Source organism: Triticum urartu, chromosome 2A (assembly GCF_056163025.1).
Source record: "Triticum urartu cultivar PI428250 chromosome 2A, HENAU_Tu73, whole genome shotgun sequence".
Taxonomy (NCBI): domain Eukaryota; kingdom Viridiplantae; phylum Streptophyta; class Magnoliopsida; order Poales; family Poaceae; genus Triticum; species Triticum urartu.
The window spans coordinates 81,100,364-81,172,452 of record NC_141874.1 but is presented as its reverse complement, the minus strand read 5'-3'; the positions used below and the strand labels follow the sequence as shown (position 1 = coordinate 81,172,452).

The following is a 72,089-nucleotide window of genomic DNA, read 5'->3' as shown; positions in this document are numbered from 1 at the left end:
ATATCTATAATTTTTGACTGTTCCATGCTATTATATTATCTGTTTTGAATATTTTATATGCATTAATATGCTATTTTATATTATTTTTGGGATGAACCTATTAACCTAGAGCCCAGTGCCAGTTCCTGTTTTTCCCCTTTTTTGAGTTTCGCAGAAAAGGAATACCAAACGAAATGAAACCTTCGCGATGATTTTTCTTGGACCAATAGAAAACCATGAGACTTGGAGATGAAGTCGGAGGAGCCACGAGGCGGCCACAAGGACGGAGGGCATGCCCAGGGGGGTAGGGCGCGGCACCCACCCTTGTGGGCCCCTCGTGCACCTCCTGGCCTAATTCTTTCGCCTATACATTCCCAAATATCCTCAAACTACCAGAGGCATCCACGAAAACACTTTTTCACCGCCGCACCCTTCTGTACCCATGAGATCCCATCTAGGGACCTTTTCCGGCACCCTGCCGGAGGGGGATTTGATCACGGAGGGCTTCTACATCAACTCTATTGCCCTTTCGATGAAGCGTGAGTAGTTTACCACAGACCTACGTGTCCATAGCTAGTAGCTAGATGGCTTCTTCTCTATCTTTGATTCTCAGTACCATGTTCTCCTCGATGTTCTTGGAGATCTATTCAATGTAATACTTTTTTGCGGTGTATTTGCCGAGATCCGATGAATTGTGGATTTATGATCAGCTTATCTAAGAATTTTATTTGAGTCTTCTCTGAATTCTTTTATGCATGATTTGATATCTTTGTAATTCTCTTCGAACTATCGGTTTGGTTTGGCCAACTAGATTGGGTTTTCTTGCAATGGGACAAGTGCTTAGCTTTGGGTCCAATCTTGTGGTGTCCTTTCCCAGTGACAGTAGGGGCAGCAAGACACGTATTGTATTTTTTGCCATCGAGGATAAAAATATGTGGTTTTCATCATATTGCTTGAGTTAATTCCTCTACATCATGTCATCTTACTTAATGCGTTACTCCGTTCTTTATGGACTTGATACTCTAGATGCATGCTGGATAGCGGTCGATGTGTGGAATAATAGTAGTAGAGGCAGAATCGTTTCGGTTTACTTGACACAGACGTGATGTCTATATTCATGATCATTGCCTTAGATATCATCATAACTTTGCGCTTTTCTATGAATTGCTCGACAACAATTTGTTCACCCACGTATTATTTGCTATCTTGAGAGAAGCCTCTAGTGAAACCTATGTCCCCCGGGTCTATTTTCCATCATATAAGTTTCCGGTCTACTATTTTGCAAGCTTTTACTTTCCGATCTATAAACCAAAAATAGCAAAAATATTTACTTTATCCTTTATCTATCTCCATCAGATCTCAGTTTTGCAAGTAACCGTGAAGGGATTGACAACCCCTTTATCGCATTGGGTGCAAGTTGTTTGCTTATTTGTGCACGTATTCGGTGATTTGTGTGTTGTCTTGATACGTCTCCAACGTATCTATAATTTTTGATTGCTCCATGCTATATTATCTACTGTTTTGGGCAATATTGGGCTTTATTTTCTACTTTTATATTATTTTTGGGACTAACCTATTAACCGGAGGCCCAGCCCAGATTTGCTGTTTTATGCCTATTTCAGTGTTTCGAAGAAAAGGAATATCAAACGGAGTCGAAACGGAACGAAATCAACTGGAGAAGTTATTTTTGGAAGGAAACCTATCGGATAGACGTGGACCCTACGTCAGAAGATGAAGGAGGAGCTCACGAGGGTAGGGGCGCGCCCACTGCCTCGTGGCCACCTCTTCGGTCCACCGACGTACTCCTTTCACCCATATATACCCACGTATCCTAAAACTTACAGAACGGAGATAAGATCTGCAGTTCCGCCACCGCAAGCCTCTGTAGCCACCAAAAGTCAATCGGGACCCTGTTCCGGCACCCTGTCGGAGGGGGGGCAACCCTCATCGGTGGCCATCTTCATCATCCCGGCGCTCTCCATGACGAGGAGGGAGTAGTTCTCCCTCGGGGCTGAGGGTATGTACCCGTAGCTATGTGTTTGATCTCTCTCTCTCTCTCGTGTTCTTGATTTGGCACAATCTTGATGTATCGCGAGCTTTGCTATTATAGTTGGATCTTATGTTTCTCCTCCCCCTCTACTCTCTTGTAATGAATTGAGTTTCCCCTTTGAAGTTATCTTATCGGATTGAGTCTTTAAAGATTTGAGAACACTTGATGTATGTCTTGCCGTGCGTATCTGTGGTGACAATGGGATATCACGTGATTCACTTGATGTATGTTTTGGTGATCAACTTGCGGGTTCCGCCCATGAACCTATGCATAGGGGTTGGCACACGTTTTCATCGTGATTCTCCGGTAGAACTTTGGGGCACTCTTTGAGGTTCTATGTGTTGGTTGAATAGATGAATCTGAGATTGTGTGATGCATATTGTATAATCATGCCCATGGATACTTGAGGTGACATTGGAGTATCTAGGTGACATTAGGGTTTTGATTGATTTGTGTCTGAAGGTGTTATTCTAGTACGAACTCTAGGGCTGTTTGTGACACTTATAGGAATAGCCCAACGGATTGATTGGAAAGAATAACTTTGAGGTGGTTTTGTACCCTACCATAATCTCTTTGTTCGTTCTCCGCTATTAGTGACTTTGGAGTGACTCTTTGTTGCATATTGAGGGATCGTTATGTGATCCAATTATGTTATCATCGTTGAGGGAACTTACACTAGTGAAAGTATGAACCCTAGGCCTTGTTTCCTAGCATTGCAATACCGTTTGCGCTCACTTTTATCACTTGCTACCTTGCTATTTTTATTATTTTAGATTACAAATACCTTTATCTACTATCCATATACCACTTGTTTCACCATCTCTTCGCCGAACTAGTGCACCTATACAATTTACCATTGTATTGGGTGTGTTGGGGACACAAGAGACTCTTTGTTATTTGGTTGCAGGGTTGCTTGAGAGAGACCATCCTCATCCTACGCCTCCTACGGATTGATAAACCTTAGGTCATCCACTTGAGGGAAATTTGCTACTGTCCTACAAACCTCTGCACTTGGAGGCCCAACAACGTCTACAAGAAGAAGGTTGTGTAGTAGACATCAAGCTCTTTTCTGGCGCCGTTGCCAGGGAGGTTAGCGCTTGAATGTATATCTTTAGATCTTGCAATCGAGTCTTTTAGTTTCTTGTTTTATCACTAGTTTAGTTTATAAAAGAAAACTATAAAAATTGGAATTGAGTTTGTCTCATACACTTCATCTTTTTAATATCTTTCATGAGTATGATGGAAAGGATAATTGTGCTCAAGTGCTAGAAGAAGAAATCTATAAAATGTTTGGCACTAAATATTTGAATGATGGGCATGATTGCAATGTTGTTAGTATGAATTCCTTGAATATCCATGACGCTAATGATATGCAAAGCCACAAGCTTGGGGAAGCTATGTTTGATGAAGATGATATTTTTTGTCCCCCAAGTTTTGATGAGCAAATTTATTATGATGAAAGCATGCCTCCTATTTATGATGATTATATTGATGAAAGTGGATTTGGAGAGGTCATGACTTTAATTTGTGATGAATCCACTATTCTGGGAGAGGTTCCAATTGATTATGAGAACAAAGTTGCTATCTATGATGATTATTGTGATGACTTGTATGCTATAAATAACAATGATAACCATGAAAATTGTCATCATGATTTTAGTTTTCAATTGGATTATGCCTCACATGATAATTATTTTGTTGAGTTTGCTCCCACTATTATTCATGAGAAGAATTTTGCTTGTGTGGAGAGTAGTAATTTTTCTATGCTTGTAGATCATGAAAAGAATGCTTTAGGTGCTGGTTATATTGTTGAATTCATTCATGATGCTACTGAAAATTATTGTGATGGAGGAATATATACTTGTAGGAATTGCAATAATATCAAGTTTCCTCCCTATGTGCTTAAAGTTTCAAAGTTATGCTTGTTTTACCTTCCTATGCAAGTTGATTCTTGTTCCCACAAGTTGTTTTATCACAAAATCCCTATGCATAGGAAGTGGGTTAGACTTAAATGTTCTAGTCATATTCTTCATGATGCTCTCTTTATGTTTCAATTCTTATCTTTTATGTGAGCATCATTGAAATCATCATGCCTACCTAAGGGCATTAAACGATAGCGCTTGTTGAGAGGCAACCCAATTTTATTTTTATTCCTTGATTTCTTATCCTATTTAGTAATAAATAATTCATCTAGCCTCTGTTTATATTTGTTTTTATGCTTTTAATTAGTGTTTGTGCCAAGTAGAACCTTTGGGAAGACTTGGGGGAAGTCTTTGCGATCATGCTGTAAAAAACAGACACTTTAGCGCTCACGAGAATTGATGCCATTTTTATTTGGAAAGTGCTATTTAGTTAGTTTGTTTTGCATATGATTAATAGATAAATTCCTCAGGTCCAGAAATTTATTTTAGAATTTTATGAGTTCCAGAAGTATACGTTTGATCCAGATTACTACAGACTGTTCTGTTTTTGACAGATTCTGTTTTTCATGTGTTGTTTACTTATTTTGATGAATCTATGGCTAGTAAAATAGTTTATAAACCATAGAGAAGTTGGAATACAGTAGGTTTAACACCAATATAAATAAATAATGAGTTCATTACAGTACCTTGAAGTGGTGATTTATTTTCTTATACTAACGGAGCTTACGAGTTTTCTGTTAAGTTTTGTGTTGTGAAGTTTTCAAGTTTTGGGTAAGGATTCAATGGAATATGGAATAAGGAGTGGCAAGAGCCTAATCTTGGGGATTCCCATGGCACCCCAAGGTAATATTCAAGGACAACCAAGAGCCTAAGCTTGGGGATGCCCCGTAAGGCATCCCCTCCTTCGTCTTCGTTCATCGGTAACTTTACTTGGAGCTATATTTTTATTCACCACATGATATGTGTTTTGCTTGGAGTGTCAATTTATTTTGTTAGGATTTGCTTTCTGTTATTTAGAACAATGTTTTGCATCTTTTATTCCAATAAAAGTGGCATTGATAGTCTTTACTATGCCTATGTTACAAGTCTTCATGTTGTTGTTTGAAAACAGAAAGTTTACCGCTGTTGCAATAATTCCCTAGAAAAGTCAGAATTTGATAAAATGTTTAAACCTTTTGAATATTAAGCTCTGATAAATTTAATACAGTGTGAATTTTCTTTCATAATTTTTGGAGCTAGGGAAGTATGGATGTTGCTGCATTTTTTACAGACTGTCCTGTTTAGGCAGATTGCTATTATGTTTGCATTGTTTGCATATGTTTGCTTCTTTAATGATTCTATTTGAGGATAGGACTATTAAATATGCAGAGGCATTTAGTATGCAATGTTGAATAATAATTTTAGTGATTTCCTACAGTAGAGTATGATAATGTTTTTGTAATGGTTTATACTAACTTATCTCACGAGTCCTTGTTGAGTTTTATGTGGATGAAGCTTTTGAGATTTAGGGAGATCGTGATAAGAGAGGAATTAAGGAGACACAAAATCTCAATCTTGGGGATTCCCAAGGCACCCCAAGATAATATTTCAATAAGTCTCAAGCATCTAAGCTTGGGGATGCCCCGGTTGGCATCCCACCTTTCTTCTTCAACAACTACCGGTTAGTTTCGGTTGATCCTAAGTTTTTGCTTCTTCACATGATGTTTGCCATTCTTATAATGTCATTTTATTTTGCTTTGCTTGCTGTTTGAATAAAATACCAAGATCTGAAATTATTAAATGTTAGAGAGTCTTCACATAGTTGCATAATTATTCAACTACTCATTGATCTTCACTTATATCTTTCGGAGTAGTTTGTCGATGCTCTAGTGCTTCGCTTATATCTTTTAGAGCATGGTGGTAGTTTTATTTTGAAGAAATAGATGAACTCTCATGCTTCACTTAGATTATTTTGAGAGTCTTAAATAGCATGGTAATTTGCTTAAAATCCTAATATGCTAGGTATTCAAGAATAATAAAATTCTCTTATGAGTGCATTGAATACTAAGAGAAGTTTGATACTTGATGATTGTTGTGAGATATGGAGATGGTGATATTAGAGTCATGCTAGTTGAGTAGTTGTGAATTTGAGAAATACTTGTGTTGAAGTTTGTGATTCCCGTAGCATGCACGTATGGTGAACCGTTATGTGATGAAGTCGGAGCATGATTTATTTATTGATTGTCTTCCTTATGAGTGGCGGTCGGGGACGATCGATGGTCTTTTCCTATCAATCTATCCCCCTAGGAGCATGCGCGTAACACTTTGCTTTGATAACTTGTAGATTTTTTCAATAAGTATATGAGTTCTTTATGACTAATGTTGAGTCCATGAATTATACGCACTCTCACCCTTCCACCCTTGCTAGCCTCTCTAGTACCGCGCACCTTTCACCGGTACCATAAACCCACCATTTACCTTCCTCAAAACAGCCACCATACCTACCTATTATGGCATTTCCATAGCCATTTCGAGATATATTTCCATGCAACTTTCCACCATTCCGTTTATTATGACACGCTTCATCATTGTTATATTGCTTTGCATGATCATGTAGTTGACATCGTATTTGTGGCAAAGCCACCATTCATAATTATTTATACATGTCACTCATGCGTCATTGCACATCCCGGTACACCGCCGGAGGCATTCATATAGAGTCATATCTTGTCTTAAGTATCGAGTTGTAAATCTTGAGTTGTAAGAAAATAAAGTGTGATGATTATCATTATTAGAGCATTGTCCCAGTGAGGAAAGGATGATGGAGACTATGATTCCCCCACAAGTCGGGATGAGACTCCGGACGAAAAATAAATAAAAGAGGCCAAAGAAGCCCAAATAAAAAAAGAGAAAGAAAAGAGGCCATACAAAAGAGAAAAGGCCCAAATAAAAAATAAAAAATAAAAAAATGAGAGAAAAAGAGAGAAGGGACAATGTTACTATCCTTTTACCACACTTGTGCTTCAAAGTAGCACCATGATCTTCATAGTAGAGAGTCTCTCATGTTATCACTTTCATATACTAGTGGGAATATTTAATTATAGAACTTGGCTTGTATATTCCAATGAGGGGCTTCCTCAAAATGCCCTAGGTCTTCTTGAGCAAGCAAGTTGGATGCACACCCACTAGTTTCTTTTGTTGAGCTTTCATATACTTATAGCTCTAGTGCATCCATTGCATGGCAATCCCTACTCACTCATACTGATATCTATTGATGGGCATCTCCATAGCCCATTGATACGCCTAGTTGATGTGAGACTATCTTCTCCTTTTTTGTCTCCTCCACAACCACCATTCTATTCCACCTATAGTGCTATGTCCATGGCTCACGCTCATATATTGCGTGAAGATTGAAAAAGTTTGAGAACATCAAAAGTATGAAACAATTGCTTGGCTTGTCATCGGGGTTGTGCATGATTTAAATACTTTGTGTGGTGAAGATAGAGCATAGCCAGACTATATGATTTTGTAGGGATAGCTATCTTTGGCCATGATATTTTGAGAAGACATAATTGCTTTATTAGTATGATTGAAGTATTATTATTTTTATGTCAATATGAACTTTTGTCTTGAATCTTTTGGATCTGAATATTCATATCACAAGTAAGAAGAATTACATTGAAATTATGCCAACTAGCATTCCACATCAAAAATTATCTTTTTATCATTTACCTACTCGAGGACGAGCAGGAACTAAACTTGGGGATGCTTGATACGTCTCCAACGTATCTATAATTTTTGATTGCTCCATGCTATATTATCTACTATTTTGGGCAATATTGGGCTTTATTTTCCACTTTTATATTATTTTTGGGACTAACCTATTAACCGGAGGCCCAGCCCAGATTTGCTGTTTTATGCCTATTTCAGTGTTTCGAAGAAAAGGAATATCAAACGGAGTCGAAACGGAACGAAATCAACTGGAGAAGTTATTTTTGGAAGGAAACCTACCGGATAGACTTGGACCCTACGTCAGAAGATGAAGGAGGGGCTCACGAGGGTAGGGGGCGCCCCTCTGCCTCATGGCCACCTCTTCGGTCCACCGACGTACTCCTTTCACCCATATATACCCATGTATCCTAAAACTTCCAGAACGGAGATTAGATCTGGAGTTCCGCCGCCGCAAGCCTCTATAGCCACCAAAAGTCAATCGGGACCCTGTTCCGGCACCCTGCCGGAGGGGGGGGAGACCCTCACCGGTGGCCATCTTCATCATCCCGACGCTCTCCATGACGAGGAGGGAGTAGTTCTCCCTCGGGGCTGAGGGTATGTACTTGTAGCTATGTGTTTGATCTCTCTCTCTCTCGTGTTCTTGATTTGGCACGATCTTGATGTATCGCGAGCTTTGCTATTATAGTTGGATCTTATGTTTCTCCTCCCCCTCTACTCTCTTATAATGAATTGAGTTTCCCCTTTGAAGTTATCTTATCGGAATGAGTCTTTAAAGATTTGAGAACACTTGATGTATGTCTTGCCGTGCGTATCTGTGGTGACAATGGGATATCACGTGATTCACTTGAAGTATGTTTTGGTGATCAACTTGCGGGTTCCGCCCATGAACCTATGCATAGGGGTTGGCACACGTTTTCGTCGTGATTCTCCGGTAGAACTTTGGGGCACTCTTTGAGGTTCTATGTGTTGGTTGAATAGATGAATCTGAGATTGTGTGATGCATATCGTATATTATGCCCACGGATACTTGAGGTGACATTGGAGTATCTAGGTGACATTAGGGCTTTGATTGATTTGTGTCTTAAGGTGTTATTCTAGTACGAACTCTAGGGCTGTTTGTGACACTTATAGGAATAGCCCAACGGATTGATTGGAAAGAATAACTTTGAGGTGGTTTCGAACCATACCATAATCTCTTCGTTCATTCTCCGCTATTAGTGACTTTGAAGTGACTCTTTGTTGCATGTTGAGGGATGGTTATGTGATCCAATTATGTTATCATCATTGAGGGAACTTACACTAGTGAAAGTATGAACCCTAGGCCTTATTTCCTAGCATTGCAATACCGTTTACGCTCACTTTTATCACTTGCTACCTTGCTATTTTTATTATTTCAGATTAAAATACCTTTATCTACTATCCATATACCACTTGTTTCACCATCTCTTCGCTGACCTAGTGCACCTATACAATTTACCATTGTATTGGGTGTGTTGGGGACACAAGAGACTCTTTGTTATTTGGTTGCAGGGTTGCTTGAGAGAAACCATCGTCATCCTACACCTCCTACGGATTGATAAACCTTAGGTCATCCACTTGAGGGAAATTTGCTACTGTCCTACAAACCTCTGCACTTGAAGGCCCAAAAACGTCTACAAGAAGAAGGTTGTGTAGTAGACATCATGTCTCCTACTGGATTGATACCTTGGTTCTCAAACTGAGGGAAATACTTATCTCTACTTTGCTGCATCACCCTTTCCTCTTCAAGGGAAAAACCAACACAAGCTCAAGAAGTAGCAGAACACGATTCGTTTTTCATATCGGTTGTTGTCATTGGTTAAGATGAAGTGGGCCTCCAATATTACAAAACTGCATGGGCATCCTAGTGGTTGGAATGTCACTCTTGTGACCTGGGTTTGAGTCCCACTCCCCTTTGTTTTTCTCTCTGAATTTTTTATGGGCGTAGGGTACCTTATGGGCTGCACTTTTTGGCCCAGCTACTCTGTTTTACTCTTTATTTTCTTTTTTTGGCAGATTCAAAATGCTTTTGTAAATATTCATATCTTTTAAACCCTAACTTCAAATTTAACATATTATATATGGAAATGCCTCAGAAAATATGTAGATTCCAAATATGCCATTATCTTTCATGTTAATCATTTTAAAATTACGCTTTGGGTGCAACCTTCATTAATAGTTTAATACCTTCTTTATATGGGGTATTTTGAAAATGTCTATTATATATGTTTCCAACTCATTTGAATGGAGTAAATAAGATTATTTGACGTTCTCACAAAAAACTATTATATATGAGATGTTGATTTCTATCAAATACTATATGTTAAAGGTTACAACACGTACATAATCATCATCTCTATTTCGCACAGTGCACAATAATCATCCTATATACGGTGGTGTACACGAAACTGCTGATACACGCTTTATGTAAACTAGGGGTTTAACGTTCATTTCCATATTGTTTGAAATTGTGCCCATAGTTTATTTCTTAAGAATATCGATGTTGATATGCAACCTTGAACATTTGGCGTGCATGTCCTTACAGATTAATTGTTTTCAGTGGAGCTGTCTAATATGTTTGCAACTAAATTAAGTCTTGATTTGGTTTACAGTTGCAAACACATAAATCAATGAGACAAAAATAATGCTCTTATGCACATGTTATCATTGAATACTAAAATATAGTTGCTATTTTCATTATAACAAAATATTTGTTGGCATCACTAAGGAGAAATGACAACAAAGGCGTAAACATATATCGGCAACTAGGTAGCATCATGTAAAAATATTTGTACAACACCACTTATCATGTTACTTGGCATAGCATCATGAAAAATTCCAAGAGAAATACTACATACTCGGGCTACTCTCGAAGGCTTTGGTCATTGGTCATTGAGAAATACTACATACTCGGGCTAGACACTTCCGCTTGGCCCTCCTTTAATTCGGTTAAAGATTGGTGGGTGAGTACTTGCACCGACGGCACGCCAAACAGACAAGCCAAGGCATCCCTCATCATGCTCATGTCATGGACAATATGGAACGAGCGTAACGCAAGAGTTTTTAAACATAAGAGCGTCCCACCGATAATCTTGCTCTCCTCCATCTCTACAGATGCCAACCTTTGGATCGTCGCCGGTGCAAAAAAGCTAGGGGCTTTAATTTTGTGTGAGTAGTCCGCATGTCGTGTAATTGGGTGACTTGTAACAATCTCTATTCTCCCTTATTTAATGGACGAGGCAAAACTTTTGCCTCCGTTTCAAAAAAAAAAAAGATTTTTGCTAATGCCGTCCAGTGTGTTTGAGGGGTAATTTTTTTTCTTCCGTTACAACGCACGGGCATGTTTGCTAGTGGATATTGAAGTGCGTAGGTATAAAAAGTTCTTATGAATATGAGTTTGGGTAGAAGAGGATTGTACTCACGCCCATACCCAATCAATTGACATCCCTAGGCGGAAGCGAGTTGGAGGCACAAACTGGAACCCACGGCATATGTAGTAGCAAGCACACGGGAGTGGGCACGGACGTGTATGAGAGCATGGGTGCGTTGCTAGCGCAAAGTAATGATCAGAAGTGCCAAAATTTCCTGTTAGAGAGGCTTTGAAGAGGCACATGCATCACACATGTATGTGATGCGCAAAAGCACATTCGCCAAATTACTGGTGGAGCAGGTTTATGGTCAAATCAAACACAGCCGTACAGCGCGTGTAGCTGGCGGAGCAGGTCTGTGATCAACCCGAACAGAGCACAGTGTCTGACCAACCATCTGCGCGTGCTATATATATACACGTCAACAAACGTGTAGCACACCTCAACAATTCATCCCCAATCATGCCTGTTGCAAAGTCGAAACAGAGGAGCACCCTCTTCGTCTTCCTGTACTTCGCCTCTTCGGCAGCGCTCGCGGTGCTGCTCTCCGCGTCCTGGCAATGGCTTGCCGGGGCATCCGCCCGGCCCGCCCGCATGCGCCTGTTCATGCACGACGTGCTCACCGGCCCGGGCGCCACGGCGGTCGAGGTCGTAAACGGCACCGGGCCGTCGCTGTTCGGGGGCGACCCGCCGCTGCGGTTCGGGCAGGTGGTGGTGATCGACGACGCGCTCACGGATGGGCCGGACCCGGCGTCGAGGCCCGTGGGGCGTGCGCAGGGGACCTACGTGTTCGCGTCCATGCACGACCCGGCGCTGCTCTTCTGCATGAATGTGGTGCTCACGGCGGGGCCCTACTCCGGGAGCACCTTCGCCGTCGTCGGCCGCGACAACATCGTCGAGCCACTGCGGGAGCTGTCGGTGGTGGGCGGCACAGGGAGGTTCAGGATGGCGACGGGGTACGTGCTCTGGAGGACGGCGAGCTGGCAGCTACGCAAGAACGCCGTCCTCGACCTGGACGTGTTTATCTACGTCCACGCCCACGCCCACGCCCATGCATGATGGACGGCTCCAACCCTTTATTTTATGTGCCTTTCATTTTATGTCCCTTCCATTTTAAGTGTATTATGTCCCTTTCATTTTATTTTTGACATATTAGCGTTTTGTTTTAAATCAAACTTTATAAAGTTTAACCAAATATATATATAAAATAAGAAGAGTAGATGGAATTGTGATAAGAAATTTTGTGACAACATACATTAATGTTGTGTCAATATTTTAGATATTTTTTCAGATTTTTTTCCAACATTTTAAAAGTTGCTACGCCATCCGGTGCACCAGTAGTATTACAAGGGTGGGTTACGAGATACATTCCCATAGGAGTTTTCTTTTAGCATTTCCTCTATACTTTTTTACCATGTTTTCTTCTAGTAAAATTGTGGCGTGTCCACATGTAACAATTTATTTCTCATTTTTACGATTTGTATAAGAAATAAGACCATGTACCATGAGATTTATATGTAAAAGCATTTACAAGTTTTTTCGTTAATATACAACGTTATAATTACCATGGTTAATAAGAATGTTGGATTTCTCTCAATGAAAAATCTAACCAACCTGGAGACACCAAAAGAATGCAACTAATTATTTATATAACTAAAAGTATGTACTTGCATTTTTCTAATATTATTACTAAGCGTTTCTCTCCATAAAAAACAAACTAGTCCTCCCGTAGAAAAAAAACTAGTCCAGGAGCACCCACAAAATAGCACATATTTATATAGAAGATAAGAATCCCTTTTGTATATTATCTTATCTTATCTTATATAAGGGAACCTTGGGTTACTGCCATCTCGCCGTCCACCACAGCACATGCCCGTCGCTATACCTTTTTTTAACAGCAAATAGACTTTTTTTTAAGGAAAGCCGTCATGACGGTTTATATTTCATGCGCAAAAAGTGATACATCGTTTGTTAATACATCTACTAAAAACCCCGGAGGCTCCGATTTCCAAACAATTGTATGAGAGAACTCCGAGTTTGTAGCCGATAAATCTGCTGCCGCATTGGCCTCCCTAGGGCAGTGGGAAAACATAATAGATATAAAATTTCTAGCAAGAAACGAACATTCTTCATAAATTGCGGCTGCCGGGCCTAGCGAATTACCACCCCCTTGCATGACTTCGACGACCTCCATGCAATTGGACTCGACGCAAATTTTATTGCACACAACTTCATTTGCGAGTAAGAGCCCATCTCGCATACCTCTAGCTTCTGCCGTCGCCGTGTCTTCCACAAAAGGGATATTACTGCATGAAGTTGTGACGAAGAAACCAGCTTCGTCTCGTAAGATTGCACCCATGCCCCCTGTTCCCCTATCAGGATCAAAAGTGGCATCAACGTTAAGTTTGAGAACTCCCTCTGGTGGCTTACTCCATCCATATCTTCTCAGTTTCGTTTGCTTTGACTTTGCCTTGGAAAATTCTTAGCAAGAGCTAAAATTGCTTGCGCTGACCTGCTTGGTTCATACACATATTCACCATGAGTGTAGCAGCGTCTTTCCCATCAAACGTACCACACTGTAGTGGCCACAAGGTCATTGCGTTGAACATCAGTCATATGAGCCATGGTATTGTTCGTTGATAGAAGAAGATTAGCGAGCACCGATCCGCCATCCCTCTCCAGCGCACACACCTCCTGAACCACATCTTGCAGTCCCAATATCCTCCAGATTTCTTGAACTCTAGGGCACAAGAACATGGCATGTCTAATACTCTCACAATCCGAAGTGCAGAGAGGACATTGAGAGCTTGTGATCATATGCCTGTTAGCAAGGACTCCATTACAAGGGATGGCGCCAAGCAAAGTTTTCCATACATGAATTTTGATTTTTGTCGGCACACGCAATTTCAAAATGGTACGCCAATCTGGACTAGTACTTGAGGCTTGTATAGAGTTAGTCATCCTCAACTTTCGTCCGTGTTGATGCTCCCACTCTTCATGGTATGTCGATCTAACCGAAAATATTCCACTTCTATTATGGTGCCATGACACAAAATCATCCATCATCCCCAAAGCCAGTGGGATGTTTAATATGCGTTGCACATCAATAGGCCAAAACAACTCCGATATCAACTGTTCATCCCACACTCTATTTTCCGTATCAATGAGTTCATAAACTTTTGTGATCACAATGTTACCTCTTGGCGTCATTACCTTTCGAGTAGGACTACTTGGTATCCAAGGGTCTTCCCAGATGTTAATTTGTGACCCATCTCCAACTCTCCAAATATGCCCTCGTTTAAAAGACTGAATTCCACTCCATAGACTCTGCCATGTATAAGAACTACCCTTCTTAAGGCCGCAGTTAAGAAGGTCTCCATCAGGAAAATATTTGGCTCTCAAAACTCTAGCACATAAAGAATTTGGTTCACATAACAACCTCCAACACTGCTTTGCGAGAAGAGCCAAATTAAAACAATGCAAGTCTCTAAAACCCATTCCACCCTTTTCCTTTGGGACACACATTTTCCACCAAGCAAACCAGTGCATGTGTTTTTGCAGATCATCATCTCCCCACCAATATTTAGACATAGTTGTGGTGATACTATTGCTGTTGGGGAACGTAGTAATTTCAAAATTTTCCTACGCACACGCAAGATCATGGTGATGCACAGCAACGAGAGGGGAGAGTATGATCTACGTACCCTTGTAGATCGCAACGGAAGCGTTGACACAACGTAGAGGAAGTAGTCGTACGTCTTCTTCCCGATCCGACCGATCCAAGCACCGTTACTCTGGCACCTCCGAGTTCTTAGCACACGTACAGCTCGATGACGCTCCCCGGGCTCCGATCCAGCAAAGCTTCGGGATGAGTTCCATCAGCACAACGGCGTGGTGACGATGATGATGTTCTACCGACGCAGGGCTTCGCCTAAGCACTACAACGATATGACCGAGGTGGAATATGGTGGCATGCAAGGGGCACCGCACACGGCTAAGTAATGATCATGAGGATCAACTTGTGTGTTCTAGGGTGCCCCCTTGCCTCCGTATATAAAGGAGCCAAGGGGAGGGGTGCGGCCGGCCAGGAGGAGGGCGCAGGAGGAGTCCTACTCCTACCGGGAGTAGGACTTCTCTCCCATTTCCTTGTCCAATTAGGAGAGAGGGGGGGAGAGAAGGAAAGGGGGGCGCCGCCCCTCCCTCCTTGTCCAATTCGGACTAGGGGGAGAGGGGGCGCGCGGCCTGCCCTGGCAACCCCTTCTTCTTCTCCACTTTAGGCCCATAAGGCCCATGAACCCCCCGGGGGGTTCCGGTAACCCCCCGGTGCTCCGGTTTTATCCAAAATTCATCCGGAACACTTCCGGTGTCCGAATATAGTCATCCAATATATCAATCTTTATGTCTCGACCATTTCGAGACTACTCGTCATGTCCGTGATCACATCCGGGACTCCGAAGTAACTTCGGTACATCAACATGCATAAAACTCATAACAACTGTCATCGTAACTTTAAGCGTGCGGACCCTACGGTTCGAGAACAATGTAGACATGAGCGGGACCTGGATGCCCATATTGGCTCCTACATATTCTATGAAGATCTTTATCGGTCAGACCGCATAACAACATACGTTGTTCCCTTTGTCATCGGTATGTTACTTGCCCGAGATTCGATCGTCGGTATCCAATACCTAGTTCAATCTCGTTACCGGCAAGTCTCTTTACTCGTTCCGTAATACATCATCTCACAACTAACATATTAGTTGTAATGCTTGCAAGGCTTATGTGATGTATATTACCGAGAGGGCCCAGAGATACCTCTCCGACAATCGGAGTGACAAACCCTAATCTCGAAATACGCCAACCCAACACGTACCTTTGGAGACACCTGTAATGCTCCTTTATAATCACCCAGTTACGTTGTGACGTTTGGTAGCACCCAAAGTGTTCCTCCGGCAAACGGGAGTTGCATAATCTCATAGTCATAGGAACATGTATAAGTCATGAAGAAAGCAATAGCAACATACTAAACGATCGGGTGCTAAGCTAATGAAATGGGTCATGTCAATCAGATCATTCAACTAATGATGTGATCTCGTTAATCAAATAACAAATCTTTTGTTCATGGTTAGGAAATATAACCATCTTTGATTAACGAGCTAGTCAAGTAGAGGCATACTAGTGACACTCTGTTTGTCTATGTATTCACACATGTATTATGTTTCCGGTTAATACAATTCTAGCATGAATAATAAACATTTATCATGAAATAAGGAAATAAATAATAACTTTATTATTGCCTCTAGGGCATATTTCCTTGAGTCTCCCACTTGCACTAGAGTCAATAATCTAGATTACACAGTAATGATTCTAACACCCATGGAGTCTTGGTGCTGATCATGTTTTGCTCGTGGAAGAGGCTTAGTCAACGGGTCTGCAACATTCAGATCCGTATGTATCTTGCAAATCTCTATGTCTCCCACCTGGACTAGATCCCGGATGGAATTGAAGCGTCTCTTGATGTGCTTGGTTCTCTTGTGAAATCTGGATTCCTTTGCCAAGGCAATTGCACCAGTATTGTCACAAAAGATTTTCATTGGACCCGATGCACTAGGTATGACACCTAGATCGGATATGAACTCCTTCATCCAGACTCCTTCATTTGTTGCTTCCGAAGCAGCTATGTACTCCGCTTCACATGTAGATCCCGCTACGACGCTTTGTTTGGAACTGCACCAACTGATAGCTCCACCGTTTAATGTAAACACGTATCCGGTTTGCGATTTAGAATCGTCCGGATCAGTGTCAAAGCTTGCATCAACGTAACCATTTACGATGAGCTCTTTGTCACCTCCATATACGAGAAACATATCCTTAGTCCTTTTCAGGTACTTCAGGATGTTCTTGACCGCTGTCCAGTGATCCACTCCTGGATTACTTTGGTACCTCCCTGCTAAACTTATAGCAAGGCACACATCAGGTCTGGTACATAGCATCGCATACATGATAGAGCCTATGGCTGAAGCATAGGGAACATCTTTCATTTTCTCTCTATTTTCTGCAGTGGTCAGGCTTTGAGTCTTACTCAATTTCACACCTTGTAACACAGGCAAGAACCCTTTCTTTGCTTGATCCACTTTGAACTTTTTCAAAACTTTGTCAAGGTATGTGCTTTGTGAAAGTCCAATTAAGCGTCTTGATCTATCTCTATAAATCTTAATGCCTAATATGTAAGCAGCTTTACCGAGGTCTTTCATTGAAAAACTCTTATTCAAGTATCCCTTGATGCTATCCAGGAATTCTATATCATTTCCAATCAGTAATATGTCATCCACATATAATATCAGAAATGCTACAGAGCTCCCACTCACTTTCTTGTAAATACAGGCTTCTCCAAAAGTCTGTATAAAACCAAATGCTTTGATCACACTATCAAAGCGTTTATTCCAACTCCGAGAGGCTTGCACCAGTCCATAAATGGATCGCTGGAGCTTGCACACTTTGTTAGCTCCCTTTGGATCGACAAAACCTTCTGGTTGCATCATATACAACTCTTCTTCCAGAAATCCATTCAGGAATGCAGTTTTGACATCCATCTGCCAAATTTCATAATCATAAAATGCGGCAATTGCTAACATGATACGGACATACTTAAGCATCGCTACGGGTGAGAAGGTCTCATCGTAGTCAATCCCTTAAACTTGCCGAAAACCTTTTGCGACAAGTCGAGCTTTGTAGACAGTAATATTACCGCCAGCGTCAGTCTTCTTCTTGAAGATCCATTTATTCTCAATTGCTTGCCAATCAGCGGGCAAGTCAACCAAAGTCCATACTTTGTTCTCATACATGGATCCCATCTCAGATTTCATGGCTTCAAGCCATTTTGCGGAATCTGGGCTCACCATCGCTTCTTCATAGTTCGTAGGTTCATCATGATCTAGTAGCATGACTTCTAGAACAGGATTACCGTACCACTCTGGTGCGGATCTCACTCTGGTTGATCTACGAGGTTCAGTAGTATCTTGATCTAAAATTTCATGATCATCATCATTAGCTTCCTCACTTACTGGTGTAGGTGTCACTGAAACAGTTTTCTGTGATGTACTACTTTCCAATAAGGGAGCAGGTACAGTTACCTCGTCAAGTTCTACTTTCCTCCCACTCACTTCTTTCGAGAGAAACTCCTTCTCTAGAAAGGATCCATTCTTAGCAACGAATGTCTTGCCTTCGGATCTGTGATAGAAGGTGTACCCAACAGTCTCCTTTGGGTATCCTATGAAGACACATTTCTCCGATTTGGGTTCGAGCTTATCAGGTTGAAGCTTTTTTACATAAGCATCGCAGCCCCAAACTTCTAGAAATGACAACTTTGGTTTCTTGCCAAACCATAGTTCATAAGGCGTCGTCTCAACGGATTTTGATGGTGCCCTATTTAATGTGAATGCGGCCGTCTCTAAAGCATAACCCCAAAACGATAGCGGTAAATCTGTAAGAGACATCATAGATCGCACCATATCTAATAAAGTACGATTACGACGTTCGGACACACCATTACGCTGTGGTGTTCCGGGTGGCGTGAGTTGCGAAACTATTCCATAATTTTTCAAATGTACACCAAACTCGTAACTCAAATATTCTCCTCCACGATCAGATCGTACAAACTTTATTTTCTTGTTACGATGATTTTCAACTTCACTCTGAAATTCTTTGAATTTTTCAAATGTTTCAGACTTATGTTTCATTAAGTAGATATACCCATATCTGCTTAAATCATCTGTGAAGGTGAGAAAATAACGATATCCGCCACGAGCCTCAATATTCATCGGACCACATACATCTGTATGTATGATTTCCAACAAATCTGTTGCTCTCTCCATAGTACCGGAGAACGGTGTTTTAGTCATCTTGCCCATGAGGCACGGTTCGCAAGTACCAAGTGATTCATAATCAAGTGGTTCCAAAAGCCCATCAGTATGGAGTTTCTTCATGCGCTTTACACCGATATGACCTAAACGGCAGTGCCACAAATAAGTTGCACTATCATTATCAACTCTGCATCTTTTGGTTTCAACATTATGAATATGTGTATTACTACTATCGAGATTCATCAAAAATAGACCACTCTTCAAAGGTGCATGGCCATAAAAGATATTACTCATATAAATAGAACAACCATTATTCTCTAATTTAAATGAATAACCGTCTCGCATCAAACAAGATCCAGAAATAATGTTCATGCTCAATGCTGCACCAAATAACAATTATTTAGGTCTAATACTAATCCCGAAGGTAGATGTAGAGGTAGCGTGCCGACCGCGATCACATCGACTTTGGAACCATTTCCCACGCGCATCGTCACCTCGTCCTTTGCCAGTGTTCGCTTAATCCGTAGTCCCTGTTTTGAGTTGCAAATATTAGCAACAGAACCAGTATCAAATACCCAGGTGCTACTGCGAGCTCTAGTAAGGTACACATCAATAACATGTATATCGCATATACCTTTGTTCACCTTGCCATCCTTCTTATCCGCCAAATACTTGGGGCAGTTCCGCTTCCAGTGACCAGTCTGCTTGCAGTAGAAGCACTCAGTTTCAGGCTTAGGTCCAGACTTGGGTTTCTTCTCTTAAGTAGCAACTTGCTTGCCGTTCTTCTTGAAGTTCCCCTTCTTCTTCCCTTTGCCCTTTTTCTTGAAACTAGTGGTCTTGTTGACCATCAACACTTGATGCTCCTTCTTGATTTCTACCTCCGCTGCTTTCAACATTGCGAAGAGCTCGGGAATAGTCTTATTCATCCCTTGCATATTATAGTTCATCACGAAGCTCTTGTAGCTTGGTGGCAATGATTGGAGAATTCTGTCAATGACGCAATCATCTGGAAGATTAACTCCCAATTGAATTAAGTGATTATTATACCCTGACATTTTGAGTATATGCTCACTGACAGAACTGTTCTCCTCCATCTTGCAGCTATAGAATTTATTGGAGACTTCATATCTCTCAATCCGGGCATTTTCTTGAAATATTAACTTCAACTCCTGGAACATCTCATATGCTCCATGACGTTCAAAACGTCGTTGAAGTCCCGATTCTAAGCCGTAAAGCATGGCACACTGAACTATCGAGTAGTCATCAGCTTTGCTCTGCTAGACGTTCATAACATCTGGTGTTGCTCCAGCAGCAGGCCTGGCACCTAGTGGTGCTTCCAGGACGTAATTCTTCTGTGCAGCAATGAGGATAATCCTCAAGTTACGGACCCAGTCCGTGTAATTGCTACCATCATCTTTCAACTTTATTTTCTCAAGGAACGCATTAAAATTCAACGGAACAACAGCACGAGCCATCTATCTACAATCAACATAAACAAGCAAGATACTATCAGGGACTAAGTTCATGATAAATTTAAGTTCAATTAATCATATTACTTAAGAACTCCCACTTAGATAGACATCCCTCTAATCTTCTAAGTGATCACGTGATCCAAATCAACTAAACCATAACCGATCATCACGTGAGATGGATTAGTCTTCAATGGTGAACATCATTATGTTGATCATATCTACTATATGATTCACGCTCGACCTTTCGGTCTCCGTGTTCCGAGGCCATATCTGCATATGCTAGGCTCATCAAGTATAACCCGAGTATTCTGCGTGTGCAAAACTGGCTTGCACCCGTTGTAGATGGACGTAGAGCTTATCACACCCGATCATCACGTGGTGTCTGGGCACGACGAACTTTGGCAACGGTGCATACTCAGGGAGAACACTTCTTGATAATTTAGTGAGAGATCATCTTATAATGCTACCGTCAATCAAAGCAAGATAAGATGCATAAAAGATAAACATCACATGCAATCAATATAAGTGATATGATATGGCCATCATCATCTTGTGCATGTGATCTCCATCTCCGAAGCACCGTCATGATCACCATCGTCACCGGCGCGACACCTTGATCTCCATCGTAGCATCGTAGTCGTCTCGCCAATCTTATGCTTCCACGACTATCGCTACCGCTTAGTGATAAAGTAAAGCATTACATCGCGATTGCATTGCATACAATAAAGCGACAACCATATGGCTCCTTCCAGTTGCCGATAACTCGGTTACAAAACATGATCATCTCATACAATAAAATTTAGCATCATGTCTTGACCATATCATATCACAACATGCCCTGCAAAAACAAGTTAGACGTCCTCTACTTTGTTGTTGCATGTTTTACGTGGCTGCTACGGGCTTAAGCAAGAACCAATCTCACCTACGCATCAAAACCACAACGATAGTTTGTCAAGTTGATGCCGTTTTAACCTTCGCAAGGACCGAGCGTAGCCACACTTGGTTCAACTAAAGTTGGAGAGACTGTCGCCCGCAAGCCACCTATGTGCAAAGCACGTCGGGAGAACCGGTCTCGCGTAAGCGTACGCATAATGTTGGTCCGGGTCGTCTCGTCCAACAATACCGCCAAACCAAAGTATGACATGCTGGTAGGCAGTATGACTTATATCACCCACCACTCACTTGTGTTCTACTCGTGCAAATAACATCAAACCATAAAACCTGGCTCTGATACCACTGTTGGGGAACGTAGTAATTTCAAAATTTTCCTACGCACATGCAAGATCATGGTGATGCACAGCAACAAGAGGGGAGAGTATGATCTACGTACCCTTGTAGATCGCAACGGAAGCGTTGACACAACATAGAGGAAGTAGTCGTACGTCTTCTTCCCGATCCGACCGATCCAAGCACCGTTACTCCGGCACCTCCGAGTTCTTAGCACACGTACAGCTCGATGACGCTCCCTGGGCTCCGATCCAGCAAAGCTTCGGGGATGAGTTCCGTCAGCACAACGGCGTGGTGACGATGATGATGTTCTACCGACGCAGGGCTTCGCCTAAGCACTACAACGATATGACCGAGGTGGAATATGGTGGCAGGGGGCACCGCACACGGCTAAGTAGCGATCACGAGGATCAACTTGTGTGTTCTAGGGTGCCCCCTTGCTTCCGTATATAAAGGAGCCAAGGGGAGGGGTGCGGCCGGCCAGGAGGAGGGCGCAGGAGGAGTCCTACTCCTACCGGGAGTAGGACTCCTCTCCCATTTCCTTGTCCAATTAGGAGAGAGGGGGGAGAGAAGGAAAGGGGGGGCGCCGCCCCTCCCTCCTTGTCCAATTCGGACTAGGGGGAGAGGGGGCGCGCGGCCTGCCCTGGCAGCCCCTTCTTCTTCTCCACTTTAGGCCCATAAGGCCCATTAACCCCCCCGGGGGGTCCGGTAACCCCCCGGTGCTCCGGTTTTATCCGAAATTCATCCGGAACACTTTCGGTGTCCGAATATAGTCATCCAATATATCAATCTTTATGTCTCGACCATTTCGAGACTCCTCGTCATGTCCATGATCACATTCGGGACTCCGAAGTAACTTCGGTACATCAACATGCATAAAACTCATAACAACTGTCATCGTAACTTTAAGCGTGCGGACCCTACGGTTCGAGAACAATGTAGACATGACCGAGACACGTCTCCGGTCAATAACCAATAGCGGGACCTGGATGCCCATATTGGCTCCTACATATTCTACGAAGATCTTTATTGGTCAGACCGCATAACAACATACATTGTTCCCTTTGTCATCGGTATGTTACTTGCCTGAGATTCGATCGTCGGTATCCAATACCTAGTTCAATCTCGTTACCGGCAAGTCTCTTTACTCGTTCCGTAATATATCATCTCACAACTAACATATTAGTTGTAATGCTTGCAAGGCTTATGTGATGTGTATTACCGAGAGGGCCCAGAGATACCTCTCCGACAATCGGAGTGACAAATCCTAATATCGAAATACGCCAACCCAACATGTACCTTTGGAGACACCTGTAATGCTCCTTTATAATCACCCAGTTACGTTGTGACGTTTGGTAGCACCCAAAGTGTTCCTCCGGCAAACGGGAGTTGCATAATCTCATAGTCATAGGAACATGTATAAGTCATGAAGAAAGCAATAGCAACATACTAAACGATCGGGTGCTAAGCTAATGGAATGGGTCATGTCAATCAGATCATTCAACTAATGATGTGATCCCGTTAATCAAATAACAACTCTTTTGTTCATGGTTAGGAAACATAACCATCTTTGATTAACGAGCTAGTCAAGTAGAGGCATACTAGTGACACTCTGTTTGTCTATGTATTCACACATGTATTATGTTTCCAGTTAATACAATTCTAGCATGAATAATAAACATTTATCATGAAATAAGGAAATAAATAATAACTTTATTATTGCCTCTAGGGCATATTTCCTTCAATTGCAAACCTGTTTGGGTAGTTAAAAACTAACATAGCGTAAGAAGGAATAGCTTGTATGACAGCCTTAAGTAGCACTTCCCTACCTCCATAGGATAACAATTTCTCCTTCCAACCTCTTATTCTACTCAAAACTCCGTCAATGAGGTGTTGAAAACAATATGTTCTGTCCACACCTACAATTGGAGGCAATCCCAAATATTTATCCGTGATGGCTTCCACCATGATATTTAGTGCAGTGCAAACCTCCACTCTAGTATCAACAGGGGTGCAAGGACTAAAGAAAATACTGGACTTGGCCTCGCTCACCATTTATCCAGAAGCTGCACAATAATCATCAAGTGCCCACCGGAGGCTGATAGCATTAGTGGCGTCTGCTCGCATAAGGATAAGAGAGTCATCCGCAAATAAAAGATGAGATACCGAAGGAGCATCACGACACACCTTCACTCCCATAATATTACCAGCCTCCTCCTCATATGTGATCAAGCTTGTCAGGCCCTCAGCACAGAGCAAAAACAAGTATGGTGATAAAGGGTCTCCCTGTCGGAGTCCCCTAGAAGGGACACAAAAATCAGTTAACACATTGTTTACTCGTACCTGATATTTCATTGTACGTACACATTCCATGATCATTGCCACCCAGTTTGGTGTGAACCCTAGACGCAACAGTATGGTCTCCAAAAAAGTCCACTCGACCATGTCATATGCCTTGTGCATGTCAAGCTTAACCGCACATGTCCCATATTTGCCCGTAGTCTTCTTTTTGATTGCATGATATGACTCAAAAGCTACCAAAAAATTATCCGTGATAAGACGTCCCGGAACGAACGCACTTTGATTGGGAGATATAGTCTCGCACAAAATATGTTTATAGACGATTAGCTAGTAATTTTGAGATCACCTTATACACCACGTTGCATAAACTGATTGGCCGAAACTGAGTTATGACTGATGGATCATCAACCTTTGGTATGAGCACGACAGTGGTATCATTCCACCCTTCTGGAATCTTCCTAGAATTAACAGCCATCAGTACTTCATCAACCAAATCCTCATCAATGATATGCCAAAATCGTTTGTAAAACACAGCATGTAACCCATCCGGACCAGGAGCTTTTAAATCACTGATATTAAATAAAGCTTTTTTAACTTCCTCTCTTGTATAGGGCTTATTCAGCTCGTCATTCATTGCGTTAGTCACTCTCGGCTTCACCTTCTCAACAATATTCATGTCTGGAGCAAGCACACCCCCTGTGAATAAGTTAGAGAAGTACGTTGCAGCATGTGTTCTAATTGCCTCCTGGTCCTCGATCCATGAGCCATTATCTTCTTGTAAGCGCTTAATGAAATTTTTCTTGCACCGTCCATTTGTTGCTCTGTGAAAAAATTCAGAGTTTCGATCCCCGCCAGTGAGCCAGTCCGCTCAGCCCTGTTGCATCCAGTAAAGCTCCTCCTGCTCTAGTAGCTTCTCAATTTCCAAGTGTAGTTCATGTTGTCTAACCACCGCATCATCTGTTAAAGGACCTAAGAGAACCTCGTTTAACTTCTTCTGTAACTCCCTGAGTCTAGTACGTGGTCCCTTAAGAACCTCCCTATCCCGACAGTGTAATGCATGATGCACATCAGCCGTGAGCTCAGCAAATAGACTTTATTTCTCATATGATGATCGTTGTCATTTACAAGTAAATGAGAAACATAGTCAAGTATTACATCATCCCAAGAACCTGAAGATCTAGCAGTAAGAGAATGCTTAGCTAGCTCATCTACTACCTAATTAGCGTCCCGAAAACAATGCTTCTCTTGAATATTTTCTCAAAGTTTCAAAATATCACAACTGGCAACATGCTTTCTCTTAAACCACGTCGAAGTAAATCTAGATTTTCCTTTAACTCAGCTTCCTCTTTATGAGGGACATCACATTCATGTATATGTATAGGTAAAAGAATAACAAATCCGCAGTAGATCTAGAGAAGATAAAGCCATATGAATAGTTGTCACACAGGGTCGTGTGGGCCGTCGTAGCTGCACTCAAACGTGTAGGCAGTTTTAATATTCCCTCACACATGATGGTGTGGGCTATTCCCTAGATACGACCGGATGAGTCTTGTGATCGGATGTACATTGTACCATTCGTATGACAGTTATCGGCGTCTTAAAAATGAGATTTCCTTTTATAAAGAAACTGTATAAGGAACCTTGCGTGGCTGCCACCTCCATGTGCCATCTCCATTCTCCACAGCACGTGGCCGGTCGCCATACCTTGGTGTCGATCAATCATGCATGTTGCCAAGTTGAAGCAGAGGGGCCGCCCCCATGTCTTCGTGTATTTCGTCTCTTCGCCAGCACTGGCGGTGATGCTCTGCATGTCTTGACAATGGCTTACCTGTTCGAGGGCGAGCCGCCGCTGCGGTCCGGACAGGTGGTGCGTACGTGTTCGCGTCTATGCACGACCAGGCGTTGCTCTTGTGCATGAATGTGGTGCTCACGGAGTCACGACCACTATTCTTATCATGGTATATGTATTACAGATTTTTGGAAATGCATGGCCAATATGTTGTTCCTATAATTTTGATATGTATCTATGAGTACATTAGCTATGTATATAGAAAAGATGAAGGACTGCATCTCGGTGGAGAAGATAAAAGATGACCGCAACTTATGCTCTTGCTGTTGGGGAACGCAGTAATTTTAAAAAAAATCCTACGCACATGCAAGATCATGGTGATGCATAGCAACGAAAGGGAAAAGTGTTGTCCACGTACCCTCGTAGACCGTAAGCGCAAGCGTTATGACAACGCGGTTGATGTAGTCATACGTCTTCACGATCGACCGATCCTAACACCGAAGGTACGGCACCTCCGCGATCTGCACACGTTCGGCTCGGTGACGTCTCACGAACTCACGATCCAACAGAGTGTCGAGGGAGAGTTTCGTTAGCACGACGGCATGATGACGGTGATGATGATGCTACCGGAATAGGGCTTCGTCTAAGCACCGCTACGATATGACCGAGGTGGATTATGGTGGAGGGGGGCACCGCACATGGCTAAGAGATCAATGATCAACTTGTGTGTCTATGGGGTGTCCCCTGGCCACATATATAAAGGATGGAGGGAGGAGGAGGCCGGCCCTCATAGGGCGCGCCCAAAGTGTGGAGTTCTACTAGGACTCCCTAGTCCTAGTAGGATTCCACCTCTCACATGGAATAGGAAAAAGGGAAGGGAGAAGGAGAAGGAAGGAAGGGGGTGCACCCTTTCCCTAGTCCAATTCGGACCAGTCCATGGGGAAGGGGCGCGGCCACCCTTGAGGCCTTTCTTTCCTTTCCCGTATGGCCCATTAAGGCCCAATACGGATTCTCGTAACTCTCGATACTCCGAAAAATACCAGAATCACTCGGAACCTTTTCGATATCCGAATATAACCTTCCAACATATCGATCTTTACGTCTCAACCATTTTGAGACTCCTCGTCATGTCCCCGATCTCATCCGGGACTCCGAACAAACTTCGATCATCAAATCACATAACTCATAATACAAATCATCACAGAACATTAAGCGTGCGGACCCTATGGGTTCGAGAACTATGTAGACATGGCCGAGACTCATCTCCGATCAATAACCAATAGCGGAACCTAGATGCTCATATTGGTTCCTACATATTCTATGAAGATCTTTATCGGTCAAACCACATAACAACATACGCTGTTCCCTTTGTCATCGGTATGTTACTTGCCCGAGATTCGATCGTCGGTATCTCAATACCTAGTTCAATCTCGTTACCGGAAAGTCTCTTTACTCATTCCGTAATGCATCACCCCGCAACTAACTCATTAGTCACATTGCTTGCAAGGCTTATAGTGATGTGCATTACCGAGAGGACCCAGAGATACCTCTCCGACAATCGAAGTGACAAATCCTAATCTCGATCTATGCCAACTCAACAACTACCATCGGAGACACCTGTAGAGCACCTTTATAATCACCCAGTTACGTTGTGATGTTTGGTAGCACAAAAAGTGTTCCTCCGGTATCCGGGAGTTGTATAATCTCATAGTCATAAGAACATGTATAAGTTATGAAGAAAGCAATAGCAACAAACTAAACGATCATTGTGCTAAGCTAACGGATGTGTCAAGTCAATCGCATCATTCTCTAATGATGTGATCCCGTTCATCAAATGACAACTCTTGTCCATGGCTAGGAAACTTAACCATCTTTGATTAACGAGCTAGTTAAGTAGAGGCATACTAGTGACACTTAGTTTGTCTATGTATTCACACATGTACTAAGTTTCCGGTTAATACAATTCTAGCATGAATAATAAACATTTATCATGATATGAGGAAATAACTTTATTATTGCCTCTAGGGCATATTTCCTTCACTTGCGTTCATCTGTAAGTTTCTCTTGCATCCATAGCAATGCACGAGCTTCTAACTATTTTTCCTAAATCTTGACAAGTTTGCCATCGCCCTTCGTCTCCAATGTCCATGGGCCGAGTGGCTCCACTCGGACAAGCCATGGGTTGGCTTGGGAACCCCTTGTGATGACAACGACCGAAATATTTTTGCAGCAGCTACCAAGGTCGAAGTTGGCAATGGCTTGCGCACCAAGTTTTGAGAGTCTCCTTGGCTAGATGGTGGGATTAGGCCCACAGACATGGCCCTTAAAATATATGAATTGTCGAAGAAGAATTGCTCGGTTCGAATGGCTCTGCACGACAATTTCTGCACTTCCCAGGTGGACATCCTTCGTAGCATCACTGTTGAACACCTCTCTGAGTTTGTCACCCTTTGGGAGAAGGTCTCCCATATCCACCTCGACATCGACACGCCTGGCACTATCACCTGGAAGTTCACCATTGATGGACACTACTCGACGACGTCGGCCTACAAGGCACAGTTCTTTGGCCATACTGACACTGAGATGATATCGACCGTTTGGAAGATTTGGGTGCCTCCTAAATGCAAATTTTTCGCTTGGTTGGCAATAATAGGATCTAGACAACTGATAGGCTTCAACGTCGTGGGTGACCAAAATGTAACCTTTGTCCCCTATGTAAGCAGGTTCAAGAGTCAGCGGCCCACCTTCTATTCCAATGCAGATACACTATGAGAGTTTGGCGCATGATCGAAGATTGGCTGGGTCTCCATGACATGCATCCCAGTGATTGGAGTGACGCGACTTCCATTAAAGAGTGGTGGAGCCACAATGCTACCAAGAAGACACAGTCACGAAGACCACTTGCTTCCTTGATGCTTCTTATCTCTTGGGAGTTGTGGAATAAGAGGAATGCGCGGATCTTTCGTAATACCGCTGTCCCAGTTGAAGTCATCGTTGCTAGGATTAATTAGGAGACGTCGCTTTGGAGCATGGCAGAGGCGAGGCACTTGAGTAACATAATGCCACGAGAGTGATTGTTGTAATTCGGCCATGGGCCTTGACTTCTCTCTTAATCAATAAAAATGACAAATCTTTTGCCTCGTTTAAAAAAACTATTTTTCTTAATTTCAATCAACGTACCAATCACGGCCACACGTATAATTCTTCATCTAACAGAAACAGAAACATGAGGGCCGGGAATCAGAGTGCACAGCGTGTCCTCCAATTCCTTCCTCTTGCCGGCTGCTAGTATCCGACTTGGCCTGTTAGTCAGATTCCACGTCGTGCACGGCCTTTCCCACGCCTTTGTCGCCCACGGCACCACGATCGTGGCCATGAACCCCCGCCAGGTCAGCCCCGCCATCCCCGCCTTCGACACCGCCACCTCTACGGTGGGCATCATCCTGTGGCCCGAGTTCCGCGTGACCTTCGGCAGGCCCATCCTCGTCTCCATCGCCTGACATGCTTTTCACTTTGTGTCTCACCTCGTGTGATCTGTTGCCTCCAAAAACCCTTGCTAACCCAAAGTATGAGATTTTTCGTTTCATAACAGTCAAATAGGACACTTATCTCTAAAAATGCATGCACAACACCTTCTAGGGAGGGAAAAGATAGAATATGAGTGTTTGTGGTGGGAGGATGCTTGAAGATTTTCATCTAAGCCCTCCCATAAAATTTTTGTTCACAACTTGGTTTAAAGATGTGTGGGGGTGGGGGAGGGGGGCAATGGCCCTCTCAGGCTAACACATAGCTCCGCCCCTGCACGACACACCATAGATGGATTGCAATGGTACTATGACCAAGAGTAACAAAAACATAGCATAGATGTGGTCGTCTAGACTCTTGTTGGGGAGCTACTCGCAAACAATTAAGTTCCCCTACTCCTCAAAACAAGCATTTCCACCAACAATTCTCACTACGTTTTTGTGCAGTAGCTTAGCAAGCAAAAGCAACTCCATTGTCAACTCATTTATCCCCTGTCGAGAACTCTATGATAGTCTCTTAACGATGAGTAGTTGGTGGTTACCGTGCCAAAACCACCTTCACCTAGTTTGTTATCTAAATCTAATTATGTTGTTGCACCTCAAAGTATTTTATCCTTGTGATCAAATATACCTAGCATAACCATTATGGTTCCACCTCGAAAGTAAAAATTGACATGGATAGTTATAATGCCACCTTGAAAATAAAGTATGCATAGCAAGATTACTCAACAGCTGGTTTCTCAGTAGCAAAACACTTTCACTAGAGGTAGAAATATTCTAAAAAGGTCCCTTCGGGGACATCCGGTAAAAAAGAAATATTCTAGAAAGTCTTGTGGTGGCTCACGAAGTGGTACGTAGCATCCATCAAGCGAAAGAACCATCGGTGATCATCAAACTTGATTACCAAAAAGAGGGAAAAGAATTCTATGAGATTAGGTCTCACGCGAGACCCATCTTGATGAATGACACATGGCATTATAAATCACAAAGCATCCCGAGAGAGATTAGATGCTTTGTGATTTGTGAATGCCACGTGTCATCCATCAGGATGGGTCTCAGCTGCTAACCGTAAGACCTAGTCTTATATAATTATTTTTTCCCAAAAAGAGTATGACTGTCTGAAGTGGGAATTCCTTTTTGAAATCCTACATACTAAAGGTTTTAGCAAAAAAATAGATTGGTCGATTTCAAATACAACACATATAGACCTAATAATTTTTCTTCTAAAGAATTTGCCCTGTCGCAATATTAGAAGGGGGTCATGTGGGCTCCTCAGGCAACAAATTCTAGGTTTGATTTCTACCCAATGGATTAGTAGTCTTGCTTCCCTGCAGATCGTATTGTCATGCCTAACCTTTTGTTCGTTTCCTCAACAGATATCACTCATCCAACTCCTGATCTTACGGGATACATTTCCAAAGGGTGGATATATATATTGACAGACAACTTCATAATAGACACAAGAATGCTACACCTACGTAATTCATCTACTAAATCCTAGGTAACCTGGCTAATTAATTCTCTTGCCCTCCTGATTTTCATGGGTGTGGGACCCTCCCACCCCATTCAATCCAATCCCAAGTCTCCAATTTTTCTATCACGTAAAAACCATACGTTACTTTAAGTAGGTGTAGCATTACTCTAATAGACAGGTGCACTTGCATGTTCTTTTTGTTGTGCTTTTCTTTCTCCAATTATAAGCATTGATTGTTCCTCCAATGTATGTTTTTTCTACACTAGGTACTTCCTCTATAAAGAAATATAAAAGTGTTCATATCACTATTATTGATCTAAGCACTCTTATACTCCCTCTGCAAAGAAATATAAGATACAAAGGGAGTATTTCTTTACAGATTAGAGATCTGAAAGATCATATATTTCTTTACAGAGGGAGTATGCATTAGGGTGTCGTGAAGGGAGTGTGTAACCAAAATAATGTAAATCATAGATCTAAAAAAAACTATAATTAGTGTGGTTTGGTTCGTAGCTGCATGGACGGTAAGAAATATGTTTTCAAATATATTCTGTTGTGATTTGAAAAAAAATGCCCTGCGTTTCTGACCTACATGGCTATTGATATTCTCTTTTCATTTTGATTGAGTTTTTTTTCTTTTGGATTTCCAATCAGCACCGAGATTTTGATTATCTGATTATTAGGTATAGATAGTTGCACTACTTTTTCCCATCATAGATCAAATCTTGGCTTTCCCATCGCTAGAAAGTTTAAGCCTTGGCAACAAATTGCCTTAAAAGAAACATAGTACAATACCCACCAGTGGGAAACATTGAGATAAGATGCGCTGAAGATTCGTCATAATTTTGGTGGTCTGCCACCGTCTCTCCAGTCCTCTCCTCGTCATAATTTGAAGCAATTAGTACTTCTCTGCTCACAACCGTACTGAACTGATTCAAGTGGCTCACTGCTATAGCTCGCTAGCTCATCAGAAGCAAATCGGCAGAGCTAGCTAGAATAATCTACTCGAGATGTTTAGAGCAATGGCGCACCGCCTTCTTCTGAGGTACTAGTATTTGCAAATAAACTGCATACTGAATCTCTGCCTCTTGCAAGAACACCAGACCTTTCGTGCCTCCCGAACTGATGTGGTCGGGAATGCAGGGGTAAGATGAGCGTCGGCCTCGCTCGCTTCTCCACGGCCCCGAGTTCCCAGAGGTGCATGCCATGCCATGCCGTGGAATCTTTGTTTTCTCTTCTTGGTTCTCGTTTGGGTTATCTCATGGCGTCGCCAATGGCTAGCTAGAGGCCGCACTTAATTAAGTGTGTTTGCTGCGGGGAGAACGATGCAGGCTGGCCGGGAAGGTGGCCGTCATCACCGGCGCCGCCAGCGGCATGGGCAAGGCGACCGCCGCGGAGTTCGTCAGGAACGGCGCCAAGGTCATCCTCACCGACATCCAGGACGACCTCGGCCGCGCAGTCGCCGCCGAGCTCGGCCCCGACGCCTCCTACGCCCGGTGCGACGTGACCGACGAGGCGCAGATCGCCGCGGCCGTCGACCTCGCGGTGGCGCGCCACGGCCGGCTTGACGTCCTGCACAACCACGCCGGGGTCGCCGGGAGGATGACCATGGACTCCGTGGCGTCCCTCGACCTCGCCGACTTCGACCGCACCATGGCGGCCAACGCCCGGTCCGCCGTCGCCGGGATCAAGCACGCGGCGCGCGTGATGGTGCCGCGCCGGAGCGGGTGCATCATCTGCACGGCGAGCACGGCGGGGGTGCTCGGCGGCGTGAACCCCGCGTACTGCATCTCCAAGGCGGCCGTGATCGGCGCCGTGCGTGCGTTGGCCGGGGAGCTGGGGAGGCACGGCGTGCGCGTGAACGCCATCTCGCCGCATGGCGTCGCGACGCCGTTCGGGCTGCGCGGTCTGGCGGAACTGCTCCCAGAGGCGAGCGAGGAGGAGCTGAGGCGAATGGTGGAGGCGGGCATGAACGAGATGGGTGGAGCGGTTCTGGAGGTGGAGGACATCGCGCGGGCGGCCGTGTACCTGGCGTCCGAGGAGGCCAGGTACGTCAACGGGCACAACCTCGTCGTCGACGGCGGGTTTACCGTGGGGAAGCTGATTCACATGCCCGATCCGGTGAGGAGTGAGTGACAGGCATGGCATGGGCATGACAGTAATAAAGATGAGGATAAACATCAAGCGTACTGAGCTGGTACCCATCTTCCACAGCATGCGCAATAAATTCAGGAAAAATAATGGATTCCACCGACTGATTTAGGGTGCATGTGCGTGATGTAACATAGGATAAATCCTAAGATGGAGCAAAGAGAAATCATAAGAAAAAAAAATTACCTTCTCTTATTTAAGAGATGATTTCTAAGCATAATATGTCTGATCAGTTTTTAGGAATAGCTAGTTATTGAAGATAAGACTAAGAGATAATCCTTGTATGCTTGTACTTATTGTCATATCTGAATTACATATAAGTTTTAAGATAGAATGGTCTTATCAACCATTGTACATGCCCTTAAATCTTAATACACGAGTGCATGTGTGTTGTCCCGCCTAATACAATTTGCTTTTTTATTCAGCAATGCTACATTCACGAAATAACACGGGTTTTTATGCAGTGTTTGCGACTTGTTAGGTGCTGATTGGATTAAGGGAGAGGGAGGTGTCCCACCCATCTGGAAATCGGGGGTGAAGAGAATTAGAAGGATGGGCCCATAATCCCCCCATAATAAGCATGTGTGTTTAGCATTTTTGGTTTTTTTTATATGGGAGCGTCTTAGGCTCATCGAGATTTGAGAAAAACGTCCAAAATAAACCATGAACTCAGAGACGAAGGCTAAATCAAACGCTGAAGTTTCAATCCCTTAAATCAGCACATCAAACTCTCTGATCAAAGTCAATTTTAAACCTTGAGCGAGTTGTCAACCGGATTGTTGCCATAGCAGGCCGATCTGCGTCTAAACACGATTGAGCTGGCCCACCAGACGTGAACCATGTTTTTCTTTTTAGTAACGTGACACTTGAAAATACCAAAAAAAAATGTGATACTCACATTGCGACCTAGCTGCTGAACTACTCCTGCTATCCACTCTAACTAATGAGTCTTGGTTACAAATGAGAAGCACGAAAATATTTAACCATATACCGCAGCGTCGAGATTTGAAAACATATATATTTTTTATTTTCTCGGTTTTTATGAAAATTATGAATAGTTTCGAAATCCTAATATTCTAAATACTAAAAATTAATTTTCAAAATTCCAGACATTATATGCAAAAATTGTGAACAATTTTTCGAATTACAAACATGTCTGAAAACACAAAGAAATTTTGAAAACGTGAACCATTATCGAAATCCCCGAACATTTTATTAAGAGCAACAATTTTTTAAACCTGAACAAAATTTTAAAGAGCGAACAATTTTTCCAAACATGAACGTTTGTGAAACATAAACTTTTTTGTGAAAAATTGGAACAAACTTTAAATCCTGAACAAAATTTTAAAGTGCAAACAACACAAACGTTTGTCAAACATAAACATTTTTGTAAAAAATGGGAACAAATTTTGAATCCTGAACAACATTTTAAAGTGCAAACAAGTTTTCAAAACACAAACTTTTGTGAAACATAAACATTTTTGTAACAAACGGGAACCATTTTTTGAATCCTGAACAAAATTTTAAAGTGCGTTTTTTAAAACACAAAAAATTTAAACATGTTTTATGAAAAATGGGAACAAAATTTGAAACCTGAACAAAATATTGATGTGGAATACTTCCTGAAAAATTTGTCCAGGTTTCAAAATTTTGTTTAGGTGTCAAAATTGTTCGTGTTTCCATCGCCTTGATGCGCTCGACGCAGTGTGGTCAATGTGGTCAACAAACGAGCGCCCTCGGAAGAGGACTCTACAATCTACATGAAGAAGCTGACGGTAGAGACCCACACGGCCTCTAGCGACAAATTGCTTCCAAAAAAAGTATCCTTCTCGGATGGGTGGTTTACTTATCCTATCTCAATTTTTTTGGTTTATACGAAGAAAATGTTTCTTTTTGAGGCTTGCTACGCATCGGCCAATGACTTTTTTTTCTCGAACGCTCATTAAATTGTTTTTAAACAATCCGTCGCCTCGTGGGCCATCAGATATGGTCTATATAGCAGCTGAACGTCTTCTTCTACTTTGCAACAAAGCTCTTGTTGCAGAAACATTGCAACATAGGTTGCGTTGTCAAAAATTTTTACGGAAGCCTCGCGGAAGAGAAAACAAAAAAGAAACAAATGCCAAGAACGGCGGGTCAACAAAAAACGAAGAAGCCTCGCGACCGCTGCGCCCACCGGAGAACTCCCGTCAAGCTCCACGACTTCGGAATGCCGGCACCAAGCAACACCTCCAAGAAGGGATGCAACGACGACGACGCTGCTGCGAAGGGTTTCCCCCGGTACGCGGCGAGGGGATAGGAAGGGTCGCTCTGACGCCCTCCAGAAAGGACTGACGACACCTGCAAGCGCCGCCACGTCGGTGCCGGCCAAGCCGACAGGGATTTCTCCCGATCCCAACCCACCCCTCAGGCGCTCCGAAGCGCGCCACCAAACCGACCACACCACCCTGCGCCAACATGGACTTGAAGCTTCCACACCGTCTCACCACGGCACCACGAAATAGGGTTTGCACAACGATGAGGAGCCGGGACTAGGGCAGCAGCACCGTCGGTACGCGGGAGGGCTCAACCTCCACCATCAACGACGGTAACCGACCGGACACAATAGCAGGGACAAACCAGACCCGTGGGCACACAGGTCCGCCCAGGCGCTCAGATGCCCGTAAAGCCCCCGCCTTCGCGCTGTAGAAGACATGCCAACGGCGCCGCCGCCCGCCATCCAAGCCGCTCCACCTCATCACCGCGCAGAGAGCAGCGAGGCAACGCCAAGACCGGCCCGGTAGGACCCAGATGGGGTCCATAGGGCCCAGATCTGGGCCGACCTGCGCCATCCCGCCAGCATTTTCAAATGTATCAGGATGAAACCAGCCTCTCCCTATATATAAGCGCATGTGTGGCGTGTTCTCTTCATCACCACGTACATTATTGAGCGCAAAGCAAATTAGCCGAGGCGACGATGGCTAAATTACTTGTTCTCGTCGCCGTTGCGTGGGCGCTGCCTTTGGCCGGCCATGGAACCAACGCTGCCCAGGTACGTGCCTAACCAGCGGTCCTAATTAGCTTAACTTTGGGAGCACGCAGCTTGCTAATAATCTGCACGTAGTTGAATTAGCTTAACTTGTTTGGTTTCTGAGACTTATAAGTCTCTATAAGACCATATTACAACTATAAGTCCCTATAAGTCCCTTCTTGAGAGTCTTATTTCATAAGTCCCAAATGCCCAATCTAAGTCCCTATAAGTCCCTTCTGTTTGGTTTAGATGGGACTTATAGGGACTTATTTAAGTCCCTAGACTAATAAGTCCCTGAAAACAAACACCCTCTGAGTCTGCCTCCGTGACACAGTACGTATGTATAATAGCATGTTGATTCGTCGTAGATTGATCGATGGAGATATCACCAATTAGCACTACTAACTATTATGAGTGATAAAATAAGAGGCCCCATATATTTAAGCACACACCGAAGCGTTGAACTTTGAAACCATTTTTAGGGGCAAACAAATATTCAAAACATAAACAATTTTGGAAATTTTTGGACATTTTATAAAGTGTGAGCACTTTTTAAAAAATTCTGAATACTTTAGGAAAACAACTATTTTTAGAAAGCAATCAATTTTGAAAAAGCGAACACATTTTGAAACCTGAAGAATGCGAATACCTTTTGAAAATTGTAAAACTAGGAACAAATTTTGAAACCTGACCAAATGTGTAAAGAAATTTTTTGTGACATCTAAAAAATATCACAAGTTTGGATAAATGTATGTGACATTTCAAAAACAAATTTCACAATGTAAAAAAATATACGTGTGATTCAAAAAGAATCAAACAATGTGTTTGTGACATTTAAAAAAAGTGTATACAATGTAAAAAATATGTTTGCGTGATGTAGAAAAATGTATCATGCCCTTAAAAGACTATATGTGACATGTGTTTGAAAAAAGTGTATACAATTTTAATAATGTGTAACAATGTAAAAAATTGTTTATGTGGTTTATAAAATGTTTATTGTTGTTAAGAAAATTTAAATCATGTATTTGGAAAATTATTGCCGTGTATTGAAAAGAGTATTGAAAACATGTATTTCAAAAAATTTACGTGATATATTTGAAAAATGTCGAAAGTGTATCAAAAATTATTTCATGTCTGCGCTAAAAATGCACATTGGGTACTGAGAATAATTAGAGTTGTGTAAAAAAGGAAAGTCAGTTACCGATAAAGAAAGAAAATAAAGAGAAAAAGCAAACAATATGAAGGAAATCAAAAAAGAAAAAAATATGTAGCGAAAAAAGAAAAACTAGAGAAAAAACAAAGTATAATGAAGACAAAAACAGAAGAAAACCGAAGAAAAACCACAGAAAAAAACAAAAAAAAACAGAGAAAAACCGGAGCAGCACGAGCAACTACCTTAATGGGCCGGCCCAATTCAGCGAATACCGGGTTAAATCTTTTCAAGGTTCAAAATAAACCAGGATCGAAGAGTTTGGTGTGCTAATTTCAGAAATTGAGAGTTCAAGTTTGATTTAGTTTTTGCCTATAAGTTTAAGATTTATTTTGGATCTTTTTCCGTTCTAGCCCGCGGCTCCCTTCCGGTCGGACCGCCGCCCCTCCTGCCTACGCCTTCCCCGGCGCCTACTCCCGCCGTCTCCGCCCTCTTCCCCGCCCCCGAGCAGCCACTCGTCGGCCCGAGCTCTGTCCTCCACCTCAGCTCCTCATCTGCAGGTATCTCATCCCCTCCAACGCGATTGCCTCCGCCCCTCCATCATCTCTCTCTCCCCATCCGCCCCTCCTATGCAGATTATTAACTCTAGAGTCTAGATCGTGATATCTTATCTATGATTGTTCTCTTATGTGCTACAACCTTGATCTGCAACTTGTTTTCTGAAGATGACTTTGCCTGTTAGTCAGTTTAGGATAAGAGCCGTTTACTGCATTTCAGATTGGAGGTAGGTGGAGGTTAATCGCATAAGAGAAAACTACTCTGGCAAAATTCCTGCAATATGTTTCCAGTGATCAGTATAGACTGCTTCCTTACGGTTTGTTTGATCTGATATGCAAATGCAAACAATCTAATCGACGGCACATGGATTGTGTGTAAGAATAGGAACTAACGGTTCTATCATCAACCACGTGTTGTGACTCGAGAGGAAGTACTTCCGTGACTTTTGCTAGTCTAATATCACCGGGCCAGACATGCCTTGCTGTCTCGCTGAATCTGCAGTGAAAGGGTCCTGTACAGTTAGTTATCCAGCCATTGGCTGAGTATTTTTTTTTCTAGGAGTAGAGTTTGATTCTGCCACACCAAGTTTTTTTTCTCTAGAAGTTGACTTCTAAAGTTGCTTATTGAACCTCTAGCTATTAACATGTTCTGACTGTACATCATAAATTAGCAGTTTATGATTTCCGTTACATCTGATGATCCGCTAGTGACAGTTCTCTGTGTACTTTGCTAGTGACCGATGGCGGCTGAAGCACTTTTTGTGGCAATTAGTTCTTATGCTTTTGGAGCTTTATCGGCAGCAGGTGGATTGCTTTATGCAATCAAAGCTTACAAGAATTATAGGGCCATGCGTGAGGAGGTTAAAATATGTGCTGCCTGTGGGAAGGAAGTGAAGATTATGCTGTCCGAAGAGCATATTGAAGAACATAGGTATGGAATTATAGTGTACATATTTGTGTAAATGTCTTGTGTTTTCTTACCCCAATACCGAACACTATGTAGAGTTGACCAAGCACGGGGAAATGAAGGCGACCCAACACTATGTGGAGTTGACGATAAACTGCTGCTGTGGTAGGGCTAGAATAATATGGTAAGGGCATTATCCATATCTTATAAGCATGCAAATAGTATAATCAGTATCTTCAGAGCTTGACTTTTGTCCAGTAACTCGTCGCATTCTCAGCAAACTGACATCAATCATAGTAGTTGGTGAAATTTCCTTCTAGTATAAACCTCAAAACCTGTAGCCATGGCCGTTTGGTAATGGAAAGACAGCCACGTGAGTAGTCAAATGGTCCTGCCAATTAGGTTGAAAAGATTTAGGTGAATAATTGAGGACAAGACAACAAATGGGATTGGAGGCGGGTGCGCCTGGTAGCATCCCACCTCTCATATAACCGTCCATCCTAAAATCCAATGACCTTTTTTAGTTGGAAAATTATGATTTACACTAGATCCATCTCTTCCGATAGCTACATGTATTTAGTTTGCAATTTACTATAATGTAGTAATGTTTCACACTTCCTAGTTCCAGTCTTCCTAGTTCCAGTATGCAAAATAGGCTCACTTTCTATTCCTAGTTCTTTTCTTCAGTTCCTGCCCCTACTACATAAGCAAGAGCATCTTGCTGTTCCTCAGCCCCTTGCTGTCTCCAAAAAAGTTTATTCGATCAGTTGGGTAGTTCCCCTCAAACTAATCCCAGCAGTAAATGAGAACTGTGGTAGTTGCATCTCAATTTTAGGATCTGGGTGCTCCTCATTTCTGCTTCGTAAACAGGACCCATTACTTCCTAATTTTATATTGTAGTAAGCTAATGGTTGTCTATCTTTTATCTTATATATGATGTTTGAGCATAGCTAAAAAAAATCAGTAAAATTTAAAATACATCCACAAAGTGTTAACCAAAGCAGAGTATGGGGGTTGAGCTAAGAACCAGGAGAAGCGCCACACTCTTATCACAAATTTTTAAGGCGTTGTTATGATGATGTGGTGCTAGATTGGTAAAAGGATGCTGTGTCAATGATTAAACTAAAGAAGTAGCAACAAATTGCCACTTAGCTTTTACTAGAGAAGGCATTCTGACATGCATAATAAATATGTAAAAACTTTTGTTTACACTATGCGTTAATGGACAGAACATGCTCGAACCGCTGTAGCTTGACTATGACTAACGATTGTTGGTAATTCATTATCATATAGGTTTATTAACTCGACAATGTTACTGATGCTCACAGGTGCATCGTGGCGAGAGAAAAACAAGACGAGGCCAGTCCTAGAAGAAGAAGAAAAAAATGCAATAAATGAAGTCATGGTGATTCGAACTGTTGTCCGTGTTCTTTTTTGCAGATATCGATATCTTAGCATGCTTCTGAAACAGATGATGTTTGCCACCTGTGAAATAGCTAGATAGCTTTGAGAGATGGTAGTTCATGTGGAGATTTAATTTACTTGGTTATGGTACACTTGGTGATGTTCCTTTTTACTCCCAAACGTCGTCCAATTGCGCAATGTATAGAGGATCAATGCTGCTGTTGCAGTGGCGATGTGCTCGATCGCTCAACTAATTAGAGTTGGAACTTGGAAATTCCGTAAAGTATGGTACTTTGCCACTTTTTTTTAACTGTTCTCTCCATCCACTCGTTTTATGTTTAGCTGAAACTAAACGTTCAGCTCAGCTCAACATACATGCAGATATTGATATTCGAACTAAAAAGAAGCTCCTCTCTTTTTTTGGGCTCTTTTCAAAAACAAGCTCTCAATTACCTTAACAATTGGACATGAAGCGTGTGCAACTTGAGATTTGACCTGTCCATCTGAACGCACAGACAGACAGAGCGAGATGCCTCACTCATTTTTGAGACAATAATTGTATTCAACACGAGCTGCTGGGCCAGGCCGCCAGGGCAAGGTGGTCAGGTTGGCGAAAGAGATAGCGGTGAACTGATGATATTACTCATTTCGTTGCACCAACCCAAAAAGCAGCAAGCATCAGACTGAACAAAACGAGCAGCCATGGCCACTCTGGCATCATATCACACAGACCACTAATTACATGAGGGAGGATGTTCAGCAACATATAAAGGCAGGCATTCATTTGGTAGGCAAGGACATACATGTACACATCTTCCAATATTATGTTCAGCAACATATAAAGGTAGGCATTCATTTGAGGGATAATTCAGTCACCACCTCCTCCATCAAACACGAGGAAGTGCAAAAACACAATAAATTCAGCAGGTAAGGCACTCTGTTTCTGTTACCAAAATGGAAGTTGGAAAAAAAGATGCAACCTGATGAAGCCAAATTTATCTCTCTCTCTCTCTCTCTGAGCTGGCTGCATCTTGTCCAACATGAGTAGCTTCTTCCTTTCCAAAAAATACGTACTATGCAAGATGGCATTTGGAGATTGGTCATACTTCTGATGACTCCACAAGTTGTGGATGTGCCTAATAAAACAGAGGAATTAGGGTCCAGACAAGTGCCTCCTGTGCGGCTTTCAGCTGGGAATCTAATCTTTACTGAATAAAATGCTCAAGGATGGATGATATCTCCAATGCACACCTGATTATGTGTTGTACATATTCAGAGCACCGGCTGGATATACAGAACAAACCCCTGCCGCGTATATTCAGAAAACCACCATTGGTAAGGTAAGAGTTGAGTGCCCTTGTAGATTGGGAGGTACTCCCTCTGTAAACTAATATAAGAACGTTTATATTACTAAAGTAGTGATCTAAACACTCTTATATTAGTTTATGGAGGGAGTAACAACTATGTAACCAAAGTACTCGGCAGCAACCCTCGGAGATCCAGTGGAAAGGCAAATGAGGGTTAAAATGATATCATTCATATACCAACCTGCAGTAAGAAGCTACACCTTCCCATGATAAATTTGGTGACTTCAACCACTGGATGCTGCATAGGTTCCTATTTTACACAAGGTCTGCACATCAGATGTCATGATTCTGATCACCTCGGCTTGCTAGTAAGATTAGGAACGGAGATTAATGTCCCCGTTCCAAAGACCATGACAAGGACAAATGGGTATAACACTCTATGGTGCCCTCTTCAGAAACACAAAAAGTCCATGGTTTGTAATAGTGTCGTGATCTTGCAGGCTTTGGCGTGACAGGAGATCATGAAAGCCGACCTGTGGTTTCATCATGCCTTAGACTATTTATTATCTTGGTGGTGAATCTGCCGTGTGAACAATGTGAAAGTAAAAGCAAGGGGATAGGAATGCACATCGCCCGGAGCAAACATGTGTTAAGGAGCATTGCAATGATCATCGCCCGGAGCAAACATGTGTTAAGGAGCATTGCAATGATCATCCTATGCAAACATGCATAGGATGTGGAAAAATCAACATAACGGCATCTTAGACTTGAGTGTACTGAAAGTGATGAAAAATGTGATGGATAAGCAGCGGTATGTAGGGAATAGTTAAGATAAATAATTCCTTTTTCAGCATCTAGTAGTGTACTCTTACAGTTAGCTTGGAGGGAAGATCCATGTTGAGCAACGGGATTCGACGCTTCTTTCTACTGGCCGGCTTTGAGTTTTGGATTTTATGTTGAACACCTCACCTGTATCGATAAAATAAATAGCATCCTCCTCTCTCTCTCCAAAAGCAGAAACAGACTTGCTTAAGCGTTTGCTGATGAAAAGTGCTTGGTCACCTAGCCCACCTGACACCGGCAACCATGTGCGTGCGCTGAAATCTGCCTCAAAAACCTCCAACTTACGAGTGAATTTGACATAACAACATTTAGGAAATTGCAATTGACGCTTCACCATGATCAGCTTCCCACACGACTCAAGTAAGTACCAAAATGTGGCGAGGTGATCATTGGGAGCATAAGGCATCTCATCCCACAGGATGCCATCATTGATCATGTTGTCTCCGATTGTCCTCAATTCATACAAGTTGCCCTGAAGCCGATCCTCTTCGTTCTCACAATACTGGTGTTGGTCCTCATCTAAGTCGCTCTCCACAATGGAATCAGCATCGCCCGATCTGATGTGGTGCTTGATATTGGTGACTGTGGGTATGCCATCAGCATTAAAGCTTACATTCAAGGAGAAGAGGTCCTCTGCCTGGGTGATCCCGTAGAGCCTGTTTCCTAGGAGCATGATGTCAATGATGTTGATGAAGGGGGTTGCTTGTGGCCTCGGTAACCACGCGCCCTTTTCCAATTGTTGGTCATGACAACGACGAGCTGGTCATCAGGGGTCAATCGGATGAGCACCTTGCGGATCTGAAATAACTCCGAACTATTACCGACGATGGCATCCAGCTCGGGGAGAGCCACGACTTCCTTAGAGAAAGGATTGTGCAAGAAGTAGGTATGAATTTTGTTCTTATCATCAGCGTAGTCGAGGGCGAGCCAGCCGTCGGTGGAGCCAACGCATCGCAAGCTGTCGGGGAAGGAGCTGTTGATGTTGGAGCGTTTGAACGGGGTGTACTCCTGCAGTCCTGCTTGCCAGTGGCGAACCTGGGAGGAGAACCATCCATACATACATTAGATCAAGAAGAAAAAGAAATTTTTATATATGTGATGGAGTGAATCGCAAAAAACCACCACATTTGAGGCTTCATCAGCGAAAAACCACCAGTTCGCTAATCATTTGCAAAAATCACCGCGCATTCAGTAAACTTTTTGCAAAAAGCACTGATTAGATGCTTTAGCCCGTTTAACCACTTTCTGACAAGTGGGGCCGCAATGTAAAGAGCTGATTTGGCACCAAAGGGCATCTCCTTCCTCGCGCACAGCGACAGGGGGCACACCGGCCGGCAAGGCGTGTCACGGTGGCCGACCTGCCCAGCATGGTGCGCCCTGGTGATGTGTCCAACCGTCCTCACGACACGGCTTGGATGCTTCTGCCGCTGGGCAGAGGGCGGGCGAACGAGGTCAACGCGTCCCCTCCCCCACGAAGTATACGGCCGCGAACGCGCTGGCGTTCGTGGCGGCGAGCCTCGGGAAGGGCGGGTAGGGCGGAGGTGGAGGTGGATTGCGCGGGAGGTGGGCTGCGCTGTTCCGGCGCGGGGAGAGGTCGTCGGACAAGTCGTCGTTGTCGGCGTCCTCGTCCTCGTCGTCGCTCCGCCGGGTGTTCGGCGACGCGACGCTGAGGGACACCGTGGCGCCACTGCTGGTGCCGTGCTACGACCTGGCCACGGGTGCGCCGTTCCTCTTCTCCCGCGCCGACGCCGTTGAGAGCGACAGCTTCGACTTCCGCCTCCGAGACGTCTGCGCGGCCACCTGCGTCGGTGGCTCGGCCGCGGCCGCGGTCCGCTCCATGAACGGCCTTACGGCCATCGCCGCCGCGTCCGGTGGCGTGGCAGCCATGGGCAACCCCGCTGCGGCGGCCGTCACGCACGTGCTGCACAACAAGCAGGAGTTCCCCCTCGCCGCCGGCGTCAACGACCTACTCGTCGTCTCCATCAGCTCCGGGTCCTCCTCCGACGGCACCGCGTCCGGCTCCGCCACCCCGTCCGCCGGCTGGCGCACACCGATCCCCCCGCGCTCGCCGTCCCCCGCCGAAATGGTCCGCCTCACCGCCGAGGGCGTCGCCGACATGGTCGACTAGGCCATCGCATTGGCGTTCGGCCACACCTGCGCCGCAACTACGTGCGCATCCATGTCAGCCAAGCCACAGAGCTTCACCTCGCGCGTCCCCTCCATTCTTGTCGTCGTTGTTTCAATTCAAACGCTAACAGCGACGAGTTACTGGTTCCAGGCAGCGGCGCCGGCGCACTCGATCAAGGCGCTCCGGTCGCTGGAGGCTCGGAAGGTGGTGGCGATCGCGGACGGGATGCTGACGACAAGAATGGGGTCGGGGTCGCTCCACCTCCTCCTGGTCTCCGCGACCGCCCGGTCGGCGGCGACGGGAGCCGGGCATGGTCCAGGGGGCTGATTGCTTTTTTTAAAATCTATTAAGGGTCTGTGTGTGATTATTTTGCCAAGTCAGCTCCTTACAGTCCGGCCCCATATGTCAGAAAGTGATTAAATGTGCTAAATCACCTGTCCAGTGCAAACTGCAAAATGTTTAAATGTGCCGTGTTTTTTGCAAATGATTAGTGACCTGATGGTTTTCTGCAGATGAAGCCCCAAATGTGGTTGTTTTTTGCAATTTGATGAGAATATATAACTATGGAGATACAACAAGATTCTACCCGTGTCCTGTGCACTCTCTGATGTAAGTGTAGATGCCGTCGTGATTGTAGAAGCCGCCGAGCAGCACGATCCAAGGCCGCTGCGGCAGACGCGAGGGGACGGACGGACGGCGACACGCGGAGTCGATCCACTTCCACGGCCGCTGCCGCGGAGGGGGGCAGGAAACCGCTTGCCAGGAACGCCGCACCGTCTGCACCCACGGCACTTGCGGCGGAGGGGGAGCCGAGGCGCGCCAGGATCGACACACCGCCTGGAATCGAGCGCGGTCTGCCAGGTTAGGGAGGCCGGCCATCACCAGATTTAGGATCTCGTCTGGGAGTTCCGACCACGGCGAAGAAGGCGGCTGAGAAGCAACGGAGCGCCAGCTGGAAGAGCACACCGCGTCGAGGACGGCGACGAGGAGGCCTAGGAGGTCGTCGGACCACGGTGGCGGGCTAGCGGCGACGCCATTGACGTTGGTTGAATATATTTATTTTGAAGGAAAGAAAATATCTGGATTTTATACCAGTTAGAGACGGGGAAAATAGCGGGCACATCTAGGAGAAGATGCCTCGCCGATTACAGGAAGGCGGCGCTAGGCGTCCGCCGGCGGATAATTTGAGAAGATCCACCGCCTTTAGAACCGTTAGATCTGACACTATCCAACGGTCCAACCCCCTTCTCATCTTTGCAACAGAGCATATGTTGCACAAACTCTTCTGCAACATTAGTGTTGTTGCAGAATTTTTTTCGTCTTCACATTCCTGCAACATTGATCTTGTTGCGGAATCAACTTTTGCAACACGGGATGACTTTGCAGAAAAAAAAAATCCCGCTTCAATTTTCTGCAACATGGATGTTGTTGCGGAACGGACTTTTGCAACATTGATGTGTTCCAGAATTATTTTTTTGTCTTCATTTTTCTGCAGCATGGGTGTTGTTGCGGAAAAAACTTTTGCAACACAAATGATGTTGCAGGGAAAAACCCAATGAAAATGAAGTTATAGAAACTTTGACGTCGCTGATAGCATTGCCGTTGTTCGCCGTCGTCGCCCCCAACCACAAGGTCATCCACCTCCAACTGTCAATCCCCGTCGCCGGTCGCATCGGCTAGCGAGCATGCATGATACTCCATGGGTGTTTGCTGTTTGTACCCGCTAGCTGCTGCTTGCAAGCTACCTCCATGGACACCCACTAGCAGTTAGATGTTGCTTGCATGCTACCTCCATGAACACCCATGACCGGGTTGGGGAAGGACATGGTTGGGTTGTGGTGTCCGCCAGACTCTTCTGTGGACATGTCTGCTCACAGGCCGGTGGGCATGGGCTGGCGTTGTTCTGCTTGCATGCATGATGCAAAAGCTGAATGGTTTTGGGGAAGAAAGGAAGAAGGCAAAAAAATAAAAAATTATGTGGCTGTGAGCAATCAAACGAGATAATAAGGTATTACGCGAAGCGGTGCATGGGCCCACTGGAATACGCGTCATCCTGTGCGAGGCGGCGGATGCGGGAGAGAAAATCCACCGATTGATCCTGAGCTTTTTCCTTACAGGAAGCCCCTGAAAAAAATACAAAATAACAAACAGTTCCACTCCCAATGGCTCACGTTTCACAGTGAAATAGGATTAGCTCCACGAGCGTTTAGGTGAGAGAGGCCGATCGATCCCCAAAAAGATAATCTATGCGCTTGCTGCGACCTGCGAGAGAGGAGGGGGAAGGAAACCTCTGGGTCAGTTCATGTTCAATCCTTGGAGATAACGCAGATGAACAGAACCCTCTGCTTAGTTTAATTGGGTCATCAGGTAATTATTCTGATCCTTTGACACTTTGAATGCCAATTTTAGCAAGTAGTTCTTGTGTAAGATCATCTATGTGTTTCAGTTTATGGCGCATATCAAGTGGTTCACATGGCATATGGCCGTCTCTGCCTCGATACTTTCCTCAGAATTTTGTGATGGCAAACTGACCGAAGCTCATTAGATTAACATGTCCATTTTCTTGCCTGCTGTTATGTGCAAATGCCATGGAAGTTTAAGAACATGACCTCTCTATGATACTGTTCATTGTTCTTTTTTGTTGCCGGTAGTAGGTACGCAAAGCTTCAGAGTAAAAAAAATTCTGTCTCCTATAAACTCAAAAAAAAAACTCTATTTTTGCATATCCATGGAACAGAGAACCATTTTTTTTGCCTCTTGTTCGTGTTGAGAACATATATTATAACTATACGACACTGCCATTTCTCTCTCTTTTGTCCTGTTGGTAGGAATGCATGTTTCCTTTTTTCTCCAGTACGAACAGATAGAACAAATGGCTGTTTTCACTCTCTCAACTCAGGAACTGATGCATCAGTTCAGACCTTGTTTTTGCCTCTTCCTTCATGCTGGTGAGAACAGATGCTTAACTTCGGCTTTTGTATATTTGCTATTGGGCCCCTTTTCAAGCGATGGCCCAAATGCCGACAAATACAATAAATTATGAGGTCAGTTGAAATACAAACTTCTCAACGTTGTCTCAGATTTATTTTGCCAATGGTGAAATAACTATGGTTGTGCATGTGCACATGTTGTTCTAGGTTGTATCTTTTTGACATACAAAGCTCACCAAGCAAAGGTGTGAAATTATCTAGCTCTGTGCCACGTGTAAAAATAGCATATCTCTGCCATAACTATAGCTATCCATACAATTACTAAATCAGTGTAGCAATCCACCCCATAGGAACAACTTGTAACAATTATATTTTCTTTGTTTTTGCTCCTTAGGGTGGGAGAATTGATTAATGGAGAATAACAGCCCAGGGATTTGTGCAGTTTGGGCTCAAAAAGGTATGATGCTAACTGTTAACTTCTGCCAAAATGCTCATGTACTCTTATCCCTTTATTTTCTATTTAAAATCATAATCTTTGTTAATGTACCAATATTTTTCCTTGCAAAATTCTATAGTTAATGTAAAATCCAATGTTCAAGTAAAATATATTTTACGCTTAAGAGTCTAAAAATCCCATCTGGTTGCAGATTAGAGAAGATATCTGTGTATCTAGAACAACATATACTGAGTGAATTAAATTCATTAGGGAAAACGTTTCAAAAAGATATTTAAGCTTTAGGCCTGGTAGAAAAAAAGCAAAGGTTGATTATTGATTCGAACAAAGTATCGTAGCTAGCCTTCGGTGGAGTATATATTTGTTTCCCTTGATCAATACATAAGCTTTGGAGCTGGCAAGTCATAATAGCCTCATAGTTATGCCTACTTGGATGAACAGGGTTGCCATGCTAACAAGAATACAAGATACAATCATTTGTAACTTCGTTTCTAAATCCTATAGCGTACCAATACCACGTTGTTAAATGAACTTGCTCTTCATGAACTTAATCTCTGTTTTTAGTGAAACATTTAACTTCTGATCAGTTACATGTTGCTCCAAGCCTTCAACCATGGCGTAACCAAGACCCACCTGCACCCCCGCGCGGGGGTTACATGACACTATTGAGTGACACAAGTATGTCATGGCATGCCATCTCTAGATACTAGAGAATACCCCGCGCGTTGCTGCGGGAATCGATTGGAATATATTTCAATGATTTGATTGTATGAAGCTTGCATTGTTGAATTAATAATATATAAACTAAAGCTAAAATAAATATTATATATTATATTTGATTATTATGTAGTTAGAACATATTTTGAATATAAGTGGCATAACATAATGGAAAACTCTTTTCATGCATGTTGAGTGGACCCTTGATGAGGTGTCATATGTGGTGGGGTGAAAAGTGTGCATGAGATCAACTAATAATGGAAAACTTTTTCTCATGCATATAGTGGTGGGCCTTTGATGAGGTGGCATGTGTGCATGTTGAGATAAATAGGAGAGTGGGGATCAACTTCTTATGTATATAAGATATGTATGCTATTTTAATTTTTTATGTTAATCATCTTTGTTTCTCCTGGAATATTTACATGTCAAATTATGCAATGACATATAGCCTTCGATCAAGACTAGAATTTTGATCAAATGTGTCCGGTCTATATTCAGGCATTGTGATTCTAAAATAAATCTCATATTTGTACCATCTCGACTTTCACAAACAATTATATAGTTTTCTATAGACGGGTGCAGCAACGCGCGCAAGCCATCGACGATCTAGTCAAACAGAATAAGGCACACTGAAGGAGCGAATTACCTGCCTACCCATGTGTCCTTGCTACTTGTGAGTTGCGTTGAGATTTTCCCCAAAGAGGAAGGGTGAAGCAATATAGTAGCAGACAATATTTCCCCCAGTAGAGAACCAAGGTTATTGGACAAATAGAAGATCCACGCAAACAACCGTCGCCAGTACCTACACACACAAGAGCAAATACTTCTTGCACCCAACACGGGTAAAAGGGTTGTCAATCCCCATGTACTCGTTAATTGCAAGGATCAAATCTAATAGTACTAGATAGATAAATTGCAAAGTAAAATAAAAGTAAATAAATTACAGTAAGGTATTTAGGGTTTTATTAATATGATTAAAATAGACCTGGAGGCCATAGTTTTCACTAAAGGTGTCTCCCTCACAAAAATAGCATATGACGGGTAGACAAATTACTGTTGGGTAATTGATAGAAAAACGCATAGTTATGACGTGATTCGTTGCATGATCATGTACATATTCATTGCATGATCATGTACATAGGCATTACGTCCGTGACAAGTAGACCGGCTCATGTCTGTATCTACTACTATTACTCCAATTCGAGAGCGCTTCTATGCTTGCCTCTCTACGTATTAAGTTCATGACAAATAGAGTAATGCATGAAGTATGATGACATAATATAGACGACATAAATCAAGTAATATGATTGAACACCATCGTTTTCCCTCTTAGTAACAACAATACAAATACGTGCCTTGCTACCCCTTCTGTCACGAGGTGATGACACCGCAAGATTGAACCTACTACTATGTACCGCTTCCACTGAAGATCTACTCATCAAATTGGCCAAAGAAAACTCATAGATCAGAATGCATTACATAGCTATAACAATCATACATAATAAATTTCATAAAAAAACTCAATTAATTTCAATGAATAATCTGATCATAAACCCACAATTCATCGGACCCAACAAATGCACCGCAAAAGAAGATTACATCGAATAGAACACTGAGGAGAATACTGTATTGAAGATCAAAGAGAGAGAAGAGATAGCCATCTAGCTAATCACTATGGACCCATAGGTCCTGTGAGAACTACTCACACATTTCACTTTATGATGCAATTCTAATGCCATTTCTCTCTTAATTTACAAGACCTACATGAAGAAGGGAGATTACCGGCAGTTGGAATTCTGGACTTAAAAGAGCTACAATAGAAATAGCTATTCTATGGAGCTCCAAATGACCTAAAACTTCACGGAGATTTTTTTATTGAATATATAAAAAATATTGGAACGAAGAACCACTAGAGGGGGGCCACCTATTGCTCACAAGGCAATAGGGCACGCCTACTCCCCTAGGGCGCGCCCTGATGCCTTGTGGGGCCCACAACAGCCCTTCGATGCCCCTTCTGCTATATGATGCCTTTTTCCCTAGGAAAAAAACAAAGATAAGACTTCGGGACGAAGTTCTGGCATCTCGAGTCGGAACCTGGACAGGAGCACTTTTGCTCTCCGGCACAGTGATTCCGCCAGGGATACTTCCCTACGAGAGGGGAAAATCAAAGTCACCGACATCACCAATGATCCTCTTATCGTGGAACGACCAATCTTCGTCAACATCTTCACCAGCACCACCTCCTCTCAAACCCTAGTACATCTCTTGTATTCAATCTTTGTCCTAAAACTTCAAATTGGCACCTATGGGTTGCTAGTGGTGTTGATTACATCTTATAGTTGATGCTAGTTGGTTTATTTGGTGGAATATTATATGTTCAGATCCTTAAGCATATTCAACACACCACTGATCTTGAACATGAATATGATGTGTGACTAGTTACTTTTGTTCTTGAGGGCATGGGAGAAGTCTTATTATAAGTAATCATGTGAAGTTGGTATTCATTCAATATTCTGATGATATGTATGTTGTTCTTCCTCTAGTGGTGTTGTGTGAACGTCGACTGCATGACACTTCACCATATCTAGGCCTAGGGGGAGGCATTGAGAAGTAATGAGTAGACAAAGGGTTGTGAGAGTGACAGAAGCTTAAACCCTAGTTTATGCGTTATTCTGTAAGGGGATGATTTGGATCCATATGTTTCATGCTATGGTTAGATTTATCTTAATTCTTCTTTCGTAGTTGCGGATGCTTGCGAGAGGGGGTAATCATAAGAGGGTTGCTTGTTCAAGTAAGAACAACACCCTAGCATCGGTCCACCCACATATCAAATTATCAAAGTAGTGAACGTGAATCAACTAAACATGATGAATGTGACTAGACGAGAATTCCCACGTGTCCTTAAGAACACTTGCTTTATATAAGAGAACTTTCCGGCTTGTCCATTGCTATAAAAAGGATTGGGCCACCTTGATGCACATTTTTTACTCTTGCTACTTGTTACTTGATACGAATCAATTTGCTACAAAACTATTTGTTACCACTACTTTCAGTACTAGCAGAGAATACCTTGCTGAAATCCACTTGTCATTTCCTTCTACTCCTCGTTGGGTTCGACACTCTTATAGAAATGACTACGATTGATCCCCTATACCTGTGGGTCATTACCCAATCGATATCAATGCGAGGAGTAGGGATTGCCATGCAACGGATGTACTAGAGCTATAAGTTTATGAAAGCTCACTACTGAAACTAAGTGGGTGTGCATCCAACTTGTTTGCTCATGAAGACCTCGCGCATTTGAGGAAACCCATCATAGGAATATACAAGACAAGTTATATAATGTAAAAACTCCCACTAGTATATGAAAATGACAAATCAGGAGACTCTCTATATGAAGAACATGGTGCCGCTTTGAAGCGCAGGTGTGGTAAAAGGATGGTAGCATTGTCCCTTCTCTTTTTTCCTCTTTTTTTAGAACAATATCATGAACCTCATCCCCATTTTTTGGAGGATTCATCACTCTCCATCATTCTTTACCTCAGTGGGACAATGCTCTAATAATGATGATCATCACACTTCTTTTTACTTACAACTCGATAAACAAAAACAATACGACTCTATATGAATGCCTTTAACAATGTACCAGGATGTGCAATGATCAAGCGTAACATGTATTACAATGAAGAACGATGTCTTTGCCACAAATATCATGTCAGATCTATATCATCATGCAAAGCAATATGATGATGAACACACATGTCATGTGAAAGTAGCCATGGAAGTTGCATGACCATATATCTCAGAATGGCTATGGAAATGTCATGATAGAGTGTATCATATCACGGGATTCAGATGCACCAACGAAGTTCGCACCAACTCTCGAGGTGAGAAAGAGCAATGCATGGTACCAGAGAGGCTAACAATATGTGGATAGGTGGGAGTGCCGCATTAGTTCATGAACTCACATTAATCATAACGAACTCATATATTTATTGTGAAAGTTTTATTAGCCCCCGAAGAAAATTACTACTTGCATGCCCCTAGGGAGGAGGTTGGGGTAGGAGTTAACCATTTCGCGCCCCGGATTCAAACAGTACAGAGGATTTCAATGAGGAATAATAATGCTCCAACACCCCCGACATGCCATGACAGACACTTAAATGAGTAATACATAACAAGCTTTAAAATCAATATTTTTACTAATCAATGGTCATGAACCAATACCATTTCATATTACTACATCAGTATAATTAAATTATACATTTCATATTCAGTGATCTACATCAAAAAAATTATTATATCACTCTTATATACTCCCTCCGTCCGGGTTTATTAGGCCCCCTTTTATTTTGAGCCAAAGTTTGACCATGAATTTAACAATAAGATGTAAACTATATGTCACAAAAATGATACCATAGAAAACATCTTTCAAATACAAATCCAATAATATAATTTATATATATATAGTCAAATACGTGGTCAAAGCTGGGCCCAAAATACAATGGGGCCTAATAAACCCGAACGGAGGTAGTGCCTATCGTTCTTGAACTAGTCTCATAACCCGTGCCTATTACCACTTCCTATTTAAGACTCTCAAAACGATATAAGTGAAGCATGAGAGTGCAATCATTTAAATAAAATATAACCACCGCAGTGCTCTAAGTATATAAGTGAAGCATATGAGCAACTGCCTAGCTCAAAAGATATAAGTGAAGCACATAGAGTATTCTAACAAATCATGATGAATGTGTGTCTCTCTCAAAAGGTGTGTCTAGCAGACAATGATTATGGCAAACTAACGAACAGAATAAAACTATAGCACAAGACGCTCCAAATAGAACTCATATCATGTGATGAATAAAAATATAGCTCCAAGTAAATATACCGATGAATTATGGACTAAAGAGGGGATGCCATCTGGGGCATCCCCAAGTTTAGACGCTTGGGTATTACTTGAATATTACCTTGGGGTGCCTTGCACATCCAAATCTTAGGGTCTTGTCGCTCCTTATTCCTCTATCCATTGCAAACTTACCCAAAATTTGAAAAAAAATCAACACACAAAACTCAATAAAACCTTGTGAGATCCATTAGTATAATCTGTAAACCATAAACTTATGTACTATTGTAAACCAATACATAATTATTCTTGCATAATACCTATTGTATTCTAATTTTTCCATGACTTATACCCTTCGATATAATCCATAGCATAATTAAAACAAGCACACTATGCAATAAAAATAGAATCTATCTAAAACAGAACAATTTGTAATGATCTGAACAAAGCCATATTGGGCGCAAGATCCCTACACACACGTAACTCCAGAAGTTATGAAACATTAGGAAAATATAAACAGTTTGTATCTTAATACTGTGTAAAACATTTAGGCCAAGATTACATTCCAGTAAAAAAGTGTAAATTCCTGCACTTGCCGAAAAAGTTTCTGTTTTTGCACAGAATCAATTCAACTATCATCCAAATCATCCCAAAGATTTTACTTGGCACAAACACTAATTAAAAGATAAAACACAGTCATTACAATAGCAATAATCATGTCATCACAACAAAACAGAAAATATTGGGTTTCTCCCAACAAGCTCTTTATTTATAGCCATTAAGATAGACTCAAGATTTCAATGATGCTAACATGAAAGATAATAATTGAAACACAAAGGGAGAATCATGTAGCGTGTGAATAAACACATTTAAATCTAACACACTTCCTGTGCATAGGCATTTTATAAAAACAAATTATCAAGACAAGCAATATCTAGCATATGCAAGAAAGAAGAACACATTAAAAGTTTCAACATGAAAAGAGGTGATATAGTCACATGAAGATTTTTATAAATATATTTGCCTCTCTCAAAATAATTACATCTAGGATCATAATCAAACTCAACAATATAACTATTATCTAAATATTATCTCCATGATCCACATGTATGCAAGTTTTATAATCTTCCAAGATAGTGAGATTAACATCAACTAAAGTCATGACCTCTCCAAACCCACTTTTATCAAAAAAAAAAAGCATAAGATTGATACTTCTCCATAGTAGTGGGATCATTGTTATTTAAAATTGATGCCCTTCCAAACCCACTTTTAGTAGTATTGCAAGTATCATTATCAATAATAGATTCATTACGAAGCTCAAACAAATTTTCAAGAAAACAAAAAGCATCATAATTATCACCCCAATCATGATCATTAGCATAATTCATATTTGTAGAATTTATACTAATGCAATTACAATCATGCTTTTCATTCAAGGTGTATCCCAATAACATTTTCTTTTATCACTTCTTCATTGTTAGCCATTGGTTTACAATATGTAGCAAGTTTGAAAAGATTAGTAAGAGGATGAGAATTCATATGTCTTTATTTTTATTTCTTATTTTATGTTTTGGCGTGTCGATGATAAGGAGAGCATAACCAGGCAAATAAAAAGTAGAACAACTAAATGATAATGTGTGTAGGGACCTTGCTTTGTTTGATGAAATCTCCCGGCAACGGTGTCAGAAATTATTTCTGATACTTGTGAGCTACGTTAGGAGTTTCCTCGAAGAGGAAGGATGAAGCAATATAGTAGAGCATGGTATTTCCCTCAGTAGAGAACCAAGGTTATGGAACCAATAGGAGATCCACGGAAACAACCGTCGCTAGTACCTACACGCACAAGAGCAAATATTTGCACCCAACGCAGGCAAGAGGGTTGTCAATCCCCTTGTACTTGTTAATTGCAAGGATAAAATCTGCTAGTAATAGATAGATAAATTGTAAAGTAAAATAAAAGTAAATAAATTACAACAAGGTACTCCGGGTTTTACTAATATGATAAAATAGACCCATGGGACATAGTTTTCACTAGAGGCATCTCTCTCATAAAAATAGCATACAGTGGGTAGACAAATTATTGTTGGCCAATTGATAGAAAAGTGCATAGTTATAACGTTATTCATGGCATGATCATGTATATAGGCATTACATCTGTGACAAGTAGACCGACTCCTGCCCACATCTACTACTATTACTCCACTTCGAGAGCGCTTCTATGCTTGCCTCTCTACGTATTAAGTTCATGATAAATAGAGTAATGCATAAAGTATGATGACATAATGTAGACAGAATAAAACAAAGCAATATGATTGAACCCCCACCGTTTTCAGAAACAATACAAATACGTGACTCGCTACCCCTTCTGTCACGTGGTGAGGACACCGCAAGATTGAACCTACTACTATGCACCACTTCCACTAAAGATCTACTCATCAACTTGGCCAAAGAAAATTCATAGATCGAAAAACATTACATAGCTATAACAATCACACATAATAAAGTTCATAAAAGACTCAATTATTTTCAATGAATAATCTGATCATAAACTCACAATTCATCGGATCCCAACAAATGCACCGCAAAAGAAGATTACATCAAATAGAACTCCGAGGAGAACATGTATTAAAGATGAGAGAGAGAGAGAGCCATCGAGCTAATCACTATGGACCCATACGTCCAGTGAGAACTACTCACACATCATTGGAGGTACACCAAGGTGATGTAGAAGCCCTCTGTGACCGCGTCCCCCTCCGGCAGAGTATCGACGAAGGCCTCCAGATGGAATCACGGAAGAACAAAGACTTGCGGCAGCAGAAACGTTATTTCGTTGGTTTCTATGGAGGTTTTCCAATATTTTAGAATTTATAGCACTGTAATTAGGTTAAACGGAGCCACGGGGGGCGCACAAGACATCAGGGCGCGCCTACCCCCTAGGGTGCGCCCTGTTGTCTGGCCGTCTCCTCGTAGGCCCTCCGGTCCTCCCCGAAGCTTCTAGGGTCTCTTATGTCCAGAAAAAATCATCAAAAAGCTTCGTCGTGTTTGGACTTCGTTTGGTATAGATTTTCTGTGAAACCAAAAACAAGCAGAAAATAACAACTGGCACTAGGCACTAGGTTAATATGTTAGTTTCCAAAAATGATATAAAATTGCATATAACGTATACAAGATCGATAATATAATAGCATGAAATAGTAAAAAATTATAGATACGTTGGAGATGTATCAGTCCTTTTACTGTGTGATTTTACTATAGATTGGGTAGTTGCTGGTCGCGCGACCTCCTTTTCTTCTCCTCCCTCCTTCGCTCGATGGTGAGGATTTTGTGGTTGCTACTATGGTCTTCAATGATCACATATCTAGGATGTGGCCAAATTTTAGGGGGGTTGAATCGTAATAAGAGAGCGGCCATTGCCTACTCTATAGCAATTATTTTCAGTGCACGTCCCCACTCTTCAATGCCAAGCTTTTCCGGCGACGCTTCCGGATGGCGAGACATGTGTTCAACCGTATTCATGAGGGATTGGTGGAGTATGATGATCACTTTAGATGCAAGAATGATGCCCTCAGAAGGGTTGTCTTCCCCTCTTATCAGAGGTGTACTACAGCTATTCCGATGCTTGCATACATAACTCCCGGTGATATTATGGATGAGTATGTCTGCATTGTGAGTCCACATGCCTTGCATCATTGTACATGTTATGCAAAGTTGTGGTTGCAATGTTTGGCCCGGAGTACTTGGGAGAACAAAATGCTTATGATACAACCCGGTTGCTGGTGATCAATGAATCCAGAGGCTTTCCAGAAATGCTTGGTAGCGTAGATTGTATGCGCTGAAAGTGGAAGAACTGTCCATTTGCTTGGCAGGGGCAGTATATGGGCCATGTCAAAGCTTGTGCAGTCATACTTGTAGCTGTGGCATCACAAGATCTCTGGATTTGTCACTCTTTTTTCGGCATGGAAGGTTCTCACAATGACATCAATGTGCTTCAACAATCTTCGGTATTCACTTAGCTTACAGAAGGCAACTGCCACAAAGGTCAACTTTGAGGTCAATGGCCACCACTACAACAAAGGATACTACCGGAGACCTTCAAGAGCAATTCTATGCCACATTTGAGATGCTAGAAATGAGAAGGCCTTCAAGAGTATTGATGTTCATTCCTCCTTGACCCTAAAGCTAATTGTCTTGGACTTAGATTTCTGGTCGCACCGCTTACATAAGCGATAAGGACACTGTCTTCTCTTGGCGGTTGTTCCTCTCCTCATGCCTCGGCGTGCCTATGTAATTCTGCTTGCAGTTTACCACTTTTAAATAATATATTCAGATGGGGAGCTCCACTCATGATTCTAAAAAAACAAGGGATACTACCTACTCCCGCTGTACCTAAGTATGTCTTTTTAGATATTCTAAAATGGACTATATACGGAGCAAAATGAGTGAATCTACACTGTAAAATATGTCTATATACATCTGTATGTAGTCCATACTGAAATATCTAAAAGGGCTTATATTTAGGAACGGAGGGAGCTGATGGTATCTATCCTTAGTCGTCAACTCTTGTGAAGACAGTATCCAAGCCGGTAGGAGAGGTTTGCTCAAGCACAAGAGAGTGCTAAGAAGGATGTGGAGCATGCTTTCGTGTGCTTCACTCTCAATGGGCTATTGTTCGACACCCTGCTAGAACACGGAGCCAACGAAAGATGTGGGAGGTGATGACTGCTTGTCTGATCAGGCACAACATGATCGTAGAGGATGAGCGTGATGATAACATCTAAGACCAGGGGTTTGATTTCCAGGGTGAAAATGTTGAGCCTAAGCATGGACCAGCAATGTTCGCAGAGTTCATCCAATTTCATCATGAAATGTGTGATTGGACAACTCACATTCAACTTCAAAACGATCTGGTTGAGCATATATGGACTCACCTAGGCAAACCAATAGATGTATGAGATCTTTTTCTTTCAATGTATTTGTCATAACTTCAAAATGATCTGGTTGAGCATATATGGACTCACCTAGGCAAACCAATAGATGTATGAGATATTTTTCTTTCAATGTATTTGTCATAAATTTAAATTTATCTGGTTAAACTATGGATTTTTTTGGTTGTAATAAACTATTTGTTATGATGTAAAACTATGTAACTTTTTATTAGTATTCTGTATTCATATGAATAGAATGAAAAATGTTAAAACTTGTACAAAAACTGGCTAGACGGACCAAATGGGTCGGCTGGTAGGACGCACTAGCAGTATAAACGTGGACAAGGCCAGCCACCGCCCTTGCCCCCCTTCGGCCGACCCAAACAAACAAAAGGCAAACCAAAACCGCGTCCTGTTGGAGTTGGCCTTAGAGTAGAGATCATCACCGATTAGACACACTCACACACACATTCGGCCTTCAGATTCGTGCCCAAGATCAGCATTACTCATCACACGCTCGACTTAATGGCGACCCAGCACCATTAGATCGGGAAAGGACACCGCCCGCCACTGGTGTATCCCCCAAGCAGATGCACTTCCGGCCGGACCGCGTCGCGTCATGTTCCGAGCAAGCTTTCTCCCGTCGTGCGTCACAGGTACAGTTGATGCGGTGTCAGAAAGGAAATCCACGGACGCCGGACGTGCTATAGTACTCGTACTAGATCATCGATGGAGCGCATTGCTGCGCCCGTCTATTGTAATGTTATGTTAGTGCTTGGTACAAATATGCGGAGGCATCAAATATTTTTTATGGTGACTGTGCGTTGCCTGAAGATTGGATAGATCATAGAATGAAAAATAATATATGAGAGAAGTCTAACCTACTAGAGATAAACACCAGGGCTGAATGATGGAATATGTTTTCTAATGTGTACTTTGTAGGTAAAGAAGAGACATCATGAAATAAACAATATATCGTTTCGCTTTATTGTATATAATTATCTATGATGTCATACCTTAAGTATTGATTCAGTATTACATTCTTCTGCTGGCACATTTTCCAGTGCGTAAACCTGTTACTAAGTGTGGAATTTAGGAATAGAAAGATGTATAATTTTTGCGGTCTCTTCCATCTAGGTCAGTTTGACATTCATGTGCATTACTCAGTCTTAACACACAAACACATGGCCTGAAACATTACACTTTTATTGAGCTAAATATAATATGCATACTACTTGGAGAAATAAAACAATGTGTAACCTTTCATGTACGAAAATATTAAGGATTTCATTAGTCATATATTGGAGAAGATATCTTGAATATCAGTTAAGAGCCCTCCAAATGGCCACATTCAATATTGTTCCTAGAAAAGTTTCCAACTGAAGTTGTTAGTAGTGTGAAAACCGATTCCCAAAGCTATTTAGTATGATGTTGTGCACTTGCATGTTCTGGTTTGGTCGACAAAATACCAGCAATAAGTTCCATTGATGCTAAATCTGCAAGTACGACAACAAGCTCTCCTTGTTGTTCTGTAGCTAGAACAAGTCCACTTTACTGCATTTTAATATTGCGTGATTGTTTTTTCGAAGCTATATACATCATGCCAACTCCATTATTTTCTTTGAATATGTTCTCAAAGGTTGTTGCTCCATGTAATTTTCTACGGGGAGCAGTAATTTGACTGTAATTTCTGTCATCAACCTCAACATTACATTGTATCATCAGCTGTGTGATAGCATCTTGGCATAGACTTTCCAATGCATGATTTGGGTTACAACTTACAAGCAGTCTCTCCATAGAACCTCTATTTTCTGCGTATAGAACCTCTATTTTCTGCGTATAGATTACCCTTACTTGGAAGTACTTCTATATCAACACAACATCTTATATCTGAGTCTGACACATGGATAGCACCAGTAGAGTAGAAAGTCAATCAAAGTGTTCACGTGATTTGTGTTAGCAACAAATGTCTAGAAACATAGGCTTTTGCTGCTACCAAATTATGGAATCAAAAGCTGTATGGTGTCAGAAAAGGATGACTAAACATATGGGTACATGAGCGAGATTGCAGTAGTTAGTAAGCATTCAATTTAGAATTGGCAACTACAAAATGTACGTATATTGATCTGTGGTGATATATGCAGCAGATTTGTTGGAAGTGATTCCTTACTCGTTCCAAGTGATAAACTTGCAGGCAGCTTTGCAAAGGGAATGGGACGTGGAAGGTTATTTTTTCAGCTTGTAGTTCATCTCCATCGGTACTCATACCTGAAAACTGGAGCACATGATGAGCAAAAGTAAACTTCTACTGTCAGAAAAAGTAGCCATGGATTTGGTTTTAGTTGCTTAAAGTTAGTCTGCAGATGAGAGGAGACAAAATACAGGAACATAGCAAACAACCATACAATAGGTCCTGGGATTTTACTGGAGTAATTTTCTTTCGATGAAAAATACAACAGTAAAGGGAACGTAAATAACAGCAAGCACAGTATTACTGGCACGCAACAATACTTTTTTCTAAGTATGAAACATGATTTTCAGAAGAGATCCTAGGCATCCTGAACATTTCAGTACACCACCCGCAATGGATCAATCTGAATGGACATGTTTTAACAATCCAATCATAATATACTAAAAATCAGCATATGTCAGTCGCACACAATATATTGAGCATCATATAGCATTTTTGTATTTTTAATTCCCTCAGTTAGCTGTAATTCAAAGATATGACTGTATGTGCAGTGTTCACCTTCACTAAAAATATGAGATTTGTAGACTAACTATGAGCTTGCTTATTTATTCCTAGTGTCTTTCGTGTAGGATGTTGGTTAGGCACAAGAATTGAGTATTTGGCGAAGTAGGCGTTGTCGTAGCATCCGAGTCAACAACAAGGCAAGACATGTTAACATGTTATACGCATCAGGACCAGTTCATGTGTTATTATAGCAGTCAGTTTTTTTTTTTTTGAGAAATCAAGACTGTCAGTGGCAGTAGGCTACCAAACATTTGTGCAGTGCAGAGAAAATTAAACTGGCCGAAGAGGCACACATCAAATCAGTTATCCAGAATCCACCGTAAAAATAATCAAATCAGAATGTCAATCGTCTAAACTAAGAATAACCATAGTGCTTGTGTCCAGGAAGAAATTTGCAACCAAAAACATGGAAGGATAAGGTGTAGTGTACTTACCTGTCCAAAAGCTATCTCAGATTATGAACTGGTGAGCGAAAAATCCCACAAAGCTCCAGAATCTGCCCAAATCAATCGACCAGACGCACCATGAACATCACCTGTACATAATTTATTGCTATGAGAGGATATGAGGATATTTTCTGTGAGAGGATATGAGGACAATGTAAATGTTTGATGCAATTAACAGGAAAAACAGGGGGCTGGCAGCCTAGCCGGACACGTAGTAGCGCCGCCGCCGGCCGGAGAGCAGCGGATCCGTGGGAGCGAATCGAAAGAGGCAGCGAGGGCTGTGTGGGCGTCGAAGCGGGCCTAGGGCCGTTGGTTTTGGGCCCCAAAACAAGAAGGGCAGGGAGTATTCTGGGCCTGGAAATTTTTGGTGCTAGAGTATTTTCGGCCACCCGCGCACTTCTGTGTGCCCATTTTGGTGGGAATTTCCTATCCCAGGGACTCACGCGGATGCTTCCGCGACATTTGAGCACATCCGCATTGATCATATCGGGCTGATGAGTGCAGCGGCTTATGGAGCTATCATTAGGGAGATTGTAGATCGATCCAAACATTTTGTTACTTGCTTTTTTAGCCATGAATTTAGGAGCTCGAATGTCGAGGCTCACAATTTAGCGAAGCATACTCTCTCACTTGGTGTTGGCCGTCGTGTGTGTTTAGGCAACCCAGGTGATTTATTTTTTATCCCTGTAAATATTGTGACGAGTTAAATAAAAGCTTCGCAAGATTGTCTCAAAAAAAAAAACCAACGAGTACTCGTTCAGGAGCCTTGCAAAGGTCATCTGGGGTGGGCTGAGAACGCGTCGCTCTCAGTTGCCGTCATGTGTCGCGCTCTAAACGCTCCTTTCTTTTATTTTCTTTTCCCCGCACGTGTTTTCAGCTTTTCAGATGGGTTTTTTTCCCGGTATTCTTTGGCTTTTCGGTTTTTCGACAGCCAGTCTTAGCTTTTGGACAAAACAAATTTTTGAAAAAAAACATTTTGCGTGAAAAACACGTTTTTTTTGCTTCCACGAGGGGCACGACCGTGCTTCTCAAAATCATGAAAAACACTTTTTTTTATTTTCGCGAGAGATACAGTCGTTTTTTGGGTCCAAAGTTCAAAAACAGAAAAAAACATTTTTTTTTCTTTCGTGAGAGGCACGATCGTGTTCGTGCCTCTTGAAAACGAAAAAATACGTGTTTTATTGTTTCGTTTCACGAGAGGCACGGATTTGCTTCTAGTGAAGGCACGGTTTTGCCTCCGTGAGAGGCACAGTCGTGTCTCTCGAAAACGAAAAAAAAATGTGTTTTTTTCGCGAAAGGCACGGATTTACTTCTCATGGAGGCACATTTATGCCTCTTTTCAGAAAGGAAAAAAGTGCTCCCAGTTCGGTTTTTCGCTCGTTTTTTTGTAAAGAAAAAGTTCGTCAAAACCTATCAACATGGGATATGCAATGCACTGCTTGTCATAACCTAGAAAGGTGAGAGTGACCTTTGCAATGAGTGCTACTTAATTAGTGATTTCACCGCATTTATTGTTTTTGTATTACTAGGGTTATGACATGAACAGAGGTTGATAACTTAAGCTTTATATATAATTTAGACATAACATGTCTATAATGAATTACCTATTAGTCTTATCTAAGATGACAAGTTATTCCTAAAAACATGCACTAAGAGATTATCTTTTAAATAAGAGAAGACATTTTTTTTTATGAATTCTTTCTTCTCCACCTTAAAATTTATCCTATGTGATTAACCTAAGATAACATACATTTTGAGGTTATACACGCTCCACTGTTGATTATATAATATAATGTTCATGGGATACAATTGAGATCAAGAGGATGAAGAAGCCAAACATGCATTCTCAGAAAGACCTAAAGCGTGTTTAGTGAAGCTATGTGCATCAATGTTTAAAGCACTCCCTTGAAAAGATGAACGAGTTGTTGGAAAACATAGTAGAAAACAAAAAACGCACCTAGGCACACCCAAGATCAATACGAAGATGCATTACGGGTAGGGATCACGATTGTTACCGCCACCGAGTTGCAGCGGAAGAAGAATGTGTCAGTGTACTTGGAGTTCCTCGAACCATCGATGAATGATCCCGTGAACCGCTCACGAACAGTCCTTCGAACCGAAAACCGAAAGCACGAACTCTCTACTTGGTTGCAAGCGTGCAGCCATCACGATCCGACAGCTCTTCACTGTCCGGAGTTAATGATGAGGCACAGACTAGCGAGATGCTAATTTGTGCGTGTAGATGGCCCGATCTTTCACGACGATGCTTGATCAACAGTTCGTCCCCCTGTTTCTCCTCGCAACCTTCAAGATAATTTTCACCCGTGTACGAAAATACACGAATAAAATTAATGACCCCCTTGGATCAGCACGTAGGCGTTGATGTGATGATCAACCCTCCGTCGCTAGTAAATTTTCACGATGGAAAAATCATAGATAATACATAAGATATGGCCGCCAGTAACTTGGACGTTTTTCTGTATATCTCATACTCAAAAAAAAAAAATTCAAAACTAATCTGCGTACAACGGCCGTAGCCTGACCATTAAATAGCCAACTTCCATGACCCTTCCACAAGAAAGATAAAAAAACGCTAGATATTGCCGAGCAAGATGTACGTGACTTGGAGTAGGAAAGAAGATAAAAGATCCTAACAAACTAATTAAACGGGAGCTAGTATCTAGGAAACCTTCTAATAAAATATTCTAATTATCAATCATGCACGCATGCATGCCTCTTTTCAGATTGCATGTGATCATGCACTCCTTGTTTGATGGCAATTAAAATTGCACCGATCTTGATCCATTCGGGTGGAGTTCTAAATGTGGGTTGTACCTCTTCTGGTTCTGGTTCCTGATTGGCATCCAACCTGAGCCTTTGGTTGTATACACACACTGTATGCCTTTCAAATACATGAGCAATTTTAGGTCCACATAGTTAACGTAAAACACCATCCTTGCTTCTCTGTGTACTGTTCATATAAACATGATTCCCCACGGTCTGGCCGTGGCTTGTCACTTTGTCCCTCGCAACAATGCTGTAATTTTTGGTACAACTATGTGGCTTGATTATTTTGACAGCGCTCATTTTCTCAATGGATTCAACATGAATATTGTCAACACTTGAAGTTACCATGAACGTATCATCCTCCCTCCCTTGAAGAGAAACCGTCCTCGGTTTCGGGTCTAAGTTATGTACAATCTTCCTCTCCGGAATTTGCATATCTATGGTGATTGCGTTGTCTGCCACTAGTTTCAGCATGCGTCTCTTTCCATCATGCATGAACGTGTATGTGTTGGATCTTCCAGCATGCACTGCATCATGATCGAGTTGCCATGGTCTTCCCAATAACAACTGACACACGTTCATTGGCACAACATCACAGTCCATCTTGTCAATATAATCTCCAACAGCAAATGTCACACGCACCTTATGTGTAATCTTTAATTTTCCGGAGTTGTATAGCCACTCCACATGGTGCGGTTTTGGATGCCGCCACATGGACAAACCCAATGCATGCACAATATCTTTACTAATGGCGTTTGTAAAGCTGCCACCATCAATTATCATCTTGCATGCACGATCCTTGATCATGCACTGTGTCTTAAAAACACTCCAACGCTGCCCCTTTGCACCACCATCCTCTTGCACCTTCTCCACCAAAAGATTCAGCCCTTCTACCAGTGCATCGATTACTTCTTTTATTTCTTCTTGCTCTTCTTTTCTTTTCAGTAAACGACTTTTCCAATCTGAAACAAATACATCTGTTGGCATTGGAGTAAAACAAACTCGTTGGCTCTTCCATGATAGCGAGTAAGTATTTTTCTTGGCATTCCGAGCAGCTTCGACACGCTTGTACCATGGATTTCCAAGTAGCATATGGCATGACACCATGGGCACAGGACAAACATAAAAAAAATCCGCACAACAATATTTTTCCAAATAAAAAATTAGCAAAATCCGATGCGTAATTTTTAATTCACCTTTGAACCACTTCAGCGTATATGGTCTTTCCAAAGGTGCCATATTCAGTCCCAATTTGTCCACCACCTCGATGCTCATCATGTTGACCATAGAACCTTCATCGATCGTCAAATTGACACACCGTTCCTTCACGACACAACGTGTGTGAAAAAGAACAACCTCGCTGATGCCTTCCTCCTCCATCAATACGTTCCTGCTCAACACCTCATACTCCCCTCCGTAGACGATATTGCCAACTAAATCGCCGTGACTAACCTTAGCTCTGAATACCACTTGATGAAGCACAGACTAGCGAGATGCTAATTTGTGCGTGTAGATGGCCCGATCTTTCACGACGATGCTTGATCAACAGTTCGTCCCCCTGTTCCTCCTCGCAACCTTCAAGATAATTTTCACCCGCGTACAAAAATACACGAATAAAATTAATGACCCCCTTGGATCAGCACGTAGACGTCGATGTGATGATCAACCCTCCGTCGCTAGTAAATTTTCACGATGGAAAAATCACAGATAATACACAAGATATGGCTGTCCGTAACTTGGACGTTTTTCTGTATATCTCATACTCAAAAAAAAAAACTCAAAACTAATCTGCGTACAACGGTCGTAGCCTGACCATTAAATAGCCAACTTCCATGACCCTTCCGCAAGAAAGATAAAAAACGCTAGATATTGCCGAACAAGATGTACGTGACTTGGACTAGGAAAGAAGATAAAAGATCCTAACAAACTAATTAAGCGGGAGCTAGTATCTAGGAAACCTTCTAATAAAATATTCTAATTATCAATCATGCACACATGCATGCCTCTTTTCAGATTGCATGTGATCATGCACTCCTTGTTTGATGGCAATTAAAATTGCACCGATCTTGATCCGTTCGAGTGGAGTTCTAAATATGGGTTGTACCTCTTCTGGTTCTGGTTCCTGATCGGCATCCAACCTGGGCCTTTGGTTGTATACACACACTGTATGCCTTTCAAATACATGAGCAATTTTAGGTCCACATAGTTGACGTAAAACACCATCCTTGCTTCTCTGTGTACTGTTCACATAAACATGATTTCCCATGGTCTGGCCGTGGCTTGTCACTTTGTCCCTCGCAACAATGCTGTAATTTTTGGTACAACTATGTGGCTTGATTATTTTGACAGCGCTCATTTTCTCAATGGATTCAACATGAATATTGTCAACACTTGAAGTTACCATGAACGTATCAGTTAATCATCGCCGAAGAATTAGAAGGAGGAGGTTAGAACCATATCGGGCTTCTAATTATAAGAATTAGAGGATCTAGATCTATCTCTAATTAGATCAACTAGAATTAGAGCCGTTGGTATTAAATTTAATATAAAAGCCTTCTAATAAATACTAGACCCTTTTATATATAATTTAACAGCCTCAAAAACATTTTCCACCTATATACTATTTACCAGTAATACCCAATACTCTGCGAAACCCTTTCAGTGACCCCGAAATGCTTTTGGGTCCTCTCGAAACTCTTTGAAATTAAATCTTCAATGAAATCCTCGTAATCAATTTTCTCCAACACAAAGATCCTGAGAGCAATAATCGATGGATGCGAAGTTGCAAACCAATGAGGATTTTACTATATTTGCAATGCCACTGCATCTGCCTGTATCTGTCGGAGTGTCGTCCGTCACGGCGTCGCCGGATTTGTTAGTCTCGATGGCAGGCCCGCAGGAGCCAGGATGATGCGCTATCTCGCCCTGTTTGGTTTTCAATCGAGCAAATTAGTTTTTTTAGGGCAGATCGAGCAGATCAGCTTTTTTTGAGGGGTGAGATCGAGCAGATCAGCTGAACCTGGCGGCTGGCATAATCGAGGCATCGAGGCATCGAGCAGCAGCCTGGGAGACTCGACTACGAGGAGTCACGAACGAGGGAGTATTGCGCCCGCGATCAGCGGCCCAGCTGGCCAGCTCCATGCGCGGCCCAATGCCTACTCCAAGAAAAAAAATATACATAGGTATAAAAAAAATTTCGGGCCCCCTAAATTTATGGGGCCTATGCGGGCCGCACATTTCGCATAACTATGTGCCCGGCCCTGTTAGTGCTCTGACTGATACAGGATCAAGCCGGCATGCATAACTTTGGGCAGAGAACTGGATCCCCCACGACTACAAGTTGATGCCGGTATGTGTTAAATCAAATAGTCCGCCGCAGCATGTTTCTGAGCTGATTGACCAAGCTACAGCGTCATGGGATGTTCAAGTGCTTGATCAACACTTTTATGCGATGGACATAGCAGCGATACTCAATATTCCGTTAAGCACCAAAGTTCAGGAAGATTTTTGGTCCTGGCATTATAAAAGGAAGGGTGTATTCACCGTTCGATCGGCTTACCGTTTACTTGCTGCCACCAAACAGCAAAGGATGGACTGGTTGGAGCACAACCTGGGACACTCCAATATTGATGCGGACCGGCGCTCCTGGACAAAACTATGGGGAGCAATGTGCCGTCTAAAATCAAGGTTTTTGCATGGCAACTAGCTAGGACATCTTTGCCGACAAGGGATGTGCGCAAGCATCAGAGTATGGCCGAAACACCTGAATGCGCGATATGCCAGGCAGCCAATGATACTTGGCGCCACTCCCTGTTCGATTGTCAAATGGCCAGATGTGTTTGGGCTCTCGCGGATGAGGAGTTGACCGAGGTCGCCATATCAAACCGCACGGAGGATCCTAAGCCGTGGTTGAACTGGCTCGTGGACACTATACCGTCGGAGGACCTCTCCAAGGTGCTTGTGACGATGTGGGCGATATGGTGAGCTAGACGGCGGGCTATACACGATGATCAGTACCAGAGTTCCATTAGCAAGCATTGCTTCATTAACAAATTCCTTGTTGATCTTGAGTTAGTCACTATTCAGAGCTCCGAGCAAGCCAGCGGCATGCATGCAAGGAAAAAGGATTTGCATGCAACAAATGAGCTGCAGCATGCATTGCAGGAGGACGGGCGTGTACGCGATCCCTCGAAGGGCCGGCAGCGTCCAACAGAGCATAATGTGAAAATCAATGTCGATGGGGGCATTTCACGGGACAGAACGAAAGGAGCGGCAGCTGCCATCCGCCGGGACAAAAATGGACTTTATTTGGACTCCTTGGTCGTCGTGTTTGAAGGCTTGATTGACCCGGCATCATTGGAAGCTCGTGCGTGTAGCGAAGCTCTGGCATTAGCGATGGACTTGCATGTGGATTCAGTTTGCGTTGCTTCGGACTGCAGTGAAGTGGTGGCCAATATTGAAGTAGGCGTTCCGTGTCACTATGTCACTATCTTGAGGGAGATCACAGCCCAGCGGACCTTATTCCGAGACCTGAAGTTTATCCATGAGAAGCGTCAACATAATGGCGAGGCACACACACTTGCCAAAGCTAGTTCTCCCCTTTCTCTTGGGCGCCATGTGTGGCTGTTATCCTTGCCCGATGTAATCTGTACCCCCATGAACATTGATCATTAATAAAGGGTGCAGTTTCCTCAAAAACAAAGCTATCACATCCATGGGAAAAGCTTTTTGTCATTAGCAAGAACCTCCACAATGGGTCATATTACTTTGTCGATATACGCGAACATGATAAGTCCCGTACCTCTGAAGAGGAGACCAATAGACCTTGGAATATTGCTCATCTTCGGCCTTATTTCACTTAAAACCATTGATTCTCCCTCATTGTACATACCTTTGTGTATATATCTTTTATGATCATTATAATAAAGTCGACATCCCCGAAACTCGGGGCCTCTGTGTTTCATATCAAATATTGTGAATGAGTCTTTATTTCTTGATCATAGGTCACTTGGGGGCTTCTAACTCATCGAGTTTAGCTATTAAAATCCCTCTTGACCTGGCATATGCCATTATATCACTTAGTTAAACCTGTCTGTCTGCTTGATGCTACTCCGCCAAGGTGATCCAGTGTACTCTTGACAGTCAATCATTATGACCCTGAACTAGTCAAGGTTAAAACATCGGCTTATGTCACGTAAGAGCCGGCTTACAGAAAGCTAGAATAAACCATGGGCTATCTATCACGCCAACTTCATTGAAGCAAGACTCGTGCCTCGAGAGCCGTTTTCCTTTGTCGTGCCTCGAAAGCTGACTTATATATATACACAGTGACGCCTAACCACCGATTTTCATTCCACCTGCTAGTAAACCCTTGTGGTAAATATAGTAACAGAATTAAAACGATTATTATATGTACGCACCCAGTCCTCGCTCCGTCAAATCAAGTCACTTTTTTCCCACTTGGTAGTAAAACCTTTGGTAAATATAGTAATAGAATTAAATTAATTACTACATGCATGGACGAGTCCCAGATCCACCAAACCGGTCCACCTTTCTCCTTGTATAAACAATAACGACTTCTTGTAATGGTAATGGTGTTACCAGCCAATAGCAAGTAGCTAATATGTGGTAATTGTATTACTATGTGGTAATTAGGGCTGCTTTGGTTACCATGTATAGCTGGCTGTCACCACGACGTAAGTAGGAGTATTTTTTTTCTCTAACTTAGGGACGGTGGTAAATTCTAGTGAGAATGTATAGTAACCTATTGGTAGCTTTTACCACAGTTAAAGAGTAATCGCAGAAGCATAGTTGTGTGCAATAATTTGTTGGTAGATTTTACTATTCCAGGATACATGTGGTCAGGATCATATGAGTAGTGTTTTTCGTATCATCATTACTATGTAGTCCAAGTTTTTTATGTCCAACATAGAATGTTCGGCTGGCTAATTACTAGTGCAAAGGCTTGGGCAGTAACGTTTTCCCGTCGGTTACGATGCTTTCAAAACTTGTTGCGATTAGCCGGATGGCACCGGTCTAATTTCGTGGGAGTTATGCTCGTAACCTGATCAGCTGCCAACGCGCACAATAACAGTATACGCTCAGGCTCAGTTTAGCAAACTTATATATTCTGATCACAACCTGAACTGCCTGAGTAACGCGCCTGAACTTCCCTGTGCACTAACCTGACCTTCTGGCTATCTTCGCAACCGTGGCTTCCCCTGCGAGTTTTTCTGATCATTCGTGTTGTTTGTGATGTAAGTGTAATGTGGACACGTTTTTAGTGTCTAAATGATTGTTTTGATTCGGATTCTAGCACGTTGGCGGATTTGCTCTCGGGGTCGTGATGAACTTGTTTCTGTTACAAGTTTAATGCATGTTTTGGATGTTGTCGAAGTTCTAGAACGATGGGGATTAGGTTTTAGTACGAGTTTGGAGCACAAATTCTTTGTTATTTCAAACAAATTTGAAATCGCCCGTGTCCTTCATCCGCCCGAGATGCAACCCGCGCGTCTATTGATTTCTCGTTTTTCTTTAAAGTTTGCCGCCTGATTTGCGTACTTTAGTGAAATTCGAGGCTTACTAATCCGTAAATTTTAATCGGGAGAGTCCTTACGGTTGGATTTCTAGCGATCTGATGTTGGCACCCCTGCGGGTTTCTGCACATGTTATTTTAGCGGTTTTGAAATTTGCCCTCTGGTCCTTTCAGTTGTCGAAAGGTAGTTGCCAGATCATTTCCAAGGGGGTGCGGACGTGTTGCAATCTTGTGGAGATGATTTTATGCTTCGGATGAATTCGTTTGTTCATTATTTCTAGATCTTCTAATGGTCGTTGTACAAGCTGGACTTCTCCATTTTCATACCTGAACTTCTTCTTTTCCTTCGTTGGATCCTGTCGGGGCTGGGGCGGCTCGGGATCGGGATCGGGGGAGGATCAGGTGGATCCTGTTGGGTCTGTCCGGGTTTCTATGCTGGACTTCTGCGTTGTCATACCTGAACTTCTTCTTTTTTCTTTCGCTGCAAGATAATGCAGCAAGTCCTTTGTATCAGAAACCCTTACTAGATTTTCTTCTGCAATTTTTGTTGTAGCTAGTGTGTAAGCGTGGAGCTGGACCACAGGAACATGCATCCTCTTTTTCCTTAGTCTATGTTTTGGTATAGTTTTTTGATCATCCACTTATCTTTGGTAAGATCTGGAATTCTCTTTTTTTATTAATGGTTGAACTTCTGGTTTTCCAGATTACATTCCACATTTGCAAGGCGAAGGCGCATGGTGCTCTATATTTTCTTTGTTTGGTTTCCTTTCGTATTTTTAATTCTTCAGATGTTCCTTTTTATACTTTTGTCTCGTGAGCAATCATGGGATTAGCCCAAGTATGCATGCACTTTTTCCAGATCATGTAAGGGTCGTTTGTAGAAGCTGGACTTCTATGTTCTTTATACGTGAACTTCTGCTTTTTCCTTCTTTGCAAAGTAATAAAGCAATTCCTCTGTATTTCCTTCTTTTTATGTTACTTTTCATTCTTTGCATTGGTTTGGATTTTTTTGACTTAGTCCCGTGAACAGCCATGTAACTGGGCGATGGATATGCGTATTTTTTTTATTTTTTCTAGTATGTTATTTGTACTTATAATAGTTGTTGTTCTTCACTGAATAACTATCTTGAACTTTAGTGTGATAATCGTTTTTAACATGTTAAATTTGAGGTTGTTATTTTTTGGATTTAAATATTTTGTAGATATTGAAATCGGCATTGCGCGTATTGACTAATGCAGTAGCGCGAGGCCGAGCAGGGGGGAGGGGGGGTCGGGACCCCCCTCCCCTCCCCCTGCGAGGCCGAGACAGGAACGAGTCGGAGCAGGCGACGACGCGACGTGCCGCGTCATCGCGTGCGGAGGCGAGTCCGTCACATCCATGACCCCACCATCTATCTTAGGGTTTTTAGGGTTTAGGGTGCATGCGGTGGGGGTGGAAACAGAATAACCGCATTGCGTCCTGTCAAATCCTAGCGCGCAGCAATGCGGTAGCGCGAGGCCGAGCAGGGGGGAGGGGGGAGGGACCCTCCTCCCCCCTGCGAGG

General features: G+C 42.5%; 2 protein-coding genes, 2 long non-coding RNA genes and 2 pseudogenes across 4 annotated transcripts; 4 read left to right on the top strand and 2 right to left on the bottom strand.

Annotated features, from left to right (window-relative positions):
• Positions 1 to 11,503: 11,503 nt before the first annotated feature.
• On the top strand, positions 11,504 to 12,274 carry LOC125541045 (dirigent protein 1-like). The gene has a single exon (XM_048704536.2). The coding sequence runs from the start codon at positions 11,511 to 11,513 to the stop codon at positions 12,105 to 12,107; it is 597 nt and encodes a 198-aa protein (XP_048560493.1). The 5' UTR covers positions 11,504 to 11,510; the 3' UTR covers positions 12,108 to 12,274.
• A 19,139-nt stretch (positions 12,275 to 31,413) lies between these two features.
• On the top strand, positions 31,414 to 33,239 carry LOC125541044 (momilactone A synthase-like). The gene is made up of 3 exons (XM_087543220.1): positions 31,414 to 31,742; positions 31,841 to 31,894; positions 32,029 to 33,239. Exons 1-3 carry the CDS (start codon positions 31,708 to 31,710, stop codon positions 32,831 to 32,833), a joined length of 894 nt encoding a protein of 297 aa, XP_087399346.1. The 5' UTR covers positions 31,414 to 31,707; the 3' UTR covers positions 32,834 to 33,239.
• A 4,200-nt stretch (positions 33,240 to 37,439) lies between these two features.
• On the top strand, positions 37,440 to 40,186 carry LOC147983935 (uncharacterized). Its single transcript, XR_015615021.1, has 4 exons — positions 37,440 to 37,568; positions 38,300 to 38,496; positions 38,569 to 38,656; positions 39,801 to 40,186. It is a non-coding gene; the product is annotated as an uncharacterized LOC147983935 (long non-coding RNA).
• Positions 40,187 to 40,560: 374 nt separating this feature from the next.
• On the bottom strand, positions 40,561 to 41,252 carry LOC125535783 (uncharacterized). The gene is made up of 2 exons (XR_015615020.1): positions 41,128 to 41,252; positions 40,561 to 41,012 (listed from the first exon to the last, which is right to left on the bottom strand). It is a non-coding gene; the product is annotated as an uncharacterized LOC125535783 (long non-coding RNA).
• Positions 41,253 to 41,329: 77 nt separating this feature from the next.
• Positions 41,330 to 43,085, bottom strand: LOC147983934 (uncharacterized; annotated as a pseudogene).
• Positions 43,086 to 43,393: 308 nt separating this feature from the next.
• On the top strand, positions 43,394 to 44,481 carry LOC147983933 (patatin-like protein 3; annotated as a pseudogene).
• The last annotated feature ends 27,608 nt before the right edge of the window (positions 44,482 to 72,089 follow it).

Bases quoted from the DNA above. Each gene is read 5' to 3' on its own strand.
- LOC125541044 (XM_087543220.1), top strand. From the start codon at position 31,708: ATGTTTAGAGCAATGGCGCACCGCCTTCTTCTGAG. The intron at 31,743-31,840 runs GTACTAGTATTT...TCGGGAATGCAG, and splicing joins GCGCACCGCCTTCTTCTGAG to GGGTAAGATGAGCGTCGGCC. The intron at 31,895-32,028 runs GTGCATGCCATG...AGAACGATGCAG, and splicing joins ACGGCCCCGAGTTCCCAGAG to GCTGGCCGGGAAGGTGGCCG.
- LOC125541045 (XM_048704536.2), top strand. From the start codon at position 11,511: ATGCCTGTTGCAAAGTCGAAACAGAGGAGCACCCTCTTCGTCTTCCTG.